Raw genomic sequence first — 71,863 nt, 5'->3', positions numbered from 1 at the left:
TGATAATTAATGGAGAAGTTGAAGAGTCATCTTAATGAAGCTCATAAATGAAGAATTTATGGAGACTATAACTCTTCATCTTCTTAATTAATGAAGATCATAAATGATGAATTTATTAAGAACTTAACTCTTCATATTCCTTAGAGACTATAAGTAGTCATCCTCGGAAAGATTCAAGAGTATATTTTGTTCTCTCCATTTCTCCCTCGTTAACTTTTTCTTCGTTCAGAAGAGATCGTAGTGCTTCTAAGACTTTGTCGATCCAAGAGGCTAGCATCTAACGGATCGTGTCAACTTCATGATCTTGTGCACGTGAATACCGTTAGAGAAGTCACACGTGAGGCTCTTATCTGTCGAGTGATATCATTCAAGCCTTTCAAGGACTTGAGGTATGTTTTTATATTACTTTTGTGTAATACTATATGTACCACAAAAAGATCTATGATTCATTATATGTCTTCCGCTGCACTTCGATCCCAACAGTCCAAGTGCCCCTAAGCACAATCTAGTGGTAAAAGGTATGACGATTAACCCATGCAATGAGGGTTCAAACTTGCATGTTGTTTGATCCTATCTAAAATCGGAAAAGATGACGCGCAGGGCAGGTGACGATATTATTGACCAGAAGAAGACTTTGAACGGGAGGAAAAGGTGCTGAGCTGGACCAGGAAAAGAGCTCCGAGTGTCTTTCTCCTCTCTGTGCACACTCAAACGAGCCAACAAACGTTAGGACGAAAATCAGGGAAGGAGTCTCTGACATAAGTCCTCCAACTGATGCTCAAGTCTGTAGATGATTGGGCGAAAAGTAGAGAAGGACTACGATAAAATTGAGTGAGCATAATAAAGAGAAAGTTTATGCTCTCATAAGTAAAGCGTGCAAACAATTACCTCCAGCGAAGAGAACCCCCTTTTATATCACCTCTAATAACCTTGGCAATAATGAGGCGATAAGAAATATTTAGTATTAAAAAATATCAGATAATGGAAGATGTACGGTCTGATATTTGTATAGTTATCCTCTGAAGAATCTTTTATTATATGTATATGAACTGTCTCGTGTAAACTCTGCAATGATGATAGAAGTTGTATAGTCACCTTCATAATAAGGTTTTATTGAATGCATATGTTGTAACCGAAGAATAATCTCTAACGGATAGCTATTATTCTAACAATATGTTAGGATTCGTTGATAATATTGTCTCCTGTAATATAACCTGGATGGATACTTGGACGAACGGGGTATCCTGAATGTCTTTATGTCTGACCAACTTTGTAATGAGAATAACCTTATGTAATTTACCCTTTGAAGAGAGAGTTGAATCTCATAGGTATGACTGGTCATAAGTCCAATGGTAATATGCTCGTAGGCTCATGCTAAAGATCTGCTAAGTAATAAGGAGTCAAGTCTCGTAGGTTCAGTTAGCTCTAGGACTAACCGATCGTATGATGGGAGACTGACTGTTGGATAACACGACGCTCAGACTCGTAGGTCCGACCAGCCTTATGATAATCTTATTTATATTGAAGGTTGTATTGCACTGTAAGACGGTATCGGTAAGCTAAAAGTAATAGTGAAAATGTGGAGAACTAATCCTCATATGCTCAATCGACTTCAAGGCTATTCAGATTTAGTCTATATGTTTTGGCGTTGAATACAGAGACATGTCTATTGAGCCCGCCCAAATATGGAGACATTTGGCCATATATTGAGAGCGAATACTATGCTTAAATACGCTCGACTAACTTTTGGGTCAACTGTGTACATAATAGAATTATGCGGTGTGGGTCATGATTTCGACCAGCCTTTATATCGATCAATTGTTCACAAATGGAACACTAGATCCTTCAAGTACGATCAATCTTTAAGTCAATCGTCTTTATATTGAAAGCCTTAGCGTTGAGTAAGGGGCTAAACTCTAATAAGGATAACACTTTAACTGTCACCTCACCTTAACTTTAACCACCCTTCATCTTGACTTTTACTTTCCCATTATTTATGGGTCTGCTCTGTATCACTGCTCAAACTAATGGTGATAATGAGCTGTCATGTAAGTACTCACTGGCACTTCCGAAATTAGTTGATGAACGAATTAGAATCGTCCACTTCTAAAATTAATCAAACTGAAGGTCTGGATACCTCCATTTACAAGAGAGACCTGTCCACGTCTAAGTGAACCCAACAACCACACTCATAGTCAAGTAAATGAGTGCATAGGTAACATGGATTGAATTCCCAAGACACAACACATTCATACAATTGATCTTCTCAAAGCAATCACATGCCTAAACCAATCGGTCATGAAGCACTAGTGACCCCTTTATTAGCAAGGGATGGTGCAAAATAACGAGATCAGAACTCCAATAAAGTGATCCCAGGTAAAAAAACAAAATAGAACGAGCTAAGATTCAAATTTTTTTATAGATAATTGTCCGTTAAAATCTATCTCCATTGTGAATTTATCTTGATAATGATAAAAAAATTTCTGAGACAAATGAATCATTTTTAAAATTAATTAGTTTAAAAAAGTTAAATACCTGAATTTTAATATATATATATATATATATTAAAACTGGAGTATTTCTTAAATAAAAAAAGGAATATTTGAAGTATTTTGAAAAAAAAAAATCCCTATCTAAAAGATTAAGTGATGCAGATATCAAATTGGTGAATGATTGACATGGCAACCTCAATCAACTCATATGGATAGATTCGACAGGCCCTTGACATACGTAGTTGCATCAAAAATAACACGGGTCCACTCACAAGGCAGCTGATATAAAGCGAAATTATAACACAGTTCTGAAATCTCTTTTTTCTTCCTTTTTAAATATGAACAGTAAATCATATTGTGATGTAGGGCCAGAGTGTGATTTGACATGTTTCTAAAAGTGATTTGAATAGGAGAGGCAACGTGGAAGAAGCAACAAGGCAGAAAATGAGATCGGTGTTGAGGGTCGCACTGACTTTATGTTTTATGTTATAAAATTTTCATTCAGCTTGTGAAAGATAAATAAGGAGACAGTGTGCAAGGTAAAATGAAAATAAAATATAGTATCTAATTTTATAATGCGACGGCAGTTTTTTGACAGATTGATTTCACTGAAAAGAAATTTAAAACTGGGGACACCTATATGCTTTTCTTGTCCCATTGGGACAAAATTTCAAAGACTATTTGTCTTCATCTAATCAAAATAGCAAAAGCAAATCACTTCGAACAGGAATCACTTTTCTTTTTGTTGTTGTTTCAACGAAAGTCATGAAACCTCCATTGAAGATCATATCATGAAGGGAATCTAACTCTTAAGGCTGCAAACATCATATGTTTTGCATGTTAAGTAGGCCACAGCTTCTTATGCTCACCTCATCTTTGCCCTTGGAATTGCATGCCATGCAGATGCCCAACTGTGGCAGGCATCTGTGCATGCTTGGAGACCCATTTGCTTGGCCTGACAAGCCTTGCAGGAAAGTTTGGTGGGGTTTCTTGTCTACATAGGGTTTTGTTGGCTTTTGGCTTTGAGTATTTAAACGCATTTGGTTAATTTGAAAAATGCATTGAGTCTGCATTTTGCCCTTTGAAGGATGATGATGGCTTTAACTGTTCCTCTTGGGAAGATTCCCATTGGTAGAGAGAGACACTCGGTTCAACCTAGTCTGAATCTTTGGTGGCACCGAGCACAACCCTAATGTCCTGTTTATTTGGAAGAACGGACTCAAAAAACTATAGAAAATTTTCCGTGTAAAGAAGGTTGAATTACTTATCCTTTCCACTGTTAATGGGCGGTTGGATTTAAGAATTCATCAGCAGATCACTTTTTGGAGTTTATTTTATCTGTCCAAATTGGATGGAAAGTTTTTCCTGTCGCATCTACATGCACGAACCACAAGTAGCTCATGATTAGCGACTTTGCACGACGAGCCCGACACGAACTCCTCGCGCAGGGCAGAACCATGCAGTCTCGTAAGGCGGTCGTGCCCATCGCGGAGCAACATCACGCGACTACGTGAGTCTATTGCTCCTCGCACGGGAGCAGACCGTGCGACCACCTCACGCAGCTGTACCTCGTGCGAAGCGACAACCCTCACAACAAGGGTAGCACCGCGCAACCGCCCTCATGCGGGATAGCACCGCAAGGTGGCCACCCCTACAAGGGGGTAACATTGCATGACCGCATAAGGCAGTGGCGCCTTGGACGGGGACAACACAACTCGGCCGCACGAGACATCACCGCATGGTAGCACGACAACGCGGGGACAACATAACATGGTGGCACGGGGATAACATCGCACAACCGTGCGAGGCGGTTGAATCCTCGCGCAAGAAAAAATCACGACCACCCTCGCACGCCACACCTCGTGCAAGGTGGCAGCATGGCCGCCTTGCGTAGCCCCATGAGGGCAGCCTTGCTCAGGCGAGTGACTTCGTCATTTTTATTTATTTCCTTCTTCGTTTCCGCAAGTCTTCCTTGGATTCCTTCACGTCTTCTTCTTTCTCTTTCTTTTCTCTTCCTTCCCGGGAAGGGTGTTTTTTTCCATAGTGATTCCTTTTCCTCCTCCATTTGCACTTTGAAGGTAACAGAGCCTAAAGGATAGCTTGGTTCACGAAGCTTCTGTCAATATGAGTCTCAAGGAAAAATTATACTACATGAATCTATTGTATATAATTTTATCCTACACTATAAGAGAATCTTTTCACAACTCAAACCTATAACCTCCAAGTCCCACAATAACAACATTACCAAAGCATAACTCTCCAAACAATTATTGGATGATGTTATGATTCTTAACTACAGATTCAGCCAATTGCTCATCAACCGACAAATTGCACTAGATCAAATCGGAATAACTGCTACAGTCATAAACCTTTGATGGATCCATCTAGCAGCCTATTCATTTGGACCCGTCTAGGGCATACTCCATCAAAGGAACATCTCAATCAATATCCTAAAGAATAAAGGAAGTCAATAGCTTTGAGGCTCTCTTCATACATGGATGCAACCCACAAAACTCTCACAAGAAGGCAGTGATTATTTCCCAATCAAAGAATATCAAGACTCAAATGCAATAGATTATCCCAAGGATAAGCTAGGTTGTAAGTGTTTGGGTTTCTCTTCGACAAATCTATCAAATATCTCATCAAAGATATTCACCAAGAAATTCTACCCCAAGTATCATTCTTATTACAAGAGATAACAACAATTGAAAAGACTAACCTAGCAGTTATAAATCTCTGGAGAAAATGATCCATCAACCTGATAACTTCAATGATTGGCAAATCATTATTGTGTATATCCAATATGTTTCTACTCTATTAATTATCTTCATTCCCCCACAACCAACTTCTGCCATTTAAGGCAGCCAACAACTCCATGCAAAACTGTAATTTGTATCATATCTTGATCTAAGAAGAATCTTAAAGCAATGTTACCTCAAGGGCAAGCCCAATTTTAAATACTAAAATTCTTCATCTTCATCAAACTAAATACTACTAAATACTGAATACTTCGCAACTAAAATCTTGGCTTTGAGCATCAAGTGATACCCAAGAGTCCTAGCTTTGAGTCATTTTTTTTCTTCTTTGGGTTCGTAACAACTAAGAATGACAGTAATCTTCTGAGAGGTAGTCATTCATTCTCTGGAGAGAATCTGACACCATCATTAGCTTCATTTCTATCAAACAGACTTAATCAGCAACCTCATCGTTCTCAAATGCAATCAACTTTTAGGGAAAAGTAAAAAAACAATAAAGGCAGTACAATCTTCTTTATCAAACAGTACTGGAGTTGTTTGGCATCCCCCCAAGCTTGCTGCTGAACTACTACTGGCATGTTCAGAGCTCCAAATGCCACAAAATCTAACAAAAAGGTAGTACAGTACTTGTTCTATGTAATCTGTGCCCTACCTAAGTTGCTTCCTTCTAAGAAGGAAGAAGAAAGAGAGCAATGGAAGATGCACACTTGGAGCACCCAAAATCCGTCAGTAAGACTCAATTATTACAAACACTAGACTGGAAGCGGAGAAACAAAGACAAGGTAGGGCACACTGAGCTGGCTAGCTAGCTAATCATATGTACTCTCGTCCATTATCTTGTAATGAGACTTTTTTTTTTTTTTTTAATAGACTCCATATATTCAGCTTTTATGTTGATTAATCTTGGGTGATCAATCCCATATAAGTTTCCTATTATCCATTAGGATAAATCAAGAAGCGCTTACAACAGACGGCTTATTAGTCCAGCATTCTTAGATCCGTCCATTAAGAAAAATTTATCTGTTAATTCGTCGAAACTGGGAATCGATCCTTATACTTGAGAAACAAAGAAGGCGCCTAATGCTGCATGATTACTTGGGACAAAATAATAATAATAATAATAAATAAATAAATAAATAAGAGGAGATTGTCCCTCCCATTTGTTTCTTATTAGTAATTAGTGTTTGCAAGACAATTGCATTGCACCGACTGAATTAATAAAATTGAACTATTTATTTTACTTTTGCCTCGTGAAAAAAAATTTTTCTTAATTTACGAAATGACTATTTAACACACAAAAATAGTTGTTTTGGGAATTGATAAAGGTGTAGCTAGGAAGCATTGAAGAAATAAGTGTTAGAAAGAATTCAGTTTTAGCTTTTAGTGTTTGATACTAGATTGCAATGGACCACCTACTCTTATTTAATTATAATAATAGAATGTTACACCTAGTAGCTTGATTCATTTTATATTTCACTGGCTTAGTTCATTTAATTTACCTAGTATATTCAACTCATTTAATTTCCTGATCTATCTAAGATACTCAGTTTAGTATTTAGTTTATTCGATCCATTTGACCTGACTGGGTTTGCACAATCCCTTAGACCTGATTCGTTTGCTCGTTTTATTCAGTCCAATTATCAATAAGTCAATTTCTTGAAATGACTTGTTTCACTCATTGTCCTTCCAAATATTGAAAGAAATTATAAAAAAATGGACCATTGTCATCCATTTCACTCCACACTATCATACTCATATTGTAACGCCCCAGCTCGGGCGGGCCCCACCCGAACCGAACCGGGAATGCTATCTGAATTGCCCATCGGATTGACGACTAGCTCCACAGACCACCAGAGGTCCTTTCAGCGTGCTTTGTCCTCACTCGCACGCACCCTGGAAAACTTCCCAGGAGGTCACCCATCCTCAGATTTCTCCAAGACAAGCACGCTTAACTTTGGAGTTCTTTGAGTTTGGGCTTCCGAAAAGGAAGGTGCACCTTGGTGATATGGATAGTATCATCTAACCTTTTAAGCCATACTTAACTAGAATCTCATAACCGGAGTATTACAATCACCCCCACTTAAAGACACAACGTCCTCGTTGTGTAACCACGAATCACACCACAAACAAATCCCAGAATCTCCCTCGCTAGGTGGTGCCCTGGGTGCTTCTGCCACAGGCGCACTCACGGTCGCAAAGTCGCTCTGATACCATCTTAACGCCCCAGCTCGGGCGGGCCCCACTCGGACCGAATCGTACTCTGGAAAACTTCCCAGGAGGTCACCCATCCTCAGATTTCTCCAAGACAAGCACGCTTAACTTTGGAGTTCTTTGAGTTTGGACTTCCGAAAAGGAAGGTGCACCTTGGTGATATGGATAGTATCATCTAACCTTTTAAGCCATACTTAACTAGAATCTCATAATCGGAGTATTACACATATTGTAACCAAATAGAAAGATATATATGGAAGTCTTTGAGTCTCCATTAATACCTACCTCAACAAAATGAACAAATGTGCTATTTAAAAGTAAATAGCATGATTAGATCGAACCAAGAACCAGCAAAGTCATCAAAAATTGGATGGAATTGATTTTCTTTTTAGCTTAATAGTTAAGAATCTGATTCGTTGAACTAGTTATTATATATAACACTTCCAAATTTTTAAGACTATAGACAGCAGTGAGTCACATGGAGGTCGACCGATGGCAGAAGCAAATCCTGCACCTGTACACCTTTTTATTCGATCTGATGGCTGGGCCGGTGGTTGACGTGCAGCGGCAGCCGACAGGGTAAGAGTGGTGGTGGACCGACGGATAACTACGAGGCGACAGCCTCCGGGATCCGCTGCCGTCCTGTTGCTGTCACACCACGGTGGCGGTCGAGAGCGTCGTACGACGCTCCCCATCGCCAACCAACGCTCGCATTCATTTCCGCACCATTAAATTCCAAACCGGACTCGCCTCTGTCACTCCTTTCACACTCATATGCATGCATTGCATTGCATTGCATGCCTCCTCCCCCATTTCTTTATTGCTCTTTGTTTGTTGTGGCCAAGGAGCAGCGGTCGAGGTACCGACTGGTAGGGGAACCACCGTCGCATCTGCTCGACCAGGACACATTTATTGCGGGGCCCATATCACATTGATTGATGTGGAAAACGACCCGGATAGCGCAGTGTGATGTGCTCAAGGTGAGGAGGCATACACGCATCACTCTAAGCATGCTAACTAATTAGTAGGAGACTGAACATGTAGGATGTGATATATGATGACTTGGTCTGGGATCAACAGATATATTGATGGATTTAATTAGCAGAGACCAAGCCATAAGAATAATGTGAGTTTCGGTTGTTTCGGGTCCATTTTAGCTTGCTAATCTTCCAACTGCATTATTATATTGAAAGAAATACACCTGCTTCCTAGTTTGCATCAGTGTTTGAACATAGAATCATGCATATATAATGAAGAATGTATAATACTGTTAGTGGTGCTTAGTCTAATCTGATTATTTTTTTCATTAAAATGTCTTCATATGATAATATTATTTAAAGATTTTAATTTTATTATTTCCACTCCACATAAAAAATAATTTCACACCTAATGTGTTACAAAAATTCCTCATAGGCGCAAGACTAAAAAGGTTTATAACAATATTAATTAATATATACTCTCTTATTCCATAAAGTGTGCCTATGGATAATGCTTGGACAGAACTTTAAAAATCTAACTTACAGCTGGACCACTATGTTTAGCCAGCACAGCTATAAACTAGATACGAATTTATTAAACCTATGTAAAAGATTTTACTCAACATAGATTTGTTATATATTTATTACTTCCCCTACCAATAAATATTTAATATAAAACTAAAACAAATAAGAGAAATCCAAAGATTAAAAATAAAATAAAATTTATTTCAATATAAATTATGATATTGTAGAAACTTATTTTTAATGGTGTCAAAATATATAAATAGTCTACTCTATTTATTAGGATAAACTTAGTTGTTATAAGAATTTGCTATATTTTTTTTAAAAAAAAATTATGACTTTTTTTATTAAAAGTTTAAATTATTTAATATTTATAAGGATGATTAATGAACAAATATATTAAAAATTCATGTTGGGCCTGACAAGCATGCATGCCCAGCCCAACCCATTAGTCAAGTATGGAATAAGGGTCAGGCTGCTTGCACATTTGGGCAGCCCTTTTGTAGCCCCCACAGTATAGCCAAGTTCAAACTCAGATGACAAAATTGTTTCACTGGTGAGAGTCAATTCTTGCTGATTCATTTCCCGAAGGATCTCATTGTGAGGCCGGTAATGAAGAGCGCTGGGGGCGAAGAAAATCAGCTTTTGCTTCACTGCGAGCCCTCTCGTGACAAACAGTTCAGGATTGGCCTATGCCAAACACAATCCACAGTATGACTGGCTGAGCTAGACCATGAGTGGCCATCATAATCTACATCGTACGACCCAATTGAGACCTCTAATTCTAGAGATTGCAGGATTTGGTGAGGTCATGGGTTTTTCTTAGAAAGCGGCCCAATGCAATATGAGATTACCAACCCATAGTAGAGATAAGATACCCCAGATCATGAGACCCACGTTATACACAAGCTATCAATCAAACAATACTACAAAATGAACAGTGCATAAGATAAAGGAATCAAGAAACCTAATTACACGTAGTAAATGGAATATTTGAGACTTGGAAGCAAAATTCCACTTACATAGTCATTAATCAAGTGTTGGTTGATTGTTTCGCTCCTCTTTTCTCATGCATGTGTATGGAGCTTCTGCATTCGTTCATATATCAATGATCAATCAAACATGTCAACGCCACTACAGGAACTAAAAGGATATGAAAATTAAATTACCATCAAAGGCTTGTACAATCTTCTTTGCAATGTTCCTGCAAATCAAAGGCTGCACTAAAAAGTTTTAAAGACGGACACAAGTCGGCTACGGCTGTTGTGGAGGGGATTAAAGTGAGGCCCCTCAATGCTATATGGTATTGATCTATGACAGATACCTAAGAAACAAAAACCTCTGCCAAACAAGACCAGTTTTTTTCCAGACAGTTCCATGGCAGTTCAAATAGATACAGAAGTTCCACACAAGAGGTAACAGGGACACTGACAAAATTATAGAGGTAAAAAAGCCAATCATACGCCATTATGATGCCAAATTTCAATGTGTCAGGCAGGTTTATCTAGTGTGCTTCAACCAATATGCGTGACAAGTGACAAATAAGTTGCATCTTTACAAATTGAGTCAACTGGCAGCCCAAACTAAGACATGAATTATTCATTGAAAGGCAGAACCAGAGAGGGAAGCCAGTTGAGAGAATTGAAATGTCACGCTTCCATGCAAGCTTCTCCCTTGGACCCATAGAAGCCTTCTAAAATAGTTTGAAACAACCATACGCCATTATGATGCCTAATTCCAATGCGCCAGGTGGCAATTTTTAAGGTCGTGCAACTGCAATCTCACGGTCAACATGCGAGATAGGCAACCGATAGAGCAATATATAAATGTTTCTGAAGCATCCAACCCTTTCGCAAACAGTCTCTTTGTTGTTCTTATATTTTCTCAAGCATTTTACAGGCACTTGAAATCATTAATTGAGTGTTAGAATATATGGGGAGGTTTAAGAAATCATTAATGTGTTAATATGCACAGTGATTGAAAATGGTCCAACTATAATTCTTCTCAAACCTAGGACAGAAAAAAAAAAAGTGATCTGCCGGCCGGTTGCTGAAATATAGCATCCTACTCAATTACATAAGTATGTGGAATTGAGAGGATTTATCAACATAGTTTGCAGAGGCCTCAGTTTACCTCTCTACTAAGATTATATATCTAGCATCAAAATGAAGAACAAATCTGTTCAACGCAAAAAGGTCCATAACCAGATTGTCTAATCGTGGAACAGTCAATATTGTGTTCACCGGGCTCCTACAAACACATGATGTAGTGCTCTAAAGATGTTTCTTTAACAGATAAGATCCACTTAAAAGATGAATGCTACATTATAAATGGCAAATAATGTAAGCTTGAAACACCGGTCTAGTTTACTAAAACAAAAGTTTCAAAACTGCCCCTCTAAGAGCAATCTCCCAACAACTGCATCTCTTCTAGATGCAATAATACCTAGACTATGTTGAGCGAAGCAATGCAACAACATCTGCAACAATTATTTGCAAAAATTGAGATACAAGACACAAAACAAGCATATACAGTAGTTAATAGTTGATGCTATTATACTAATGTGGGTGGTAAAAGACATCTTACGCTGTATTGTTGACTTGATCCTGATGTGTGAAATTGACAGGTGAGTCACCATGCCGCTGAGAAGCTTCCTCTCACCAAATATATGAAAGCACGTTACCATGACCATCATAGTGTGAGAGCAACTCAATAGGCACAAAGGTAACACGATATCTGCATTGTGCGAAATCGAGTAGTTAATTACAGAGGCTATACCTCTTATGAATGTCTTCGCGTCCGTTACTCTCATGAGGGACCTCACTCAAAATCCCTCGACGGAGCCCTCTGTTGTCAGATTTCTTTCTGATCTCAGATCAGGTGGGCTATCGGATAGCGAAGCACGATGCCAAACGAAGTATATATACAAAAAAACATGACGGGAACCCTAACAACGAATTAGGGTTTAATATGAACATCAAAATACGGGTCCATATTGAAAACGGAAGTGGAGTTTATGTTGGTGATGAAATCAAAGATTCTTCGCGAGCGTGTAGATCGAGAAACAGACGGATAGATACGAGATTGGATATGGCTGGGTCGGGAGCAGTGAGGGCCTTCAGGAAACAGAGAACGGCGACTTGGATCCGTACTCGCACCAGCCAATGATTGCAAGGAAAACCTAGATCATCGATCGTCCGATAAACGTGTGAAGAAGAAGAATGCTTGAATAAAAAGCAAAACAATGCAGAAGAAGAAGACGAGGGAGGCGTTCGATCTAGAAACCTGGGATGGATCGAGGAGTTCCTCGGAGCAAAGGCGTTTATCGGCGAAGAAGAGCGACGATTTGATGAGATCATTCTCCTTTTCCTTTGGAACTCTAGCGGAAGTGGTAGTCAGCCAGGGATACGAGCTATCCACGGAAGCTCCTTTCGAATTTATAGCGGCAGGAAACGCAAGAACAGAGAACGAGTTCCATGGAAGTCGTGTGGGGCCCAGAAACCCGTCACAGCCTTGGCCCAGTTTTGGCTCCATGGCCCACCAAATTTTCAAAAAAGAAAAATAAAATAGAGAGTAACAATCAAAAGAGTGTATTCATTAAAAATAATATTTTTTTAAAAATAATAAATAAATAAAGCCTCGGTATATATCTCACCTTGTTCAATGTCACACCTCGTTTGTTCATCTAATTCAATCAACTATTTATAAATTTTTTATTTTGGATAAGTTTTAGTATTTTTATCAAGTTAATAAAGATTATTTTAATTTATAATGGTATATTTGTTCAATACACATAATCAATTAAATAAATAAATTTTAATAAATAAATTTTTTTCAAAATTAATAACAAATTTTTAAATAATCAAACAAGTTTAATTAAGAATTTGATAATATCTAAACGAACTAAATTAAAATCAAGCCTAAGCAGATAAAAAAAACCAAATCAACCTTGAATAACTATTTTAACAGTCTAATTTATTTTAAATTCAATTAACAAGGGTGAAACGAAAGGGATTACTCCAGGAGGTAAAATGTATTTTTCAAATTGTGATGGACAAAAGTGAAAAATTAAATAAATTTTCTATTGGTATGTTAGAATTTTTCCCGTCATTAAAATTTCGGTCCGTACGGAACGAACCCTCGTACGAGGCGGGTCCTAGTGGAGCCCATGCGGCAGGCCGATCCGTCTTCATCAATCTCATCACGCCACGCGTCGTGCATCCATTGCTCACATATCTCTCTCTCCGACTTTGATTGGACTCCTTTCTCAGATTCCTGAACTGGAAGGAAACGATGCCGGTCCGTCACAAACACCGTTCAGGAAATCCATCCACTTAACGCGAGTGTTAAGCAGGAACCACAAAAATTATACGAATTCAGTGGTCGAAGACATGTAGTACGGCGGGTCTTCAACAGCGATGGCATGGAGTATGGTCAACCCTCCTCCTTCCTTTCCCTTCACCGCTATTTTTTTTTTTTGCCATTTGCGGGAAACGAGAGGAGGCGACAATTATGGTAACAATACGCCTCCTCCTCTTATATATAAAAAGATTTGTTTGGTTCTCAACCTCTTCTTCGTGGCTGCCTTTCTTTTTAGGTAGGTTGATCTCCACCTGCGCCTAGATGGATCGAGAGCCTCCTCCTCCTCCTAAATCTTGTTTTGTCGCGTAGGGTTTCTTTGGATAGATCGGGAGGCGCAGACGGAGAGGAAGATCGATGGTGAGGGGGAAGACCCAGATGCGGCGTATAGAGAACGCGGCCAGCCGGCAGGTAACCTTTTCGAAGCGGCGAAATGGCCTCCTCAAGAAGGCGTACGAGCTCTCCGTCCTCTGCGACGCCGAGGTCGCGCTCATCGTCTTCTCCGCTCGGGGGAAGCTCTACGAGTTCGCCAGTTCCAGGTGATCGCATCCTCCCCCTCCCTCCCTCTCTCTCTTTCTCTTCAGCTTTTTTTCCCCTCTTGCAGTCTTGCTGTGGTGCTCTTTAGCTGTTGCAGTTTTTTTTTTTTTTTTTACTTCGGTGCTTGTCTTTGGGGTCCTTGTGCTTAGGGTTTGGTGAAAAAAAAAAGGCATTCTTACGTGCCCCGTACAAAACCACGGATGCATCTTTCCTATTCTGTGCGAAGTCATCTCAGCTATGGTACGGTGCTTCAATTGGCAATGGTTTGTTTTTCGATACTTCTATCAGTTTAGGAGCAATAACTTTCGCTATTAATGTATACTGCCTTTACCCAACTCGGTTTAGTTCGACTCCACTAGTTGCAGAAATTTCTCACCAATGTTTCCCTATTTAGGTATATTCATCTCTTGTTCCAAGTTGAGTCTGAGGGGGTCAAGAAATACATAGATATCTTTGCTCTCTTAGTTTTAAATTAATGTTTCAACTGACCAAATTTTTTTTGTCGATATTGCATGTTCATTATTTAGATACAGCTAGAGACAAATTTCTTTTCTGTTCTAGTATCCCTTGTAGGGCCTTCATACAACGAAAGCATATAGTAACTTGTAGAGTTGTTTCCTAATCAAGTACTATAGTTTGTACGAATCCACTCGTCTAAGGTGAAAACTTTTTTCTGTATCCATGATTAAATTCTTTGTAATATCATAAGTACAATATTAAAATAGCACTACCTGTTGGTTTTCAATGTCAACATCATTTGTATTAATTTTCTGCTTAATTATGTAACCTACCCATTCCCATCGTTATGATCAATAGTTTTCGTATCTGTGTAAAGTTGCCCTCTTTTCTTTCTGGATATGATCTTATTTAGTCTTTTTGTGATGTATAGTGATAATAGCTTTAACTTAATTATTGCTTGTTACGTCATTGCCATATCAATCTGCTCGTGCTTTAAATCTTACTTATTGCTTCTTAATATATTTTGCCTCTATTATCTTGTTTATACTTAATTATTTTACAATTTCTTTACTTTCTGATTCTTAAATTATTTATTTAAACTAATATAAAGGAGCCCATCACTAAATATCTTTATGTGCTACTTCTTCATATTTTGCTCCAAGGCTCTTGAGTTTTGCTTAGATCGATACATAAAATATTGTTTAAGAAATTATATATTGCATAAGGTGATTAATTTGATTTTTACCCTTTTTATTGGTTGATTAATGTGATATATAGATATAAATTCATGTTTCTAACACATGATGTTGTACATTATTATGATGATGATGATTTTTGTTAAAAAAAAAAAAGAGGAACGCATATACAATTATACACTTGCTTACCAAATATACATTACACAATGACAAGACATCATATTGTATGCCTTTGGTTTCTTTTAATCTTGAATTTTTACATTAATTACTATTATATGAGTTTATTATTCAAAATTATATTACAAATAATGTTGTGCTAAATAAGAGTGTGCATAGCAGATTATATATGGAGAGAAACTTTTACACTAAAATATTTAAGTACAACTAAAATTATATATATCTAAATGGCGAGATATTCATTTGCATGGTTGTGAATTTGTATGAGAGCTTTAGATAGTTCTATTTATTGATTATTCAGCAATTGATCAAATTGGTTAAATCAAACTGAAAGAAATTTTTTTAATCTTGGTGAGTGTTGTATGTCCATTAGGCTATTTTATTTAATTAGACCATGGAACAATCATCATACTCCATGTATCAAAATTTTGGTCGATAATAAAAAAATAACATTTACCATGTTAGAGATGGAAATATTATAGTGAATGCGAGAGATTTCCAAAAAAAGACGAGATAAAAGTTGTAGTTATGATGCAACAACTATATAAGAGATTTTATTTTTTAGACGTTTTAAAGTTTTTTTATCAAGTAAAATCATATTATTGTGTTTTTTCTACTTATAGAAAACTTGGGAAATTTAAACTTTGTTTGGAATGGGCCTATTGTAGAGCTTATAAAAACTATAATGTCTTATTTCTTTAGTTTGTCTGAGTTGTTAGTAATTTTATTGTTAGTGTTTCCTCTCTGGTGTGGCATTAAATGGTGTGAGAGCTAAACTTTGATATGCTATTTTGCACATTTCATCAACACTTGCTCTTTTTGTGACTAAACCAATAGCTACTCTTGTTGCATCCCACCACTCATGAATTCAATGAACAAACCAATGACACCATTGTTTCTTCCCCATTGTTCAACAACCTTTGCTTCTTCTGCCTTGCCCAATGTGCTCTTCCCTCCAATCCCAAACTTCGCCACTCCCACAACTCACCTTCCAAAGCTTCCACTCTCCTACTTCCCTCACAACTATCTCAACATGCCTGTTGCTAGAGCTCACAAATTTCTTCCCCACACTCCTCTTCACTTCCTCCACTTCCCCCTGTCTTAAGCCCTCCACCTATCTTCTCAAATACTGAAATGACACAACAGGCATGTTGTGTCATTTCATTATTGTTAGTAATGATTTCCAAGAAAGATGAGATAAAAGTTGTAGTTATGATGCAACAACCATATAAGGGATTTTATTTTATAGAAGTTTTAAAGTTTTTTTATCAAGTAAAATCATATTATTGTGTTTTTTCTACTTATAGAAAACATGGAAAATTTAAACTTTGTTTAGAATGGGCTTATTGTAGAGCTTATAAAAACTATAATGTCTTATTTCTTTAGTTTGTCTGAGTTGTTAGTAATTTTATTGTTACTGTTTTCTCTCCAGTATGGCATTAAATGGTGCGAGAGCTAAACTTTGATATGCTATTTTGCACATTTCATCAACACTTGCTCTTTTTGTAACTAAACCAATGCTACTCTTGTTGCATCCCACCACTCATGAATTCAATGAACAAACCAAGGACACCATTGTTTCTTCCCCATTGTCTAACAACCTTTGCTTCTTCTGCCTTGCCCAATGTGCTCTTCCCTCCAATCCCAGACTTCACCACTCCCACAACTCACCATCTGAAGCTTCCACTCCCCTACTTCCCTCACAACTTTCTCAACATGCCTGTTGCTAGAGCTCACAAATTTCTTCCCTGCACTCCTCTTCACTTCCTCCACTTCCCCTTGCTTTAAGTCCTCCACCTATCTTCTCAAATAATGAAATGACACAACATCATGTCAGTCCACCCTTTTGAGTTAATGCTAAGACCTACTCCAAGTGTATGCATGAGCCCTTCCCTAGCTTGCTATTTTGTGCCCTTGCATGTTAATTATCCTTTGTCAAGACTGAAGAACATTGACTAACATCTCTTTACTAATCGCTAATGCTTTTGCTTAATTTGTTGGTTTAATCAATTAGATATTCAATTTATTTTTCTCACTAAATCTTAAGTTCTTATATAGTTTTTAAAAAATATTACATTAACCTCTACTTATCCTACATTATTATGCCAATTATTGTATAATTTTTATTAATTATCAACTTTCATATCAGTGATAAAATAGCATTACCACCACTATACAAGATGTATATATTTTGTGTGATAGGTGTGATGATCTTGAGACTACATGTAACAAAATGAAGGATGTGCTTGAGGGCAATATGGCTAATGTTCAAAAAATGTAACATCCATGGATCTATAGATTTTTCTTATAATTGGATAATGACATTTGTACCCTTTTTTATGAGAAGAATATCCTAATAAGATACACTTGATAGCTTGATCTTTATCCATGGATCTATAGAATTCTTCCTCGATCTTTATCAAGGCTTCTATTGAGCTTGAATAGAAATTTATACACTTTTTTCTTTTCAACAATTTATAAATACCCGACTCTTCCATGAATGTTCTTTGCACATATCAACTGGCTGTCAATTGCGTGTGAGAGTAGTAAAATATTGGATTACCATTAAATCTCCTTCTTCAAATTACATAGAATACTTTCTACTTCAAATAACTTTGAGGTATTCTTTTTATTTGAATAAGTTTCCTTCATTGCTTCCGAGATTTCTCTCGATGTCCCATGTAGGACAAAATTTTCTCTATCTCATTGATCATAGAATTAATTAACCATGATGTAACCACACTGTTTTCGAAAGCTTCTAAATCTTGGGTCGTCTACCTTCGAGGTGTTGCTCCTCTACATAAATAATCATCCTTTCCTTTGCCATATATGAATATCATCACTTGGATTTGGGCTATAGAAGATAATTGTTCTCATTGAGTTTTGGTCTTGGAATGAAGGTTTGACTGTCGTCCAATATTCCACTAGGGTAGGAGACAATGAAATTTTGGAATGAGTTGATGTTAGATGTTGCGGTTGAGGAATTGAGTCTTTCTGTTGTCATTCTTAATTTCACTTTGTATGGTACGTTATGGATTGTACAAATGATCATTGCAGACGACGATTGGAGACACTGTACAAACTTGTACGCAGCATAGTTGATGTCATTCAATGCCTGCAACAGGAGAGACAATTAGAGTTTGGAGTAACTACTAGGATTGAGAGAGACAACTATGGTTGAATCTGATGCCATATTGGAAGAATGAATATCCTATAAGCATGAATATTTTTGATGAAAATGTATGTAAGAAAGCATGAATATCCTATAATATTCTACACTAAGAATTAATTTCGATGCTAGATGAGGTAGAAAAGTTGTCATCCCCGTATAACACTCTTCATGTGGATTATATTTGTTTGATCTTGTCATGTATCTCATTACATTATATAAGGTGAGACACGTTGATGTGACTTTTGACTTCTGATTAGTGCAAATCAATTGTCATCTCGAGAAGAAGATGCATAAACAATAATTCCCACTTTGCAGTCTTATCTCAATCCAAGAAATGGACTATTGCTCCCCACTGAAAAGGAGGCAACAACACCTCTATTGTTGCTCATGACAGAACCGACAGTGTACTTTTATGGCTGGAATAAAAAAAATGGAGAAAGGAAGCTGTTTGTTAAAGGGATTGTCGGCTCAAATTCAAGGAGATTATCATTAAGAAGACTTCTCCAATTCCAAAGACTCATGAGAAAAGAGGGAGAGATCAAGAGACATATTGGGTGAACCTCTAGAAAGAAGAAAGAAATCATGAGAGGAATAATAGGGAGGAATGGCTTGGGAGACTAAATTGGAGTAATGCTTAAATTTATCCACTGAACCAACCTTCATTCTCTAAACAGGACTAAATTAACCTAGTCCAATTTTGGTTTAACCAAAACTTTGAGTAATATTAACTGGACTAAATTCGATTTACCTAAATTGATTTCTTCTATATTGCCTCATTTGTAGACCAAAATACTCGCTAAGAGAGCCAATTAGAAACCAAAGATCTTTCAATTGATAAAACACCAATTAACCCCAATTTAAAATGTAACGAGATAAAATACATATATTAACATCTACAGAACAATCAGATAGTTTTTTTGCTGGAATATTTAATGGCAGAAAATAAAAAAAGTAGTCTTAATTACCTATATCATCAAAAGGTACCTCTTTTTAAAAATTATCAAATCCACATCTCATCCATAATTTTCTTTCTCAATATGCATCACCAAGTAGCTTTGACTAAAGCTCTGTTGGAAAAATTGAATGAAAACGCGACGTGTGGGTTGTAGTCCCACAACGATTGAAAGCAAGGCTTTCCGGCTGATTCGGAACAAAGGGAGTGAAACTCCAGGGCCCAGAGGATATTAACCCATTGCTCAATCAGGACACGTTGCACGCCACATGACAGGCCAAGTGGTAGCTAACCACTGGGCAAGCATGCAAGCCACAACGTGGCTTGCTTGCAGCTAACAGCAAGCCATGTTGTGGCTTGCTGGCAAACATGCAAGCCAAGCGTGGCTTGCTGGCAAGGTGCAGCCAACAGCAAGCCACAATGTGGCTTGTTGTGCTTGCAAGCCAAGGCAAGCACAAGTCTATATAAAGACCCGGAGAGGAATGAAGAGAGCAGAGCAAAATTCAAGAGAGAATTTGTATGAGAAACGTTCAAGTGAGCTTTGTGTGCTCTTTCCTTCCTCTTTGAATCCCCATATTTCCTTCCTTTTTGTTGGGTCTTTCTTTTGCTCAACAGAAATCGTGATAGTTTTCAGATCTAGTTCAGATCGTCACGACAACCAGTGCTCGGTTGTGTTCGTGATCCTGCCGTTTTATCCTGGGAGACAGACGTCCACCTAATCCTCTGAGCACCGTGGAGGGGCCGAATCTGTTTTAAGGAGACAGCGCTCTGCTGGACTCGGCATCCACTTTGAGTTCGTGTTGCAGCTCCTGACATCCTGTCAACAACTCTCGGTAGCAACTTGGCGCTGCTCGACAACTCACGGTGTCCGCAACTTACCTACTCGGCGCTTGGATCGACTCACTAGAGTCGACAGTTTGAGATTATCTGCTCAAACCTTCTTGCTTGTAAGTACTTGTGCATTTGGTATGGACTCAGAAGCGTGAAACAGAGCTTCTGAAACGATCACACAAAGATTGTAACGGGTTTATTCCCAACAAGCTCCTCCTCCACTTTGGAGTTGTTTTGACAAAGTTGCTCCACCTTGGAGTTGCTTTGACCAAAGTTGTCAAAAGGTGGTTAGCTTGACAGCTCATATTTTTAGGGGAGAACAAAGAAGTATTTTGGGAAGACAATAATATATGGGGGAGTTGTTTTGATAATTTTTGAAAGAGAGACACCCTTTTGGCAATATAGATTATTAGGGGATCTCTTTTGCTTTTCTACTATACTTAATTAAAGATGATTAGGTTTAACATGTCACATAATACTCGGAAGGAGCTCATGACTTGAGCAGAGGCACAGAATGGTGAAAGATGCTCGTGATTCAGGTGGATTTGATGGCCCTCTCAAAAGGCTCTCGGGCTAGCAAAAGATGATTGTGATAAAGGCAAAAATGGGGAAGCACTCACTGACTCATGTATAAGGTATCAAAGCTTCTTTGTGCAAGTCGATGAGTGAAACAATTTTCCTTTTCCTATGACCACAGATGCAGCTCGAGATTCAAAACCATCATGTACCAAATTATAACGAGTCACAAGGGAGAATGCCTTAGAATAGCCTAACACTATAATGGATAAGATGGCAAATGTGAAATAGCGGATGGAGGAATAAATTCTCATATTTCTTGTGATAGAAGAGTATACATATCATGCATAGTTTGTCTGATGATGTGGCAGGTATTGGTTTCTGGCCAAAACATCTATGATGGAGATTGTCCAACTAAGATTGGGTTGGGGAGACATGAAGGTTATGTTGAGTCACTATTGCTTCGGGTTGTCGATAGTCGAGATCGGAGGATATGAAGGTTGTGTTGAGCCGGTATTGCTTCGGGATATGAGCTTCATGTTGCCACTTGAAAATTTCATAGATGATAAGAGAATGAGTCATACCATAAAATTTTGGAAACAGTAATAGAAAAAAAACTAAGGAGACCAAGTAACCGAAAATCAATTTGGATTTATACCTAAAAGGTCAACAATAGAAGTTATACATCTTCTCAAGCAACTAATTAAAAAGTATCGGGAATAGAAGCAAGACTTACATATGGTATTCATTGATCTAAAAAAAACTTACGATATTTTTAAAAAAATTATATGAAAAATTCTATAAAAGAAAGGTGTTAGCGTAGTATATATTGAACTAATTAAGGATATGTACTAGGATATAATGACAAGAGTGAAGACTTCAAGTGGATTAATCGAAGCGTTTCCTATAAAATTAGAGTTATATTAAGGATCAACTCTAAGTCCCTATCTTTTTATACTAATCATGGACGAACTCACTGGACACATCCAAGATACGGTATCGCGGTGCATGTTGTTTGTAGATAATATTATTTTGGTAGATGAGACACATGAAAGAGTAAATGCTAAACCCGAATTTTGGTGGGAAATGCTAGAAGTGAAAGATTTTATGCTTAGTAGAGTAAAGACAGAATATATGGAATTTAAGTTTAGTAATGTTAGTCATAATAAAACAATTGTTAAGATAGGAGATGACGAGTTGCCTATAACTAAGAGTTTTAAGTATTTAGTATTATTTTTTCAAAAGGATGGGGAAATTGAGAGATGTCTTATGTAAAATATAAGCAGAATGGTTGAAATGGGAAAAAAACATTAGGTGTTCTTTGTGATTGTAAAATACCTCTAAGATTTAAAGGAAAGTTTTACAAAACGGCGATTAGACTTGCACTATATTATATCGAATTGAATGTTGGGTTATGATTCAAGCACACGAGTAAAAGATGAAAGTTGTAAAGATGAGCATGTTAAGGTGGATGTGTGGATGTATAAGGATGGACAAGATAAGAAATGAAAATATTATAGCCGAAGTTGGGGTTGCATCTATTGAGGGAAAACTACTGGAAACATGTTTAAGATGGTACGAACATATTCTTAGATGACCAATTAGGCAATGGGAAACTATGCATATTAAACGAGGAAGAGGAAGATCAAAACATACTTGGTTAGCAATAATAAAATAAAATAAAATTTATTTAAATATAAATGATGATATAGTAGGTGATAGAGTTCAATGGCATAGAAGAATCCATATAGGCGACTCTACTAATGGGATAAGGCTTGTTCTTGTTGTACAAGAGAATGACAATCTCATTAAAGATGAGCTCAAACTTTTGAAGAAAATAAAATTAGCAATTTAATTTATAATGGAGGTACGCTAACTTTTTTTTTTTTTTTTTTTTTGAGAGAGAGAGCAGTAGGTAAATCAATATTCAATAGCAATGGATCTAATGAAATCTACAAGTGAGATGGTTAGAGGTTATGAATCTAATAAAAATATTTCTTAAAGTTGATAAGACAGCTCTTACCCAATGGTAAAGAAATGTAAGATAAAATATTGAAAAAGGTACTTTTACCGTTAAGTACAGAAAAAGACACATAAGTAATGAGACATCGTGAGGTGATAACTATATCTCCCAAAAAGAGGTTAAGAAAGAACCTGAAGTGATTTCTCTGTCCTAAAGGCAAGACTTGACCACAAATTGATCTAGATCTCTACCGTATCTTATAGTTGCAATCTACAACATTTTAGTGACTTCATTAGAAACGTCTAAGATTAAGGCCGATTGATTCAACTGGTCATTGTGATTTTAGTGCATGAACTACACAATTGGAATTTTTACATATCATCTAAGGATAACCATACATTTCAAAAGAATTATACCAATCAGAGTCATATAGTAACCCTCTCTTTATTTCTCTTAATTTTCAGTGTACAGAATACAATTGACAGGTATATGGCGAAAGTGAAAGAAGTTGAGATCAATAGCAGTGAAACAGAAAGGAGCATGGAGGTAGGTATTACAAGACTATTTTTTCCCATCAGTTAAAACTGGATGTTTAATTGAGCTACTTCTCATAGTTTAGATGGCTAATCCAAGACTGAAAGGATTCAAAGTTGAGTAGCTTAATTCCAATAGTGGTTAAGAATTACAAAAGAGGAAACAATTCTAGTTATATGTATACAATATTAGGATCCACTTACAACCATTTTGTCAACAAAAAAGATTCATCTACATCCCAAACAAATAAATGAATGAAGTGGTAAAAGGAAGTATTTGTGCGCCATAAGTACATTTTTATATTACTTTGTTAATTGCTTCAATAGTCTCAAATCATGTTACCAATTTTGCAAGCAGCAATGGAAGTGTGAAGCCACAAACATGTCAAAGAAGATAGAACACCTTGAAGCGCAAAAAAGGTGATAAATGTTGGCTTTTTCCTCTTTCTATAAAACTCTTGTGATTGATGCAAAACTCAATTGTCCTAAACAAGCATTTGCTGCAGGAAGCTCCTGGGTGAAAATTTGGGATCATGTTCAATCGACGAGTTGAATGAACTAGAGGCTCAATTAGAGAAAAGCTTAAGTAGAGTAAAGGGAAAAAAAGTAATTCACGACTGTCACTTGTTCAACTTTCAATATAATCAACACATCTAAAAAACTATATGTCATCTTTTTACAGAGAACAATGTTGGAGGAGCAAATTGTGCAACTAAAGGAGAATGTAAGTTACAATCAAATCGTGCTGCCTAGACATATTTATGTCTGACATATTATTATCAAAATAACATTTGGTTTCACCACTCAACTCCAGGAGAAAACTCTTCTGAATGAGAATGCATCATTACGTGAACAGGTATCATAATAAAAAGCAAATTCTCTTGCATTGCATTTCACTGTTCCACTCGTTTAACCACTACAAGTTCCTCTAACAATACAAGACTGACAGTTTGAATTACCGATAATATTTTTCCTCGACAAGAAACTTAAATCTAATGATTCATACATGTGAAGTGCAAGTCAGAACCTCTGTTGAAGCGAGCTCCTGCCCAAGAAAATGGTGCATATTGTCACACTCGAGAAGAGCATTCAGAAGACGTAGAAACCATGCTGATGATAGGATGGCCAAGCAGTAGATAGGCCAAGTGATCATCATTTTACAAGAGAGTATTTGTAGGTATGTTCATGGTCGTACAGAATCTGTTTTAACTTGGGTGTCATAAGTTTATGCAAGAGCTGTATTATTCATCATTTGGTAGAAAATTCAGATCAATTCACTCATTGTGAAAAATGGTTGCAGTTGATCTTTTTTTTGTGTGTGTATGATAAATCTAACACATATTCCTAATTAGCCAAAGCATCTCCTTATAGCAAATATGTTGTTTTGCTTTTGTCAAAATCTTGTTTTGTAAAATCTAAGTACGAACTGACACTTAGCCTGCTAATATTATTCCAGAATGATCATTGCGTACCACTCATTGACTTGTTTAGAAAATCTGTGATAATTCTGTTTATTATTGATGGAATCTAAGGAAGTTCTTCTGTTTATTTGCTGTCTGTAAAATGGATACACATGCAATATTTTACCTCTCTCTTGTCCATTGGTGTTTCCCTGAATAATATTTGAATGATATTTGGCAGAAGTCTGGATGCAGCTTAACAATTGAATTTCCCCAGGTACTGTAACATAGTGGTGTGTTAGGTTCATGGAATGAAGGAGAATAGGAATATAACAGATGAGAACAATTTATAGGAATGTTATAGATAAATAGACAAGGGAAAACTAAAATCGGCCTGCTTAGTTCATCTAGCCGGATTCCACTAGTTTGCCCAACCCATGTCTTTGTTCAATAGTTTGCTCTGCTTGATCTATTCGGTCCACCATCTCAGCTTGCCGAGCCCAACTTGGGTTGGTAACTATTGGAGTGAATATTTCAAATTTACTAATTCATAAAAAATAGAATAATTACATTGAATGGATTGAATTGGTGCCTTAACAATATATTACTTGTTAGAATAGTCTATAAATCTGATGTTGTTTATTGACCATAGTTATTTACCACATCCAAATATCCATAAACATATCAAGTAGTGCAGTTCAAAAACCCAGTGGAGAAGGCAGCAGACCTAGAGGAGGGCCTTGACACTTTCCTTTTCCTTCCTGAATTGAGAAAAAGAAGACTATTTCTGAAGCTTCACATGAGTCACCATCTTCTTCATCACATGTGAAGCGAGGAGTTGAATTAGTAAGGCCTTCTCTTTCTCTTGATGTGCTCTCTGTGCTTGTAATGTTGTCGTTGACATTGATGGATATAAATGTTAACTTACCATCAAATGGTGAAGACTATTAAAGAGCATGACCAACGCCGTGGAGAAGATAAATGGAAGTGGTTGGGGATGTTGTGGCATTGCCCTTGTGGGGGGACGATGCGGCCTCCTCGTGAAAGCAAGCAATAATGATTATTCTGGGGATTGTCACGTAAACAATTCATAATTCAGTTTAGTTTAGGACATCTTCAATAGTTAAACCTCTTCATAATTTTTTTTTTTTTTTTTTAATTTTCAATATACCACATCAAAAATAAAAAAATCTACTATTCTCTCCACAATCAAAAAATCTCCATACAATTTTTTTTTGTAGGTCCTACATTATAAATCACATATCTTTATTTATTATTTTTTCATTTAATTTCTCTATATAATTTTTATTTAATATTTAAATTATTTCTCATCTTTAATTTAATTTATTTTAATTTTTAATTAATAAATTTATGAACTTATGATTGTTAATTTAATTTAATTTATAATTTTTATTTAATATTTAATTAACTTATGAATTTTAATTTAATTATAATCATTTGTATTTTTTTAATTTATCAAATATATTTATTTTTAAAAGAAAAATGAATAATTTAACTATTATATAAAATATTTAATGGTTTTAAAAAGTCAAACATGTAATATTATTTTTTCAATGATTAATAGCTTCATCTTTAAGAGAAAAAAGTAGGTTTGAAAAATCAAACCTACTCTTGAACTAAAAATCTCAAAGTTTATCTTCATATTCGAGCTTTTTTGTTGAGCTTTTTTAACTTTACAAACTTTTTAAAAAACTTGCATTGGAGATGCTTTTAGTCTCATAGCAAAGTGCAATTAGGCCATGCAACGGATAATCAAAGATTAAAACTTTGAATTTCAGCTACGGTAAATGCTAGCAATTTTTCTTACAATGAGAAATAGATAGTAGAAGCGAAAGTGGTGCTACTGATGAGGCGTATACCTCGGTCCGTAGGGAGTAGAGACCTAGGTTAGATCCTGCAGTTGAATCTTGGAGTAAGTGAGAATGCCGCTTTCGAGCGCGAACGCGCCTCCGATCCGTTTCCTATTTTGGTCCACTTGCATAGTTGTGAATTTAAACAAGACATTAATATTTTGTGTCATTATATTTATATATTAATTAATTAAACATATTAATATTATTGAATTGATTTAATTTTTTACCTCTAAACCTAAACTTCTTGGTCATCTCCTTCCTTCTCGGTACCAGAAATTCTATTCAAAGATAATCCTAAACTTGTTTTCTGTTTAACAAAAAAGTTTCAAGGCAATGACGTAGTTGCTATCGTTGCCTAGCGTGGCAGTGACATGGTAGCCTCCCGAGCAGCCGCTACCCTACTAAGCAGTGATACAGACACTACCTTATCAGGCAAGGACGCGATTGCTCATGAATCAATCGCTTCTCCATCGACTGTGATTGTGACTATAGAGAGAGTTTTACTACTTTGATAATTATGAACAATAAATTGTAAAATCGAATAAATGAGGATTGAATAAATGATAATTTTATTGCCTAGAATGTTATTGTCGAAAGAGAGGATGATATATTTTTCACAGTTGATAATGAAACTATTATACATAAGTTTTAAATATGAGGTTTGAATAGTATCATCATAAAATAATTATTTTATGATACTTTATAATTATTAGATTTTTTATTTTCTATTTTATTAATTATATTATATGGTAGAAGGGGAGCATTGACACATTGTTAGCATTGACATATTGTTAAAATTATTATTGTATGAGCTAGAGATCATAAATTTGAATCTCAAAAATAGTTTTTTGTAAAATTTTATAATTCATATTGTACTTATTAATTATATTATATTGCCGACTATATTAAATCAATATATAATTCCACCCCCGGGGTCAATGACATAATGAATCGTGAATCACACCTCATGCGACTATATTTGACCTAATACTAATAAGAGTATAAACGAGTTGAATTGAGTCTCAATCTAAAAAACTTATCGAGTTTAAGTTGAGATTGTGTTTTTTTATCGTGCTTAATTAATGATATTGTTGTTCTAATTTAAATGTTTATTTATACAATTTATATATTTTTTATTTTAACTAAATTATAAATATTTTAGAATTATAAATATTCATAAAATTGATGTATTTAATAAAAAATAGATTTATAATTAATTTATTAACCTCGTTCATAAATATTAATGAAATAAATTCATTAATGTTCAAGTTTATTTATTTTATGAATATCTCAAAAGTCAACTTCAGTATATTTAAATTATGTTTCAGATGAACCGTAAATCTTAAATCTTAAAATTATCAAAAAAATAAAAAAAATATTTTTATTTAAGTTGACTAGGCCGAAAGCGCATAAAGCCCAAACAAATCCAGTCGATGGGCCTTCCTGGGCCGCGTTTCGTATTACTTCCCTCGGAGCGATGGCCATTTCGCCGGAACAACCAGCCTTAAATTCCTACTGAATTAGGGCTTCCAGTGGATCGCCTTCCCGTTCGTCCCCCGAACCCCTGAAGGACAGCTGTGATCCCAATCCCAGATCACGTACGCCGAGAACATACTCCAGGTACCTGGAATCAATCTACCGGCGTTTGTTTTTTTTTTCCGATCCGTGCCAGAAGAAGTTTTCTCGAATAGGTTTTTGTGGAGCAGTTGGAATCTGCTCCGATTTCACTTTGTTGAATGAGTAGCGCTTTGAATCTGCCTGCTGATCCTTAGGTTATGGAGAACAAATGGGATAAAATTCACACAATGTGGTTGAGTTTCTGATGAAATCCTTGTAATCTCAATCAAGCCCATCTTTGTCTTTAAGATCTTTATAAATTCCTTGCAAGCTTCTTGTTTAATCCATGAGCAGTTGCCCATTGGATTATAGCAGAAATCTGTTATCAGCTTGAGTTCACTTTGTTGTGAGAGTGGTCTTTTCCAATCTTCTTCATGCAGATCCATAGGTTTATGGAGAACAAATGGAATAAAATATACACAATGTTTCCAAGATGATGATGCAATGCAGTCCTTACAACCTTCATGTTTAATCTTGTAAACTCATCAAATTCAATCTTTGGCTTAAGATGTGTATAAATTCCTTGAAAATTTACTTTTAATCCATGCCTTAAGAAGTTTTCTTGATTAGGCTTTTGTAGAATAGTTGCCTGTTTGATTATAACAGAAATCTATTATCACTTTGTCGAATGAGATCCTTAGGTTTATGGGAACAAATGGAGTAAAATCCACTCAAAAAAAAAATCCATTCTTTGGCTTTAAGATGTGTCTATAATTTCCAAGGGAGCATTCTAAGAATAAGGCAAGAAATCATGATTTTCTTGCCAATGAGTAGAATTTGAATTCTTACCTACTGATTCAGGATTGAAGTTGTATGGTGTGTTAAGAGATCATAATGAATACCCAAAGGTGAGTTGTATCAGCATGAATGCAAAGTCATGCCGAGAATAAGCTCAGTAGCTGCAATGTCATGTCAGTTGTTTGGGTGCAATGCTTTCTAGTCTAAAATTGTGTTGTCTAAGCAAATCCTTGGACTTTCATGATGCACACAACACTTGCAATGCATTGTTTTGTATTTCCATTCGTATTTCATTGTGGAACGCACACTGTTTGTTTCATCATGAATATATGGTCCGAAGACATTTGAGCCATAGGTCATTCCTTCTAGTATTTGGTCTTGACCTACTGTGGCACTACCCTTATCTTATTTGTGATTGCCAAGCTGTAGCTGCCACTAGTGGTTTATCCATTGGTACCTAACTTTAAGCGCACAGTGATCACAACTTTGTTCAGGCAGCGTTATGTTTACCTCGTCGGAAATCTATTCAGCAAGATAATTCTTTCTATGTTGCAGGTGTTGCAGGTGTTGAGCATTTAATTTCAATTAATTTAAAGAATATTATGTACTTAATGATAGAGAGGCTTACAAAATCTAGTGTTTTTTTTGTAGATTTAATAGTTTATTTATTCTAATGAAGATGTGAATCTATTAGCAAAATCAATGTTCGTTTAAAAATTTGAAGCTACTGGAATCAGTGATTCTTTAAGTAGTTATTAATATATGAAATCAGATTAAATAGGAATAGAAGTTCTGTAGGTAAAAAATATGAGCCTTTGTCTTAGTACACAAGTATTTTCAATAGATTTATTTTAGTCCCACAAAATACTAAATTAATATAAATTACATGTAAGAACTATTGCATTGATGCTTATCAAAATTCATAGGCATATGATGAATCAAACCACAAGAAATGCATTGCTGTTTTTCCTTATACTGTGTTTCTACGTTCAAGCTTCCTCTGGTAGGCATATCCTCTTGTTACCAGTTTCCTCTCTGGTTGTTTTGTTCTCCTTGGCTTCCACTGAGCACCTCTTGTATGGTTTAAATACTGATTGGCTCGCCTTAAAGTTCCCGTGTTTGAAATTATTCGAAGAACTTGTGTCTGGATTGTTGTCGTTCACTTTAGTTGGTACCCCTCCCTTCGCAAAGCATTGCAGACAGCAGAGATCAGTTTGCAGTCAAAACTAACACAAAGGGAACTTTCACTTGAAGTCGTGTGAAGATAAAATGAACAATCTTCGCACAGATTTCGCGTGGAGGTTTCCCTTAGTTTGTAGGTGTAAACGATCAACTGGAAGTGTAGTTTCCTTATCTTGCTCACCTTTGTTTGTGCAACTCCAGTATGCAATGCAGAGTCATATGGTCGTCTTTCAAGGGACGCTCCAAATGTAGTATGATTCTGACAAAAAAATAGGCATGTCGATTAGAGCAAAGTACATGCTCATATGTGACTACTAGTTACAAAAACAGAAGAAACGCATGAGAACCTGTTCAGAGATTGGCATCCAAGACTGGCCCATCACTCCATTGCTTCTGTCTCTAGCTTCGCCAATGAAACGTTTGGTTTTGTTATCTTCATCTGTCTCAAGCTCGTCTGGTATAGTGTTTTCACTAGCTACTATGCACTGCAGTCTGTTAGCTTTGGCTTGGTTCAACTCAGAGAATTCAGAGTTTTCACCCTTTGCACTTGCATCATTAGGAGATGATGATACTGGCTTAGGAGAGGATTGTGGTGGTTTTAGAATCTCAGATTGATGTGCTACTGGAACTTGCATCATCTCCACAGCCAACGGTGGAAGGACTTGCATTGTCTCTGCAGTTGGAGGGACTTCAGTTGCAGGAGGTGATGGAAAGACATGCGAAAGGTGGGGGGTACACCATGGCATGATCCCCTGTGCTGCCCACCAGGCAGCTGCAGCTGCAATGGTGGCAGTGACTAAAGATGGTGTGCTTGGAGACGGCTTCATGCCCCTCGCTGAAGGTTCTCCACCTTGTATTTCTGGATTCAAATAAAGGTGGCCGTCCACCTCAACAGATGGACAGTACGATGCTGCCAGACTTGCTGCAGCATGCACTGATGGAATTTGTTGCAATGTAGAAATGATAAGATTTGAAAATGCTGATGACATGTTCAGAAAAGCATCACAAGATTCACGTTGGTTGTTGTATTGGACGACTGGTGAGAACTGATGCTGTAAGCCTAAGGCCAGATTGTGCTGGAGTTGCAGCAGAGGAGAATGTTTAAGGCCCATTGATGGACTAACAGCTGCTGCAGGTCCTGGCTGATCACTGCTTGTGAGGGTTTGCTCATTCTTCTCTTTACTTCTGTTAATGCCGACAGAGTGTGCCTGTTTGATCGATGAAACATGATAATTTGATATGCTACCTTCAACGTCTACAATGTTGTTATTTGAACTCATGCAACTTCCTTGGATGAGTACATTCCCCTGATACACCAAAGTTGCCTCGTTGAATGTATTGATAGGCAATACGGGGTTATCAACTGCAACATTCTCTTTCAAACTTCTAACTGTAGGCAAAAATTCCATTAAGACGGGACTAGTTGAACCCTTGTTTGATATAGATGCAGACAACCCATGCTGAGCAATGTTAAGGACTACTGAGGAGTTACCGCTTTCAGTATTCTCTTTAACTTTAAGTTTCTGCAGGAAAAGGAAGCCCCACTGTAAAACTCAATGGTGAAATTGAGAGATGAAGTGTGTTTATTGACACGGCGGATATTAAGTACCTCTTTGTTTGCATCATTTTTCAAGCAAATAGGGTTTGGTGGTTTGCTGCCTGCTGCTGCTTCTTCCCCAGAGGGTGAAAGGGAGCCTGTGGTTGTCTTTCTTGGATATGGATAGTTTGGCTTCCTTTTAGGACGTGGAGGGGGTATGTCTATGTCATGGACATGGCCTGGGGAAGCACCTTTTGAAAGAGCTTCTTTTTCCAGCTGCAAATCGACTTGTGTCAGTCACAGAAGAAAAGAAGGAAACCAATCAAAACAAAAAAGCAAACCAAAAACACAGTTCAACATGATCATAACTACCAATCTAGCAATTAAAACTAGGAAAATCATTACATGAATCATTCAAATATATATATATATATATATATATATATATATATATCATTGCCAAAATTTATCATTCGCAAAACAGAAGCAATCAGGATTGAGTAGTGTAACTGCTAAGTTGGATATCAGCCTCAGCCCTCCGGCAAGGCCAAACTGCTGATAAGATGTGTCATGAACTAGATGTCAAGTGGATGTCCTAAACAATGTCAAGATACGAGACTAGAACACTTAAAGAGATGAGATGGAAGAGGAGGTCAATGGCAAGGAGTTAAACAATTACATGGGCTGCTTTAATTATTAGTTAATGTAGGATGGAGCTGATGATCGAATAGAGTTCAATGGACACTGTGCAGACAACCATAATCTTAGATTGGGACATGAAATAACTGCTAGATTTATAAATATACTTATTTGTGTAATGCCTAAAAGCTTTTGTATTGCACAAACATGTCCCATCAAGGAGATGATGTGGGGTTTATTCAAGAGAATCACACGTAAAACAGGATCTTCTCAAAGATGAAAAAAAAAAGTTGGAGAGAGAACAGCAAACGGTTGTGAGGATTCATCCTAAAGAGTTTCTAATCATCGACATCAACAAGGATCATACTTTGAGGTGTTGTGATTACGTGGGTTGAAACCATGTGCATGGCTAGCCTGCCTTTTCTTCTCTAAGCAGGTGGAGAAGATTTGTTAGAGTATTCCAGTTTGAGTCCTAGGTAGTTCACACGACCTAGGTTCTACGATTCACGACTCTCGCGTTGACCTAGTTGCAATTGCATACAAACCATGGAATACCCTTTTTCACAAATAGCACTCTAGGATAGAATCAGTCAATGACACTGAACCCGTTACAACTTGCAGTATTTCCATGACAAATCACTCTGAACTCTACTCTAAAATATGTTGGAAAGTGATTTCGTAAGAGCATTTACCTTGGTGAAGAATTTCTGCGCATGACTTCTAATCTGTACTGCAGTCTTTGTACCAATGTGATCTGTAACAGGAATCAGGAATTGAACCATAAAATTTGACAAACAAATCGGGCTTGAGCAAACTACAAATGTACTAACTAGACTTCAATAAAATAGTCAAATCCTGGAAATAGACTGCTTATATGTATATTAAACTTCACTAAAAATACCCAACCTTTACAATTATTCTCCATCTTGCAATGTTAACAAATATGTTACAACCTATTTAATTTTATTTTAGCAATTATACCCTACCATAAATATGATAATTTGATTTACTTGGAAATAATTGTCATGTCATATGCAACCAAAAATGATCGATTGTCTAAGCCATTCATGAGTAAACTTAAGTTCAGCTCTATAAGAGCTCATTTATATTTATTCATTAGCATATAACATATGAAAAATGAAACAAACTATATTAGTGAGCTTGACTTGTTACTATTAATGAATAATTTATCAATAAACTTATTTTTTTAACTTGTATAACTATATTTTTATTTATTTATATGTTATTCAAATACATAAAAGCAATATATTACTTTGTTATTTTTTATAAATTTAAATAACTTATAATATGTAAAAAAAAACTTTAAGAAATTAATATGTTTCTGATTTATTAAATTAATATTATAATTGAATTGGAAGATAAAATATCTCTACTTGAGCTCAAAGAGATTGAACTTCGACACAGCCAAGCACGGCTCTGACTTGGCTCCATTACACCTGAGGAAGTCAGTAATTTGACCACACCAAAGGCACTAAAGCCATCACCTAAAAATTAGTGTCAACTATAATGGTGGAACAAAGTTGTTAATAATTCAAATAGTTTAGGAACAGATTTGTTAAAATTAGAATATGGGAATGAATTTGTTGAAAGTGATAGTTTTTTTTTAATATAATTTACTATTAAACCTTAACTAATTGCACAGAGTTCAAGTCATGGTAATTATATAAATGCCTTGTCTACTTGGATGACCAATATGAGGGAAGAAGAAAGGAGGAGTTGAAGGGGAAAAAAGAAACAAGAAAAGTGCACCGAAAAGATGCTGATTTCTACCAGTAATACAATAAATAAAGGAAAAAACAAATCAAATTATTAATTAATTGTTTGCGAGGAGATTAGTTAGATGAGATGTTACCCATAGTTAAGATCTCATCTTCTTCCATGAAGTAAGCTAAATCTTCACTTAGATATATAGAAACCATGTAAGACATGTCTTTTAGATTTTGTATAATTCAGGTCTCTGGGTTTTGCCCAACTAATTCTAGAGATCATCCTCTAGAATATTTATGGCTACTTGTGCTTTGAAGCTGATGACACCATACCTTTTAGGAAGGCCATATCAGACAAAAAGGCGTTCCCCAAGCATATTGTGTGACAAACATAACCCAAACATGAACAAAAAAATTATAGTATTGAACTGATATTAATTAATCCACTAAATAACAGAGAATTCTAACTTCTGTCAATTAGCAACAACACAAACCTTCTATTCGTTGCCATGCCCTCCCATACAGCTTCAGAGCTTCAAGGAAGCTGTTGTGTTCCTCCTCCGTCCACTTCTCCCTCTGCTTCGTAATAGTATACGGCTTCCTCACCTGCAACCCAACCACAACAAGTCAGACAAAGAACGAAGAACATCTAAGAACAATCCACAAAAACGGAACCGATCCATAAGCAGCACCACCTTTACGACCAACTCTTCTCTGGGAGATTGTTGTTCCTCCATTTTTAGAACCTAAATCTTCCAGAGGAATTGAATCACCAAATCGACCATAAAATCCTCCATCCTCCCCAAAATACCTCATGCATCAACAAATCTACATCACTGAACGAGGGGGGAAAAACCCGAAATATCTCAGATTCGATTATTGAAAACTGAATCCAATCGCCTGCGTCTCACCTCAGGAAGCCACCGCGCCGGGCGAAGAACGCCAACGAATCGTCCCCAAATCCGGCTATGCTTCACACGAACTGCTCGAAGCTGGAATTCCTCGGCGAGAGCCAGATGCGGAACTCGTCTTCCGCCGACAATGGCGATCGCAGAGGCTCCGATCGAGGAGATTGGCGGAGGAGGAAGAGGGCGAAGCCCAGTTCGGTTTCACTCGCTCACGGAGGAATCACAGCCACTACCATTTCTTGTGGGCTTCTTTGAATTAATTTTATTTATTTCCAAAAATTAAAAAAAATGTATAAAATATAAAGGAGGGAAGAACTCGATAGTTCTACACGAAATAAGAACACGCTACGCGTACTTAGCTGTACCGTACTCCATTCTGACTCCTGCTTGAGCGTTGGTGGGCTCGACATGGATTCACCAATTACGATTTGGATACATGTAGGGTAATCTTTTAGAAGGTAAGTTTATATGGGGACGAAAAAGGAAGGTCGGCGTGACACGTGGTATAAAGGCAGTGGAGGAGATCGCTTTTGGGACTGTGGAGTTGGCTCAAATCTGGCCACATGAACACGAGCTACCGCGCCGGTCGAGGCGTCTCCCTGCGGGGGCGACGCGTATTTGTTGACGTGCGGGGACGGATCCTCCGTTCGGTTCGGGAATCAAGGTCGTCGATGATGGAAGCGAACGGCAGAGATTCGAGGAGGAGGCAGGGAGCACGCTGGCGCGAGGTCGTCCATCTGTGAGAACGTCCGCATAGCGAAGGTAGGCCGAAGCGGGCCGCGGTTCGTGGTGAGGAGTGCGAGACCGGCGCGGAAAAGTGCAACACCTCCTTATCCGCCTCCGGGCCCACGCGCGGCTCACGTGGCATTGGGTGTTCCGGTCGCAGCACTTATCGTCCGTCCTTATTTATTTATTTTTTTATTATTATATAATAAAAAAATTCATCTTTTATGTTTGCCTTGGTCCATAAATCTTCAGGAATTTTGTGCATCACAAATTATTAAAAGAAAATGAATTGAAAATCAGTATTTATTTATTTAAAGGATGAAAATATTTATAAATAACCAAAATTAAAAAACACGATTTGCACTTTTTTCTAATGATTTTAAAAAATCTTTGAAATAATTTTTATGAACTTATAGATAATGAAAACTATAAATTTAGATCACCGTCTAAATTATTTTTTCTTAATTAAATCATAATTAATATCGTCTCTTTCTATTTATAAACATATTAAAAAGTTCTCTAGATCTGAAATCCCAGGACGGATTTTGAGTATGAAAGAGTAAACTAAATAAAAAAAATTATAAAAAATCAATGTGTAATAAATCTAATAGCGAAGACTTTTTGAAAGAGGTTATTTGAATGTTATTGGAAGTTTTGAAAGCCTAACAAAATGTGGACCAATTCGGTTTGGTTCGGTAGTAATTTCAATTCAAGGATTTAATTAAAATCGAAGGGCTTCAGCTTGCATGACAGATGATTTCTACATTTCATCATACTCTTCTTCGAATATTTCTTTCTTCTTTATCGTTAAATCAAAAGTATTTGCTCTTTTATTGTTGTAATAAAATTGATTACGCTCACTCTAAATAACCCTCACAGTCTATTCCTAAGTTATGTTAAGACAGGTAAATCAACATGTCAACTTATAGTCAACTGTCAAATTAGTTAGAGTTGGGAGAAATTTTTTTCCTTAAGAACATGCGCATGTCGGGAATTGATCTCTTATCCTATTGTAATAAGTCTGTTATCCTCTAACGAACTCGACATCCCGTGAAAATAAGTAATTACTTTTTCATAAATTTATGCAAGTAGTCATCTTTTTGAAAGCCTATTTTTGTGTCTCTTCCAATAAGTCATCACAAATAATGTTAAATTAGTCCTTTTTTATCTAAATCTTATGTTCGTATGCAATTGTGGAAATGTGTGTTAACTAATATCTTCTATGTTGATAAATCATCTGATCGTGGGATTATTTTTTGAATTATCCCTGAAAATTAATTAAAGAACTATTAGATCGATCTATCATGACGCATAAATTATTCAAATTGATTGACACAGTAAACAGATCTGGTTGGTAATTTCTAATGAAAATTAAATAATTTTCTGAGACTTTATGGTCAACTTGAAATTTGACATAAATACAGATAATCACATGCTCAGACTCTTTCATCAACTCAAATCGTCCCGAGTAAAGTGTCATGATTAGATTCTCCAGTAATAAATCAAGGATTTAAAGTTCGAGACTTAACTGTGACATATTAATAAGAATTTTTCTTTTTAATGGATAGCGGACTTAAGAATGTTAGCGGATTGATTTACCCTCACAGTCACTGTCAAAAGAAAATTTCTGTAAAATTAAATTGGTCACCTTAGATTAAATGTTATCTGATCTAATTATTCTTGTTTTTTTATCAACTCGGATCCTTTTAAGAAATTTTAGTCTTTGAAATTAAATAATTTATTTAATTGGTTGAAAAAAAGAGAAAAATAGGGAGAGAAAGCTCTCTTTCTTCTTTCTTTTACTCTTCCCATCCTCTCCCGTATGTCTCACTTTTCTCTTGAAAAATTTCAGTTTTGGAGATTAAAAATTTTATTTAATCAATTAAAAAACAAAGGAAACAAAGAGAGAGGTCTCTTTCTTCTCCCTGTACGCTCTTTTCTTTCTCTCTACCTGTTGTCTCTGTCTCTTCTCTCCAGTTCTTTTCTCATATTCTCACCGTCGAAGACCCTACATTAGGGCTCTATTTTGAGCGGGTATCTTCCTTCGATCCAAGAGTTTACGTTCTTTTTTTTGCTTAAACGATGTTCTTCAAATTAAACTAGCTAAACGGATAGGATTGTAAATGAGTCAAATTAAATTAAACTTTGTATTGTTTAAGATTTTTTTTTTTTTATATAAAGTAACAAAGTCGAGTTAAGTTTGTAAGAATTTAAATCATACTTTGTACTAAATAAACATAATAACTAAATGTTTATTAAATGCGGAAAAAGAATTGATTGTTACCTTTAGCCATTAATATTTTGAAGAACACCTTAAACTTCACTTGTGTTATTATTCTTAAAAGGCTGCATTTATAGAAATTCGTTATCATTATTGAATAAATCCTTAAGATTGTGATAAGTCATGATGAGATAATCATACAATATTAAAAGATATGATATGCATATTAAGATAAGATTTTGATTAATTATTCACATTTAAATCTTACACTTAATTAAGACAAAAGATTATGTATAAATAAAATCTTATGTCACTTAATAAGGTAAGATTTGTAATCAAAATAAAATCTTTTCAATATTCTCCCACTTACATGAATATATCTCATCATTCACTAAATGAGTGGACAAGATATACGAATCATGATGATAGGTTCTTTAAACATGAGTATTGTCTTTCATGTATCACAATGCATCATGCTTCTCAACCGATGTATCTCAATAAATAAACCTTATGTTTAATGAAGGCCCAACTTTAATGGTATTTCTCAAATTAGTGTATGTATACATAAATAAATATGAGAAAATATCATAAGTATGTTTCATTGATAACCAAATTACTTTACCAACAAAAATTACATAAGAACCAAGTCTCATTCTTTTTGCATGAGCCCTAAATTTCAACGATAGTATGCCTTTAGTCAAAGGATCAACAATTATCAATTCAGTGCTAATGTATTCATTAACCACTATCTTATCTCAAACACGTTCTTTTATGGCTAGATACTTAATTTAAATATGCTTAGTTTGACTTCCACTTTTATTGTTCTTAGTCATAAAGACAACAGTCGAATTGTCATAATATACCCTCAATGACCTATAAATAGAATCCACAATTCTAAGCCCGAAATGGATTATGGAGATAGGTTTACTCTGATATTTGTCCAACATACCAATAGTAAATGTAATTTCAGATCTAGTGCAGACCTGAGTATACATCAAGCTTTTGACAACAGAAGCATAAGAAATGTTTTTCATTTATTTCCTTTCAGGGTCATTTTTTAGATATTGATCCATATTGAATTTGTCATCCTTCACAATAGGAGCTATACTTGGTGAAGAATTTTTCATCTGAAATCTTTCTAAAACTTTGTTGATATAGGTTTCTTTAGACAGACAAAAGATTCCTTGAAATCTATCTCTATGTATTTTAATGTCAATGGCAAAAGATGCACCACTCATATATTTCATATCAAAGTTTTTAAAGGAGAATTGTTTTACTACATATAGTAAACCTTTATAATTGGTTGCAAGTAAAATATTATCCACATAGAGAATAAAGAAATAAATCTTGCTCCCACTGACCTTCTGGTATATACATTGATCCCATGACATTCTCTAATAAACCAAATGAAGAGATCCATATATAGATTTCTTAAGCTTGCATACTAAGTGCTCACCATTACTATAGGAAAATCTTTTTGGTTACTTTGTATAAACCTCTTCCTCTAGATCTCCATTAAGAAACGATGTTTTCACATTTATTTGTTGCAACCTTAAGTTAAAATGTGTAACCAATGTCATAATAATGTGAAAAGAATCCTTCTTAGAGACTGGAGAAAACATCTCTTTGTAGTTGATTCCTACTCTGAATCCTTTAGCCATGAATCTTGCTTTATATCTCTCAATGTTGCCTAATAAGTCCTTTGTTTTGAAGATTCATTTACATCCTATGATTTTTACACCATCAGGCAACTCAACAAGATTCTATACTCCATTTGATGTCATACAATTTAATTCTTCTTTCCTAGCATTATACCAAAATTTTGATTCACTACAACTCATAGGCCATGACTTGTGAAAATGTTTCAAGATCATTTTTGACTTCAACATTAATTAAAATTTAATTCTTGCAGATATACAACATAGTCACTAGGTATTATTGATTTTCTTATTCCAATAAATCTTCTTAAGTTATATTCTTGTGGAACTTATTGTTTAATCGGTTCAACAATTTCTTGTTATTCCTCATTATCAATTTTATCGACTAGATTTCCATCTATATTTTATAGAATCTCCTCTATTGGTTATTTAACACCTGTTTATGCTTGAAAGGAATGAATGACAATCCATCCATAACTTAAACAAAGTGGCCGATCATTAATGTGATCCTTCTTAGAAGTTATGTCTCAACCATGATCACTATCACTAGTCAAGTCATTCTCAACAAATTTTGTATTTCTTAATTCGACAATTCTAGTGTTGAGATTGAGAGTAAAATATATATCATTTTGACTTTTTGGCATATCTAATGAAATATCGACTTATAGTCTTTAGTTTCTTTTTTTTGTGTGGGTTATAAAGTCTTACTTCAGACAATGATTACAAAATGTGTATATATTGCAAACTCGGTTTCTAACCTTTCCACTGGGGATGATAATTTTTTTAATCTATATATATATATATATATATATATATATATATATATATATATATATATATATAGTTTTTGTTGAATGATGATAATTGGATGGAAAGAATAAAAATTATAAGTATAGAAAATATCCAATTTTTTAATGGGTATGGAGATGAATACTCGATATTGATGGATATAGGGACAGAGGATATGAAATTCAATCCGAACCTGACCTATTGTCATCCTACTTTCCACAAGTCAATTGACTTCTTTGAAACAACCTTAGTTGGAATTCGATTTATTATATACACATGGTCGTTTTAAAAACTTCAGTCCACAAGGATTTATGAAGTTAAGAGTTGTTGCGCATACTCCTAATCATGTCAATTAAAGTTTGATTTCTTTTCTCAGCCACGCGATTCTGGTCTAGTGAACCAGGCAAGGTGTATTTGGCAACAATGCTATTTTCTTGAAGAAACTTTGCAAGTGGACCAAGTGTTTCTCCACTCTTCGTGTATCTACCATAGTATTCTCCACCTCTATTCATTCTCACGATTTAATTTGTTTTTTACACTATTTTTTCTATCTCAACCTTAAATATTTTAAATGCACTTAATGCTTAAAAGAGATAAAGTATTTCGAATCATGCAAATTCATGTCTAAATAACACATATCTGAATGTATGATCTCTAATATTTTAATACTCCTTAGCACTCCTTTTTAATTTGTTGGTATGCTTTTCCTTTATGTAGTTTACACAAGTCTCAAAATTAACAAATTCTAAAGTACCAAGTATTGCATCATTTACTAATCTTTTTATCTTCTCTATGGAAATATGTCCATGTAGGATCGTTGCGCCAGAGGGGAGTGAATAACGCTCGTGGCTTTTGTTAGACCTCTTAGCGGCCAACAAAAGGGGGTTAATTGTCTGCACAATAACAACAAACAAATATTTCTCAATCTTTTGAAATACTAGGATACTTGTATAAAAAAGAATTGATAAATGCAAAAAGAAAAAGGCTATCGATTTTTTACTTGGTTACAACTGGGAAAGTTGTTAATCCAAGACTTTGAAGCACTACTCAAATTCTCCTTTCGTCATAGGGGAAGAAGCTTCTTACAAGCGTTGGAAGTACATAAAGTCGTAGAACACTAAAGAAGCTCGTATACAAGTTGTTATTTGGCTTTTAGGACTAGAGCTGTATTTATAGCCCTAGTCGGGGCGTTTGGAAGGGTTTAGGCGCCTAGAGGGGGATAAAATTTTATCCATGTAAATTAGATTGCGTTTGACGTGATCCAGATAAAAATCCTAGTCCGGGCGAGTCCAGGCGCCCGGACCAAGAAAATCAGCATCCTGTTGACTTTCGGTCCCGGTCTTCTGCTCGGGTTCCGCTCGCCTTGGTTTGGGTCTTCCTTTTCGGCTCCGATCGCTTGGGTGATCTCGGTCATCCGGAATAGGGCTCACCTGAACCCAACTTCTGGCCTTCGAGTAATCTTCCGCTCCAACTTCTCGTCCCTCGGAAACGTCGTGCGCCTTCTTCTCGTCCGCCCGCGTACTCTTCCGCGACACCTCGTCCCTCAGATGCATCGAGCCTGTCAGCTCTCTTCCGTATCGTCCTTTTTGCTAGCTGCGTCTTTTACTCGACTTCCTATGTTCCTAAGTTCTTGCACACTTAGACACAGGAGTTAAATATCAACAGGACCTAACCTGATTTGGTTGATCACATCAAAACTACCTTAGGGTACTAACAACTTTCATGTTTTTCTCAAAACACAAAATGCACAGCGGAAATAAAGAAACATAATCGCAAACACAAGTAATTTTACTTAGATCGGAGCCTATAATGACTCCTATTTCAAAGCTCATAAGTGAAAATGCTTTCGTTGGGTAATCACTATAGTTTCGGATTTTTTTTTTTAAAATACAGTACAATAATGACAAGTATAAGTATTACAATAATACAAAGTTTACCGACGACTTGGAAAGTTGGATCTTTTGTGTAGTCGTAGTCAGAGTAGTGTTACGACGTTGTAGAATCGTCTTTTAAGTAACGCGCACGAGAGAAGATCGTTCTAATTCATTCTGAATCACTGTTCTGAAGTGTTGGTCAAGGCCTTCTTTTATAGCCGAGTTGAGCTTGATCCGATCCACTAATCTCGGGATCAAGTTTCGCAACTTGACTTTTATCAGTCAACCAATCTACCCTGATCAGTCGACTGATCCTTCTATATCGGCCCGACTTTCTGTCCAAATCCTGCCACTTCAGATGAGACCTTCATTCAATTGACTGATCTCGCCGTTTGATCGACTGATCCCACTATCCTCGCTGGCTTATCTGGTCCAATCAACTCGCTAATTATCCACCGTTCAGTCGACCGAACCTTCATGTTCGATCGACCGATCCCTCGATCAAAACCTCATTGCGAGCTGAAATCTGATCTCTTTGCTTGGGGGTTCGATCGACTGATCCAGATGTTCGATCAATCGATCTAGGCAAAATCTCTAGGTTCGATCGACTGATCCCGACGTTCGATCGACCGAACAAGGTAAAATCCTAACATGCAAAATGTTAATCTTCCTACAAAACAAAGTTAGAATAATAGGCAATCAGTATATAAAAAGTAACTTTGACAGCCTCCGGACTGTCCAGTCCTGACTTTGAGTTTCACTGAAACTCTAGGTCGGACCGACGTCTACTATTCCCTCTTTGGGGAATGCGTCCTCACCTACTCCTCTCAGGAAGATTACCTTTTGTCAGACCGGTCCTCCAGATCATCTGAACTTTTGCTCAATGTCTGAGTCATCAGGACTTCATGCTGAACATATGATCCCCAACTCGTCTAGTCTTCCACCTGGTGTCTACAACCCTTAAGATTTTCACCTAGTGTCCTTAACTCTAAGATTTTGCCCAACGTCCTCGACTTGCCAAGACTTTGCTTAGCTCCCTGAATAAGGACTATGTTGTCTAATCACAGCTAGAGCTTTCTACTTGCCTAGTCTCAACTAGGACTTTCCTTTGCCTAAATCACTTTGGACTTTCCTGCACACTCAATTCAACTTGTTAGAATGACAATAGCACTTAACTTAGAACCATTTGTCATTATCAAAACTCAGGTTCGATTGTCTGGTGCTCCCTGTACTAACAATCCCAATCTCTAGTGCTATAAAGTAGATGAATCCTTATTTATAACACATCTTTTAATACCAACTCAAACATAGTAGTTTTGCTATTATTTTGTAAAGATATAGAATAAAGGTCATTAATCATGAGCACAGATCTCCTTGACCACTTTTTTGTGATCCAGGGGATGTGCCACTCGTATTTGCGACAGGATTGTAGCTGCGATGCGGCTGTAAATTATTGCGATCTCTTCCTGGGTTCACCGCCCCCACCAGGTTATAATTTTTGTTCGGAGCGGGCGGCCGGAGGCTGTCCGGAGGCCTCCGGTGGTAGATAAGTGTCCAGGTTACTGGGCGCCGAGCGAGGGTGTCCTCCGGGCGACCTCCGGCCGCCCGCTCCGAACAAAAACTATAACCTGTTGGGGACGGTGAACCCAGGAAGGGATCCCAACCATTTACGACCGGATCGCGCCCACGATCCGGCCGCAAATACAAGTGGCACATCTCCTGGACCACAAAAAGTGGTCCTGCCTCATTAATCATTGTATCATTTCTAATTAGATTAATTTATAAAATAAATACATAGAATTACCTAAAATTCAAATGAGTATTCAAATGGTACCAGCCTTGAAATAATAAATAATTTTTTTACAAAATTAGGAACATAAAATGTTCTTTCCAAATTCAAAACAAGGTCACTATCTAAAATTAAAATACATGTTTCAATTGTTTCCACTTGTGAGGACATCATATTTCTAGAATAGATGCTTTGCTCATTTCCTAGTAGCTTCCTTAGGCTTTACATACCTTGCAAGGTATTCGTGACATGGATTATAGATCCAGAAGCAATCCATCAAATGTTATAAATCATGCTAAGCATATTAGATTCATAACGGATAAATGAGATAAGAATACTTTTCTTCTCAAACCAATCCTTAAATTTGCTACAATCCTTCTTTATGGGCCACTTCTTTTTACAGAAGAAATACTTGGATTTCTTCTTGATGTTAGGTTGGGACAGAATCTTCTCTTTCCCTTTTCCCTTAATTGTGGTCTGTGGATTATTTTTGTGGCTTTCCTTGTGCAGTCGTAAGAACATTATCACTCATTTCCACTAATAACCTTCCTTCCACTTATACACACATGGTCATTAACTCATTGATTCACCATTTATCCTAATGTGTATTGTAGGAAATTTTGAAAGGACCATATTTATGAGGAAGTGAGTATAAGATGTAGTGCACAAGTAAAGTTTTAGATATTTTCACCTTGAATGTCTTCAATCGAGCTATTATATCCATGATCTTCATGATGTGCTCTCGCATACCGTTCATGCTGGTGAGCCTTAATGATGAGAATTCTATTATTAGGGTGCTAGCAAGGGTCTTGTCTGAAGTTGTAAATTGTTTATCAATTGCCTTAAGTAGTCCTTGACATTTTCATGCTCCACAATCAAACCATGAATACCAATAGAAATTTTGGTCTTTTTATGAACAGTGTGCAGAGATGATGAGATCGCTCCCATTTTTCATAAAGGTCAATCTCATCAAGAATGTTATTTCATTAATAGCAGGTGGTTCATCTTTCCTTATAATATAATCAATGCCTAACCACCCTAAATGAAAGAGAATTATTTCCTTCCAAACTTTATAGTTTTCACCCTTGAGTTCAGGGATATCACAATGCATATAAGAGAAATTTGAATATTATACTACATAAATTAAATACATGCTTAAAAATTTGAGGGGAAATGTTATGTTTTACCAATGTAAATCATGTTCATAGAAAAAATTTAGTGACGTAAAATTTACTTATGGACTAAAGTTTTAATTCAATTAGATTTTATTATAACTTTATAATAAAACTATCAATTATATATATTTTTAATTCTTGTGGGTAAATTAAGAAAATATAATTTGATATTTTATTCTAAATAATCATATAAATATAACAAAAATCCCTAGGGGTAAAATTTGTTATGTTTATATTAATTTTAATTTATGTCCATTAAATGATCTTAATTCACTTAATGTATAATTTTGCATAATTAAGGGTGTTATGGCTATACCTCAATTATTTAAAATTATATAGTTTATAGGATATGTTTTTTTTTTTTCCATTTCTTAATTTTTATATAATAATTATTTAGTAACATAATCAACACTTTCTATGAATGCTTCCAAGAAAGATTGATAGGGATAAGGTCTCTTTAAAACCAACCCAACATGATCATATAATTAAGACAAAAAATTGTGCATAAATAAAATAACAAATATGTGTCACTAAATCATTGAAATGGTTATTCAAGTTTAGTTTGATTGTTTAGATGCTATCTAGCTATCAATTCAAATTTATTTGATTATTTAGTTTTTTTATATTTTTAAATTTATTTAGTTAATTAATGAGTTTGATATTATAAACTGGTTTGTTTATTATATAAGCTTCATTATTTTATTTATCAATTACTTTATTAATAAACATAATTTACCAACTTTATTCATAAATATTGTTGACCAATAATTCATGATCTCTGTTGATAAATATCAAGGAGTTGAATACATATAACCGAAGTTTATTCATTTAATTTAATAATATATTTAAATTTATTATTTATTTAATTTATATATTAAATAAATATAAATAAATTCTTAATAAGTCCAACATCAATTTTTTTTTTTAGAACTTGATTTCATAATATAATATGAAGAATTATATATAAAGGGATTTATCCAGCAACGTTAAGGCATGCTCTGTTTTTTTTTACTTTGAGTAGAAGCAAACGGTTGGTTCATTACTCTGCTTCGACTCCATGGAAGCGGGCGCCAATCGAGTGGTGATAGCGAGCGCGACGACGCACAGCCGCCACAGCCCTAAATCCTGCTCCGCCAGCGGCGACGCCACGCCTTCCTCCTCGAAGGCGTCGTCGCAGTCGCCGGGCGCGTCCACTGCTGCGGCGGCGTAGGCGTCAGCGTCGTCGAGCCGCCCCGCCTTCACGGCCCGGGCGGCGGCTTTGAGCCCGCTGGCGGCGTCCCCGAGCACCTCGACGCAGACCTCGCCCGCCGCCGCGATTGCCGGCGACCGCCGCCCCGACCCGGCCTTCTTGTTCTCCCGCAGCAGCGCCTTGGCAGCCGCCCGCGCGTGGGTCGCGTTGGCGCGCGCCAGCCGGAGCGCCACGCGCGCCAGGGCGCCGAGGTCGCGCGCGCGGCCGCTCGCCGGATTAGAGCGCAGCGCCGCGACGCAGAAGCCGTAGTCGATGTTGGGGTCGGCGGCAGCGCTCTCCGAACACGCGTCGTCGACAATGTCAGAGATCGCCGGCACGAGGAGGAGGAGGAGGGAGAGAGGAAGGAGAGTGAAAGAGAAAGTAGCCATGTTGTATCGAAGAGACGAGTGCTAGCTTTTACATATAAGACGACATGAACACTTTGAGTAAATTTTAAACAAAAAATAATAATTTTACCTCATAATTTATATACTTTTTCATTTTATCTCTTAATTTAAAATATTAAGAATATAAATAATTTATATACTTTTCCAAACGTCAATAAAGTTTATTTTAATTCGAGATCATTTGATTTGATGAGAGATGATCACGGAAATATTTTTTTTTTAAAATAATAAAGGAGGTTGGTTTAATTCTTTAAGACATAATAAACAACTCGAAAAATAGATATAAAATAAAATTATAATTTTAAGCTTTTGACCCGTGAATAATTGTTCTGATATTAATATGGTAAAAAATAATTCGTTCGTTCTTAGTGTTTTATCAATTCGTCTCTAGATTAATATAGAGAAGTTAAATTATGGATGACTACTAGTCATTAGTACAGTGATCAATACATGGAGGAAGGTATGTTATAATTGTGTAGTAGTTACTACAACGTGTAACAATTATTGTGTAGCTATTACAATATGTAGCAGTTAGTATATTGTTATAGTAACCACTATATCATTATAACAGTTATTTCACAATTATAACAGCTACTGTATAATTGTAGCAATTACTGTACAATCATAATAGCTACTATATTATTATAATAGCTACTGTATATTTGTCACAACTATTATATAATCACTATTACAACGTTGTAATATCAGTACCACAATAATTATTACATATAATAATATAATATGAGAGAGAAGATATAACTTTATTTTAATTTAAAAGAAAAAAAAGGAAAAAAGTTATTACATGTAAATGAGAAAATTTTATTCACGTGCTCATGACGACACAATCATCCTTAATCAATTAGACATTTCATGAGGAATATTTTAAGTCCAAATAATTAATTAGACATTTTGATCCTGTCCGAACCAGGAGTCAACGGACACTGGGCACGTGGCACTCCCTGTTGGATCCTCGAGTGCTCCGGCGAACCTGCAGCAAAACCGAGCCGGGAGGGGTGTCCCGGCGACGGCCCTCCGACGCTCAAGTCAGGCGAGGAATGACAAAAAAGTGGCCTCAGGATGAAGACTCGCATACCTCCGGTGAAGAAATGGAGACCTTATATAGACCTCTCGAAGGAGCCTGGGCGCGCCAATCAAAGCAATCACCTGCTTTCGACCATGCCCAGGTATGGGTCTGTCAGAAGGACCATGCCCAGGTATGGGTCTGTCAGAAAGACGTCCATAAGGCCATACCGCTACTATATCAACCTCTCCATGATGTGACGGCGAGATCCTCCATCGTGCACTCTTGTGTACGGCGTAATCATCAGACATGCCTTTGCTGACATCCCATCCCATATCCTGAGCCGAACGAATAGGCCGCTCGGCTAACCTTCGTACCCTCGCCCTTATCCTGGATGAACGGACCACCTGCTCGGACCTTCGGTCCCAGCCGGGCAGACGCCCCGCTCGGCCATTCGGTTCTTCCGCCTTGGCATCGGAAACCCCAGCCCATGACTGGGTTATCTTTGGTTCCGCTAGGACCTACTCAGCTGCTCGGCGCGGCCATTAACCGCTTAGTCAGCCCTCCATCTGTCCTCAAGCTGAGACCCTTCAGGAAGTGGATCCCCCATTCTTACCGCCGGATCACTTGCCTTCCCTTCAAGTCTAGTCGAAGGAGGCAGTGAGTCCGACTGACTGGACTATGTGTCCGAGCGGGCGGTCGCCGCCTTACCATCGCTTATAATATCCCTTGAGCCGTTCGGTCCTTATGCCAAATTTAGCCGCTCGGCTCTTCGTTTTGGTTGTCTTGTCGCTCAACGTGGATGTTTGCTTGTCTAAATCTTCTCGAAAATCACGCAAATCCTCTTTATTAAGCCGAAGCATGCGCGGTATGGGCGCCTTAATTGCGCCTGGTGACAGAGCGCCACGTGGCTCTTCTTGCGTGGCGGTGATGATCCGTACGATGGGACGCCGATTACTTTGAAATGGACGGTTAGATGATGACCTCGTCTCTCGTGACCTGCATCCGACGGCGGAGGCCGACCGGCCTCAGCCGTATAAAGCCTCCGTCTCCTTTCTTCGCCGCATGTTTGCTTGCGCGTTGTCCTTCTGCCTCTTCTTCTGCTGTGACCTCCGACGATCCAGTTCCTGTTTTTCGGCGGCTACCATCCCACCGGTGATCTTTTCCGTCCGTTTCCTTCTCAGTTAGTCTTCTCCCTTCGTTTACAAGGTCTTCCCAACTCGTTTTGCCTCTTTTGTTCCCATTCCTTCGGTTTCTTGCTATCTTTTTGCTTCTCCGAGATGGCAAGCTCCTCCGAACCCGCTGTTGGTGTTCATGGCCCTTGGTATCTGACCATGGAGAGTCGATTTGATGAAGAGGGCGCTCGGCGCCTTGTTCGGACGTACGGGATTCCTGATGACCATGAAATAGTTATAGCCGACCCGACCGACCGGCCCCATGACCCTCCGATCGGCACCGTTTGTTTTTTTCTAGACCAATTCCAGGGCGGCCTTAGATTTCCTACCCATCCCTTTATTTTAGAGGTTTGTAATTATTTCCGCATCCCGCTCGGCCAACTTGTGCCGAATTCCTTTAGGCTGCTGAGCGGGGTGGTCGTCCTCTTTAAGCTGCACAGTATCCCACTCGACCCCAAGATATTCCACTATTTCTTCTACCCCAAACAATCCGAGTTGGGCACTTTTATTTTCCAAAGTAGAATAGGCTTCAAATTTTTTGATAATATGTCAACCTCCAACAAGCACTGGAAGGAGTTCTTCTTCTATATACGACTTCCCGAGCGGCCAGCCTTTAGAACCAAATGGCAGACCGCTGTGCCGACCCAGCCAGAGCTCGGCAAATTCAGAAGCAGTCCAACCTACCTTCATGCGGCGAACTGGTTGTCTGGTCAACGGTACAAAATCGACCAGTTGCTTCTCAAGGGGGTGTTGTACATTTTTGGATTATCTCCCGTTCGGGCCAACCTCCCCTACCGCATGGGTAAGGACTCTTTACTTCTCTCACCTTTTTTGTCTAACTGATTTTAATTTCTTCTGCTACAGCTGAAGTCATGTGGCGCTCCAAGGCTACTGACCATCTGAAATTGAAGGCCGTGGAGATTGAGGCGGCCACCAAAAAAGAGCTCGCCGAGCGGGGTGTCATCCCCAGCCGCCCGGCAGATGCAGGAGAGGGGGGGCGCAGTCTGCCCCTGAAACAGAAGTTGCCCAAGCCGCTTCAACGGAGGTCGAGGCAGATCCTGTTTCTTCTGCTCCAGCCGAGCTGGGAATCCCTCAGACCGAGGATTTACCACCGGGAGTTCGGCGGAAACGTCGAAGAGACTCCAGCCTTCCGCCGACCAAAGAGGGCGAACCACGGGCGCCGATCGAGATTGCCTCGCCCGATCGCACGGAGTCGCAGATCGGGACCCCCGTGGCCTCGCCCATCGCACAGCACTCTGGCTCTCCTCCGCAGACTCATCGTCGCTTACGACGGTTGGGCGAGACTTCAACCATAGGGGAGTCCTCGGGCCAGGCGACTGTGGCCGAGACAGGGCCGGCTGACCACCCGACCATCAAGACGACCCTCCGATTTCCTTCGGAGGAATATTTATTATCTGCCGATCGGCCATCGAGCCCCGTTCACGAAATAACCCTGACGGGTCCGCTTGCCAAGCTCTTCGAGGACGCCCAGATTCAGGTGGCCCTCATGACGCCCAAGCAGCTCGGCGATAACAACATGCAGCAGGCCACTCAGGTACGTTCATTTTTCTTCCTGTGTCATGCTACCGTTTAGCTCTTGATTTTATTATTTCCCTTATAGTGTTGGGCTGAGCAAATCGCCACTAGCCATCGGCTAGCCGAGCTGGAGGATCTCTTGGAAAAACTCCAAGTGTCAGGAGGTCCATCGGCCGAGCGGGAGAAACAAGCCCTCGAGGCCGAACAGAAGAAGGTCGTCGACCTGACTACAGAGGTGGCTCGACTCGAAGACTTGGTGAAAAAACGCGACGGGGACGTGAAGCGTGCCAGTGGCCGGAAGAGGCGGGCGATTGCTGATCTGGATAAGATGAAAGTTGAAGTCCGAGCCCTAGATCAGCAATCTAAAAAGCTGGAGGCCCAACTGGCTGCCGAACGGGATGGGCGCTCTGCTGAACGCACCAAAGCGGAGGTGGACCAGAAAGTTCTTCAAGATTCACTGATTGCCTCCCGGGCGGCGCTCAGACAATATAAGGAGGGAGAGTCGAGTCGCCTAGCAGCAGCGCGCCAAGAATACCTCCGCTCAGAACGGTTCGGCGTAAAATTCGGCGGCAACGTTTCCTCAACTTTCGCCGAGGCGGTCAAGGTCACCATGGCGTACTTGAAGAAGGGTGGCCACCTTCCCGCGGGAATGCACATTCCCGCCTCCGACCTGGCGGCCATGATAGATGATATCCCGGACGCCTTTTTTAATTTTGAGGACCCGGAGTGAGGCGAGCTCTTCCAAGTACTTTCTGTAGTTCATTCGCTTTGCGAATGTAAAACTTTTGTACGTGCCGTTCGGCATAATTGTGTTCCTTTACTTGTATTTTTGTTTGCCCTTCATTGCCCCTTTCTGTTTGATGCTCATTCGTAGAATCAATTAGGCTCCACGTGTTTCTCACTAGACGACCGATCAGGTTAATCGATTGGCTCGTTTTCCTCAAAATCGTTTAGCGCTTGGATATACTGTTTGCGTTCAACGAATGTGAAGTATTGACAAACTGACGGCCGATCGGCCTTAATCAATTTGGTACTTGCGAACGCTCGTTATTTGGCGTCCTTAGTTCCGTCCAAGTTCACAGTCGCGGGTTCGGCACTCGATCTTTAACGACGGAGCTCGTCGGCGCGGATATTTATAGCCGGTCGGCGCGGCTCTCGATCTTTAACGACGGGGCTCGTCGACCTTCCGCTCGGACGTTTATAGACGCCGGCTCGTCTCTCGATCTTTAACGTCGGAGCTCGACGGCGCGGATATTTATAGCCGGTCGGCGCGGCTCTCGATCTTTAACGACGGGGCTCGTCGACCTTCCGCTCGGACGTTTATAGACGCCGGCTCGTCTCTCGATCTTTAACGTCGGAGCTCGACGGCGCGGATATTTATAGCCGATCGGCGCGGCTCTCGATCTTTAACGACGGGGCTCGTCGACCTTCCGCTCGGACGTTTATAGACGCCGGCTCGTCTCTCGATCTTTAACGTCGGAGCTCGTTGGGCTTCTGCTCGGGGATTTATAGACGCCGGCTCGTCTCCCGGTTTCCCGGCCGGAGGATTTATAGACGCCGGACCGTCTCTCGATATTTAACGTCGGAGCTCGACGGCGCGGATATTTATAGCCGGTCGGCGCGGCTCTCGATCTTTAACGACGGGGCTCGTCGACCTTCCGCTCGGACGTTTATAGACGCCGGCTCGTCTCTCGATCTTTAACGTCGGAGCTCGACGGCGCGGATATTTATAGCCGATCGGCGCGGCTCTCGATCTTTAACGACGGGGCTCGTCGACCTTCCGCTCGGACATTTATAGACGCCGGCTCGTCTCTCGATCTTTAACGTCGGAGCTCGACGGCGCGGATATTTATAGCCGGTCGGCGCGGCTCTCGATCTTTAACGACGGGGCTCGTCGACCTTCCGCTCGGACATTTATAGACGCCGGCTCGTCTCTGGATCTTTAACGTCGGAGCTCGACGGCGCGGATATTTATAGCCGGTCGGCGCGGCTCTCGATCTTTAACGACGGGGCTGGTCGACCTTCCGCACGAACATTTAAAGGCGCCTCAGACGTTTGCGATCCTTATCGACGGAGCTCGACGGCGCGGATATTTATAGCCGGTCGGCGGCTCTCGATCTTTAACGACGGGCTCGTCGACCTTCCGCCGGACGTTTATAGACGCCGGCTCTCTCGATCTTTAACGCCGGAGCTCGACGCGCGGATATTTATAGTCGGTCGGCGCGCTCTCGATCTTTAACGACGGGCTCGTCGACCTTCCGCCCGGACGTTTATACGCCGGCTCGTCTCGATCTTTAACGTCGGAGCTCGACAGCGCGGATATTTATAGCCGGTCGGCGGCTCTCGATCTTTAACGACGGGCTCGTCGACCTTCCGCTCGGACGTTTATAGACGCCGGCTCGCGTCTCGGTCTCTAGCGGCGGAGCACGGCGGCTCGGGGAGTTATAGCCGGCCGGCGCGACTCTCGATCTTTAACGACGGGGCTCGTCGACCTTCCGCCCGGACGTTTATAGACCGGCCCGCCTCTCGATCTTTAACGCCGGAGCTCGGCGGCGCGGATATTTATAGCCGGTCGGCGCGGCTCTCGATCTTTAACGACGGGGCTCGTCGACTTTCCGCTCGGACGTTTATAGACGCCGGCTCGTCTCTCGATCTTTAACATCGGAGCTCAATGGCGCGGATATTTATATTCGGCCGGCGCGGCTCTCGATCTTTAACGACGGGGCTCGTCGACCTTCCGCTCGGACGTTTATAGACGCCGGCTCGTCTCTCGATCTTTAACGTCGGAGCTCGACGGCGCGGATATTTATAGCCGGTCGGCGCGGCTCTCGATCTTTAACGACGGGGCTCGTCGACCTTCCGCTCGGACGTTTATAGACGCCGGCTCGTCTCTCGATCTTTAACGCCGGAGCTCGACGGCGCGGATATTTATAGCCGGTCGGCGCGGCTCTCGATCTTTAACGACGGGGCTCGTCGACCTTCCGCTCGGACGTTTATAGACGCCGGCTCGTCTCTCGATCTTTAACGTCGGAGCTCGACGGCGCGGATATTTATAGGCGGTCGGCGCGGCTCTACGGTTTAACGTCTGGGATAGACGGCCTTCAAGGCTAACTCCTTACCAGGTCAAGCGACCTTGGCCTTCATACCTTATCCCGTGCTTGAACAGTTTTTATGCCCATCCGAACGACACGGGTCATTTGCTTACGAATCTAAATGCATACTCCTCCTGGCCGATCGGCTCGAGGGCCTTCGCTATTCGAGCGCTTGGCTCGAATAATCCATATGCCCCTGCCGAACGTTACGCCGTTCAGCGGAGAATGCTCAAGGTGTTTTCATCTTTTTGCTCCCTGCATCACAAGTATATAGGCGACCAAAAAAGGTATATAAATTTATATTTAGCGCACCTTTCACCTAGCTTGGAGAACGTACTCCTGGCTGAACGGCTCAGGGTCTGCTTCGTCGAGCATTTTGGCTCGGATAATTTACTTCCGTCCGAATGGTACGGGGCCTTCAATTCTTGTTGATGATGCCTTATATTTGTTCTATTGATTCTTCATTTCCGCATTTCGAGTATTCAGTCGAAAAAAAGTACACAGGATGATTTACAGTGATACACCTTTCACCCCGCCCGGTAAGGCTGGAGGTGGTTCGCGCTCCACGGTCTATCTAATCGCCGACCGTCCTCATCCTCCAAATAATACGCGCCCGAGCGGAGCTTTTCGATGATTTTGAAGGGACCTGCCCACGGAGCTTCAAGCTTGCCGACGTCGCCGACCGGCTTGACTTTCTTCCAGACCAGGTCGCCGACCTGGAATGATCTGGGAATGACGCGCCGGTTGTAGTTTTGCTTCATCCGTTGACGGTATGCCATCAGCCGAACGGATGCCTTGGCTCGCTCCTCGTCAACCAAATCCAGTTCCATGTTTCTTCGCTCGGCCACCTGACGCAGATGTTGCTTGTTGCTCCGGCCGCTCGGCTGCTACTTTCTGTTTTTGCTCCACAAGTTTGGCGGCCCTCATCTCGACCAGAGCGTCGAGTTCTTCTGTTGAAAGCGCCACCGTGTGTTGTCGTCCAGCCTCGTCCATCGTTTCCGTTCGGATGCAGGTGCGTTCCCACAGACGGCGCCAAATTGATCCTGTCCGAACCAGGAGTCAACGGACACTGGGCACGTGGCGCTCCCTGCTGGATCCTCGAGTGCTCCGGCGAACCTGCAGCAAAACCGAGCCGGGAGGGGTGTCCCGGCGACGGCCATCCGACGCTCAAGTCAGGCGAGGAATGACAAAAAGGTGGCCTCAGGATGAAGACTCGCATACCTCCGGTGAAGAAATGGAGACCTTATATAGACCTCTCGAAGGAGCCTGGGCGCGCCAATCAAAGCAATCACCTGCTTTCGACCATGCCCAGGTATGGGTCTGTCAGAAGGACCATGCACAGGTATGGGTCTGTCAGAAAGACGTCCATAAGGTCATACCGCTACTATATCAACCTCTCCATGATGTGACGGCGAGATCCTCCATCGTGCACTCTTGTGTACGGCGTAATCATCAGACATGCCTTTGCTGACATCCCATCCCATATCCTGAGCCGAACGAATAGGCCGCTCGGCTAACCTTCGTACCCTCGCCCTTATCCTGGATGAACGGACCACCTGCTCGGACCTTCGGTCCCAGCCGGGCAGACGCCCCGCTCGGCCATTCGGTTCTTCCGCCTTGGCGTCGGAAACCCCAGCTCATGACTGGGTTATCTTTGATTTCGCTCGGACCTACTCAGCTGCTCGGCGCGGCCATTAACCGCTTAGTCAGCCCTCCATCTGTCCTCAAGCTGAGACCCTTCAGAAAATAAATCCCCCATTCTTACCGCCGGATCACATTTAAAATTCAAATTCCAACTACAACCCACTGTAAGTATTTTCCCCCGTGAAACGATAAATCTACAAACTGTGAAGTTATTTTCCGCCAATAAAATAATAAATCTAATCCAACTGTGACGTTATTTACTGTCAATAAAATAATAAATCTAAGAACAGTATGCTCAAATAAAACTCTACGAATATTTTTAATTTACTTTGATCATAGATAAAAGACTTATATTAAATCGAATCCGTGACGAGTGTATATTGAATGATTTTCATTAATTTTTTTTAATAATAGAGTTTTATAGATATATTTTTATTAAATCTTATATAATTGTGAAAAGAATTTTATAAAGTTTGACTTTTTTTAAAGATTTTTACGGATATTAATAAATTTCATGAAAATTTATAAATTTACGGTAAAGAAAAATTTAATTTACTATTGTATCTTTCTATACATTAATATTTATTTATTGTTATTATTGAGTGTCAAATAATTGATCAAATAATTAACACCATAAACTTCTTCCGAGAAGGATGGTGAAGCTTCAAATAACTATCTTTTAAGTAGCAGATCTCTTCCTTCACCTTTTATCCTCCATCTTCTACCAGCAATATAAGATCTCTACATCCCTGACTCTCCTTCTTCTCCAAGCCACACGACCAACAACCTTCACTACCCTCTTCCAGCACCCCATCTCATTCTTCTTCTTGCTAACAGCAACCATAGCAGCAACTTTCCTTTCACAAAGTGCTGCCCTTTTCCAGTAATTACCAGCAGTTTGTCCTCAATTTCAGCTCTTCTCCTTCTCAGCCTCTGCCCTCTTCCAGCCTCTCTTTTTCCTATTTTTCCAGGAACCAGCAACCTCTTCTTCTTCCAACCAAGAGTAGTTGCTCTTCTTCTTCAGCGCCCCTTAGGCATCATTCATCTCCCTCCAAATCAATTAAATTTGCTCCTTCATCAACAGAAAACATGCTTCAATCCCTCCTCTTTATTCTTCTCGTCGGAGCAGCAATTCTTCTTTTGCTAACTATCAAAAGCAGCGTATTTGCTGCTCACATCTTCTACAAGGTTTCTCCTGAACGCACTTTCCTTCTCTTTAATTTCAAGGACAATAAGCTTCCTTTGCTCTTGCAGCGGCAACAACAAATTAGTTGTTGTCCTCTTTGAGAAATAACAAGTCCAGCATCAATCCCCATCAGGTCTCCTCGCAATTTTTTTCATCTCTCCTCTATTTCTTCTCCAAACCCACTTAAATAAATAAATAAATAAATCTCTTCTCTTCCCTCTTCACTAGTTTCGGTGCCCTTTTCCAGCAGTAGGAGCCTCTCCTCGTAATAGATTAACACAAACAGTAAAATTCAAGTGATATAATCAGAAAAATAAGAGAAACTCAAAATAAAATACCTGAGCTTATGGGTTTTCGGATGGAGAAGAAAAAGAGCTTATTCATTAAAAAAAATTAAATTAAATTAATTTAAATTTTATAAAATTATAGAAGGTGAGGAGAAGATTTTTTATTTTATTTTTAAAATTAAATCAAATATTTTTTAAAAAAATTATTGGTTAAAATTTATATTAAGAAATTTTAAAAGAATCTATGAAAATCTATTGAAATTTTGAATATCAATATATTTTTATAGAATTTTAAAAAATCAAATTTAAATATCATATTACTTTTTAAAATTCTATAAAAATCTAATTCAGATATAATTATATTTCTATTAAAATTCATCAAAATCATTTAAAATAATTAAAAATCTAATACAAAATTCAAACAATTGGATACCTACGTTGTCAAAAACACAGGTTGACCCTGTCCAAGCAACTTGCCGTCCAGACCACCAGATGTGGCCACGTCGTCCATTAATTTTTTTTTATATTTTTATTCTCTTAACAAAAAAAGCTATTTTAAAAAAGAAATACACATTTTGATAAATATATAAAAAACATAGGATTACGTTCTTTGAAAAAATCACCACTTTTTAGAAAATGCCGAATAAAATAGATAAACTATATTTTCTTTTAAGAATATCCTTAAAATTTAATAATTTTGCAAAATACTCTCTAATACTTGATGTGGATCATTAAAGCACTTGATAAAATTCTTCATTTCAGAAGACTAACGTGGCGTAGAAAGAAAGGGATGCATGCTTAAGATTAAGCTTGCAGTTGAGGGTAAACAATAAAATGGTGTACAAGCCAAGCTTGTGCCCCCATCACATGGATTGTGACAAAAAAAAAAATTTTAAAGTAATTTATAAGTTACTTTAAATTTAATTCAAATATATTTTTAACCCCCTTAAAAATATATATTATTTTTAAATAAAATATTTATAACGTTATGCAATTTTTTAAAAAACAGAGTTCAAGTGTGTGTTAAGCTCGGCAATTAGGTGAAATGAGATGAGCGGAGAAGATTTGACTCGAGTGAAGTCGGAGAGATTGATTGGGTCGGTCGAACAAAGTAAGTTTAGTGAGTTGAATGGGATATGCAAGTTTAGTTGAGTTAATGAATTAGGCCTAGTCAATAAAACGATTGGCCTAGATGGCTTATGGGGCAAAGTGAACGAACTAGTTAACTAGTCAAGTTGGTTTAACTACATAAACTAGACCAACTTGGTAAGACCGAATGAGCGTTCAAACCAGTCGAGCATGTATAGTTGCCGAACTAGTGAACCCATCAGATGAAACACACTTGTCGGACCAAACGACTAGACCAATTGTTGGATCATTTGATTGGAGAATAACTTGAACTTAATTCGAGAAAGAAAAAAAACGACTGAAATTTTCTATAGGATGTAAAACATCTGTGATAATGCATGGTGAAAGCAAAACATCAATCAACATTAAAAAAAATATGGTATTTGACAAAATGAAGGTAATGTAGAAGATACCTAAGCCGATAACGATTGCTATCGAGAGTGCAATGACCTGAACTTCTCCATCTTTTTCAAATTTACATGGATTCAGCCACGTACACTGACGACGAGTCGATGCTAAACTGGAACTCGTTTGCCTCTATAGCGATCGAAGAACTGAAGAGGAAAGAGGTTGGTATACAGTAAATAAGTGAATTAAGAGTTCGTAAGCGATCGAGGTTTGGATAGATGCTCACTGATCTGACGAAGGGCTGTTGGAATATCCATCCGAGAACAGGAATCCGTTGCAGGAAAATTGAGAGGGTTGGCCAAAAGCCGCTGCAAAAAAATCAGGCCAGGATTGAAGAGTTTCAGCAAACCGTTCGATGCCAACTAAGAAAAAGTTGCTTGGATGAAGAATTAAACCTGAAGAGAACGAAGAATCCATACAACTCGAGAATCATGCCGACAACAGGCCATCCAATCAATACCATAAAGAAGCCAACTCCGAATGAGATTGTTCCCTTTGGAATCGGCAGAGGAACCGATCAGTCAAATGTAAATGCTTTGATTTTGGATCGACAAATAGTGTGGGCAAACCTTGTAGTTCTTAGGTTTGGCAAAGAATTGCATGGTCGATTTTAGTCCGATGGTCAACATCAGACCGGAAAGGAAGAGAATCTGAGAGTCCACAGAAAAAGAGCAATGAGGCATTAGTATTCAAGAAACAAGAAACTTATTATACAGCCTTAGGGCCCCAATTGGACCCAAAAAAACAATAAAGACTTACATTACCCATTGCCAAAAGGCCCTTGTCGAAGAAAAATATTATTCCAAGGATCGAGAAGAAAACACCAAACCCTGTAAGCCCCAGCCCAATCTCTGTTGCCGTGTATAAGAACAAAGTATGGGATATATACAGAGATTAGTAAATAACTGAATCCACATAACTATGGAATTCACAAAAAAAAAAAAAAAAAATTCAAAAAGACAAATAGATACCAGCTAAAAGTTCTGTTATAACGGTATCGTACAGCAATCTTGTAATGACTTAGATTTGATCCTGGATTAATGTGTCTATGGTAAAGTCTTTTAACTACTTCGAACAAGGAGAAAACATTGCTGGCTTAAAAGGTAAAATCATATCATATTAACAACTAATATGCTTTGACAAAAAAGACAGAAGCAATCACAAAATCAATTGATAACCTAGGAATAATTTCATTAGATGGTTGCTCGACAATGGGTTTTATTGGTTCTCTTATGTTATAAGAGCATCCACATTAATTTCCCTATCACTATATCTAAAATTTAGGATAAATAACTTACTTTATTAAATTTAGATAATCACTTTTAACTTCACACTACATCAACTACTCTAAAATTTCCATTATCTTTAATTTTTTATTATTTTTTCTCTTTCTTTTATTTTTTTATTATTATATTTATGGAATGAGTGGAAGGAGAGAGATTGAAAAAAATAAGTGGAAGGAGAGTGATTGAAAAAAATATTATTTTACTTTTTAGGGTAGAGGTTTCATTTCCTAAATTTAGAGAATCACTATTCATCAAATCTAAATTTAGGGAATAGATAGGGTAGCTGATGCAAAGGCTTTTTAGCTACTCTATCCAAAATTTAGGATAAAATCTTTGGATAAGGTAGCTGATGTGGATGCTCTAACATCGGTGAACTTGTTTCAGAACTTGGTTTAGATAAGGAATGATAGCGACTACTATGATATCAAATCCTCAACATAGAAATGGATATCATATGATGATGAAATGTTGGTAAAAATTATTTGGTTTAAAATAAGACCAGTAGAACCTGTGATAGCAATAATTTGTACTAGGTCTTTTACCGAATTTAAAAATATTTGACTAGATATTATGTAAATAAAACAATGTGCGACAAAAGAACAATCAGGTGCTTAGAAAAGGACAGGACTTTACTTTTTTGATCATTCATCTCAAATGAAACCATCTTGGCAAGCTAGGCGATTAAAAATAACCTGCAAAGAACAACTGGTTTAGAATAACTACAAGTTGAAACTGTGCGGTTCACATAAAGAATAAATTTCCGTGGCCAAGTGACTATATCTTTATAAAGTAATTGCACAAATGAATATTTCAACTTGGGTAGGGCTCATTAAATTAGAAAAGACAATTCCTACAATAGCTTCACAATAACCGAGACAACAAGCAGGGAATCCTAACTATTTGGAGTCTATTAAACAGATATTTTATTGCTAAAGAGCTCTAGGTAAAAAATTTAAAGCTCGAAGCATTTAGACTTTGGATTATGCTAAAGATAAATTAATCGACTTTGAATTCGCCTACATAGAAAAAAAGAGGAACTAGTACACTCAAAATGCAAACCACAAGTTAATAACTTCACTCTAAAAGATAGTGGCTTGCAATACCAATGTTAAAAGGAAAAAAAAACTTCAATCATAGATAACTACTAAGATTTTACATAATCCAAGGATCAGGAGAAAAAAATAGCATCCAAAATCTGGTAATAATGTTATATAGAGGTCTTACTAGTCTTTCTTTACCATTTTTACACCTTCACCTATAACTAATTCAACTTATTTAACCATGCAATTTATTATTTATCATTGAATATGCTCATGCCATGTTAATTTTAATCTAGTTTCTCTCGGTTTACTATCTATAGGAGTACATCCAAAAATAGTAATATTTTTTACCTTATCTCTCCATATCCATTCCAACATTCTCATAAAGACTAAATTAGCTTTCTGTATGCTTTATTTTTTGCTACCTAATACTCTCGCCTATAAAGCACATATACCATATCATATGAATTTTTTTTAGCCAAAGTCAAAAATGACGCTCTCACAATTTTGCTCAAAGATAACAATGAAAAGGTAATAATTTATGTTCATTTTACCTGTTTCAGAATATAGCACAATCTTCACTTTTTTTAAATAGGTTTAGCCCATATCTTCTATGATCTACAGACTAGTGATTACATTGTCTTCCCAATTAATAATTACTTTAGCTACATAATAGAGTTAAGCATGTGTACATCTAAGATTCCAGTGAGATGCGGTAACAAACATTTGCTTCCAACTTTTTTAGATACATAATTTCAAACATGTAGCATCTAACCTGCAACCGGTAGCTATTTCAGTGTTGACCAATTAAAGAGCATATTAACTAAATATGGAAGCTAGCAATAAACTGTTCTCTCAAGATCTTTGCGAAGTTGAAAAAAGATAGCATGTGAGATTCTTACGACACCATGAAATCTAGACGCACATAAGGGTCAAAAATCAAGTGAAGAAATAAAAAAACATAAATTACCAGGACAACACAAAATCAATCTGATTTTGAAATCTCAATCCTTTATTATTTAGATGCAGAAGAGAAAATCGAGAAATTATATGGGCAATAGAATTAGTGTCAAGTGTCAAAATAGGATTTTAAAGGGTTCATTTCCAAAACGCAAGAACTCCTCTAGATCTGCGACAGCTTGACCTAGCAAGTAACCTTCTTCGCACAAATTAAGATATACAGGGATTCAAAGTAGCAAACTACTCACCGAATCCTCGCGATCGATAGGCGAGGAGAACACGAACTTGACCGCTGATGCTGAGGGCAGAGACCGCTCTGTGCCCTCCTACGGTTTCACAGATCTCGCCCCGAGCGACAAAATGGCCAACCAGGAAACTCGAAAGCTTGACTGCCCTTTTATAGGAAGCTTGTGGCCCTTCCGCTGCAAGGAAGCCTTTATTTGGGCTTCCCGCTCCAAGGCCCGATCCATGTAGACCTCTCGCGGAAATTACGTGACCACGTGGAGGAATAAATTATTCCAGAAAATATTAAATATTTCTATCAAAAGAGACATAATTATTTTAAAAAAATATACTTTTATTATTTACTAATTATATCTTTTGAAAGAGACATAAGGCTTATTCTCCCTTCTTTTTCTTCTCAAAACACTCGAGCGATTAGCATATGAGATAATATCATCCTAAGATCTGAAAATTAAATTTTAATATAATCGAAATAAATATTTTCCTCATATGTTAATTATTATTCTAAAGATTAATAATGGATTGACGAGAACGCGGAGGTCCAACATAATTACCTTACCATTTTTTTCTTTTTTTTTAATATTTGAAAAAATATATACTTTGCTCAATGTTAAAAGGGTTTAGCATATATGTCAATCCTTCTTTTTATAATTATTTCAAATTGTCAACCCACTATTTTCTATTTTTATTTTTCAAAATTAACATAATAATTTCTTTGTCCTTGAAAAAGGTCAACACCATTTTATGTAATATATATAGATAAAATAAAGATAAAAGCTTTTCACAAACCAAACAAAATGACTAATAACACCCTTCTTTAGTAGGTGCAAACGAATCGAGTGGAATTAAAACGTGTTCGATATTTTTTTTTCAAATTAAATTTAAATCTATAATATTTTATTCAATTATTCATATATGAACGAAACTCAAATTGATCTCTATTTATTTTTATATAATTTAAAGTTAAATATGCTTAAATTAATATTCAAATAACTGAAACCAAACTCTACATTTAAATCATTCGAGCCATCATTTGTAAAGCTCAAATTTCATTTCCAACTAAGCTCGAGCCATCATTTATATTTTCAACTTCAAATCGAATTTGAGTCTTCAATCCAAGATATTCAGATGAAAGTCCACATGAAAGGCACAAATCTAGGGAAGTCCTAGAGTGCCACATATTGCAGCATAGTTCCTTATTCATCTTTCATTCATTCAGTATGAGTTTTATTCAGCATGTAACACAAGCACAACATGCCATAGCAAAGCCAAATGGCCAAGGTCTCTATATGTATAAGGCATTGTTGTTGATCACTAGCACCAGCATTGTATCTACGAGCTGGCGCCGAACACCCGTATCCTCTCCTCGATTCTGATATTGCAACAAGGGCAACAAGTTTTTGCTGCCTTCTCATGGTTCTCATTGCAACTCGCACAAAGAACCTGATGCGAACAGGGCAAGAAGACGACAGAGACCTCTTCTTTTGCACAAACGACGCACGCCCTGTTGCGATGCATTGTTTTAGGAGAGTTGCAAGTGAGTGGCTTGGCATTGGCCTCTTTAACAGGATTGGCTTCTGAATCAATTGACAGAGACGTCATTGTATTTGGAACTGCATATGCTTTGAGACGAGCAAATTCTTCCTCAAGCCTCTGAATATCGTCCTTGTGACGCTGAAAGTCTAACTCGATCTTTCGGCGCAGCAATTCTTGTCTTCGGCTGGCATTCACCTTAGCTGCTTCTTTGGCTCTACGTTCTTCCTCAGCTAATTTGACAGCTTCTTCGTTAGCCTTATTCTCTTGTTTCCACTTCACCTGCGTGTTAAAACTTGAACATCAAAAGTGTACCAGCTACCAAATCAAACAACTACTAAACATGGAGAAATAACAAAACCGGTCTGGCCTAGGTGAAATTAGAAGGGGGCATAAATGCAGCTTCGATTAAATTTGGACTAAATCAAATTGACCAAATCGTAAGCTCTCCCGCTTAATAACTTAGAGCTTGATGATTTCATGACTTACAGCAAAGCAAGCCCAAGGTGTTGTGAAGGTGCTGCTAGTTCCTTGAAAACACCTCATGTAAGTGGGTTCTCCAAGACTGTGCTACATGCCGTAACATCGATTCATTTGATGGATACTTCATTGCTACCTCAAAAAACTTCGACATTAACCAGGCACTCTACTCTTCCACAAGGAATTATTTCATGTTCAAGCAAGTTTGAACAGACTCGGGCTGAGACATGACCACTATGGGAGGCAACAATAGGGAATTTTCCACAAAGAATGAAAGTTTGATTAGTCTTCATGGAGGAAGAAGGCCAACAAGTCGTGGACTAATTTTCTCCGAGAAGAAGCAATGACAGTACCTTAGGAATAAGCATCGGCTAACCCTGTGGCTGCAGCTGCAATGGATCTGATTAAGTGGTATTTAATCATATTCTGTTGGATCAATTATTTTAACTGATTTCTAGGTAAAAACTGGTCCAAACTGTAACTGCTTACACCTTTATCTAATTCATATTCTGTACTTAGAAAATTAGAAATATGATATAGGCAGTGATCCGGTGGTAAGGACGGGGGACCCTCATGGGCGGAGGGTCAAAGGCACGTGAAGTTCAACCCCAAGTTCGCGCCGAACAGAAGCATGCTGAGCCGAACGGAAGCATGCCGGGCCGGCTGAGCCGAACGGAAGCATGCTGAGCCGAACGGAAGCATGCTGAGCCGAACGGCCGAACGGAAGCATGCCGAGCCGAATGGAAGCATGCCGGGCCGAACAGAAGCATGCCGAGCCGAACGGAAGCATGCCGAGCCGAATGGAAGCATGCCGGGCCGAATGGAAGCATGCTGAGCCGAACGGCCGAACGGAAGCATGCTGAGCCGAATGGAAGCATGCCGGGCCGAACGGAAGCATGCCGAGCCGAACGGAAGCATGCAGGGCCGAATGGAAGCTTGTTGAGCCGAACGAAAGCATGCCGGGCCGAACGGAAGGATGCCGGGCCGAACGGAAGGATGCCGGGCCGAACGGAAGCATGCTGAGCCGAACGGCCGAACGGAAGCATGCTGAGCCGAATGGAAGCATGCCGGGCCGAACGGAAGCATGCCGAGCCGAACGGAAGCATGCCGAGCCGAACGGAAGCATGCCGGGCCGAATGGAAGCTTGCTGAGCCGAACGGAAGCATGCTGAGCCGAACGGAAGCATGCCGAGCCGGACGGAAGCATGCCGAGCCGAACGGAAGCATGCTGAGCAGTTTGCCCGCTCGGCCAGGATGTCAGGCTATGAGAGCCAAGCACGCGACGACCCTGAACCTTCCCGGATGGGCGAACACCTACGCCAGATGAAAGGCGAATGTTCTGGCTGAGCGGCTTGATGGTTGATCCGGGAAGAGGAAGTCAAAAGACATGGGACAGTAGGGACGTCATCTTAGTAACTCCTGTTGCTGACAATAGGCATGTTCGAGGACTAGGCCATACTCCGTATCGTACGACAAAGGATTCGGCTGTCCCATCAAAGAGACGCTCAGACTGTAACAGTATGGCGTTAGACATGCTCTTCTGAAAAGCCCATGCTGCGGTATGGTATAGGACACGTGTGCACCTCGGTTTGTATGCACCAAGCTCCCGTAGCCCTATATAAGGGTCCTCACACTTCGCCGGAGGTACGCCTTCTCTGATATTGGGAGCCACTTCTTTGCTGTCCGCTTGCCTGACTTGAGCGTCGGAGGGTCGCCGCGGGGAACCCCTTCCCGGCCCGACTTCTGTGCAGGTTCGTCGGAGCTTTGGAGGCCTACGCCATCGATTAGGAGAGCGACACGTTCCCAGCGTCCTTTGGTTCGGCGATTCGGACAGGATCAGGCAGAAAACAGGTAGTTCATGATTATTTCTTCGCCACTATGACAAGAATATAATCAACATGAAATTCACTTTCATCATTTATTAATTCTAAATCCTAATTATATTCTCGGACCCTTATCTGCTTTTCACATAACAGACAGATTCTACATTAAGGATCTGATTACTTGGATGAAATTAATCAGGGAAAAGAGATAAAGGTTGTACGTAAATGACAGAGTTGAGTTTCATCTGTAATTTTATGATCATTTCCCATATCTTCCATCTAAGTAATCAGACCGTTAGAATCAATTTACTAAAGGTAGGACCAGCTAAGGAAAAGGGCATGGAAATTCCTTGGGAGGAGAGCAGGATGAAAGAGAGTTGTCGCGCGGGTTGATGATTTTACCACATTTCAGATTACTGTTCTGGTGTTTTCACCAACTTTGTCCCAAGGAATCACAAACTAGAAGAATATTTTTCCATTCATTTCCCCAATTTCTTTTCCCTAGCTCATTCCTTTCCCTTCCCATCCCCATAGGAATCTAAGCCTTGATAGATCTCAGCTTCTTCATGTGTAAAGTCACCTTTATAAACAAGAAATTAATAAAGGACAATCCGGAATATGAAGCTCCTACCAATGTAGGGTCCGAGAAAGGATATATGTATGCAACCTTGCTCTACATTGCAAGAGGTTATTTCTAGAACTCGAATTCATGACCGGTCACACGGCAACAATTTCACCGTTGCACCAAGGCTCCCCTTCTCCTTTATAAACAAGTTAATAATTTCAGAAAATCTTCTAATGAGAAGGATGAAGTATATAATGGAACTTTTATGTCAAACAACTGTTAGAAGTTGGTAGATTCCTGAACGAAATCAAGATGGTGCGGTGCAACAAAATACCATGTTGTCCTTCAAAATAGTAGTTGCATTGATGTGTGTATGCATGCTAATTAATAATTTCAGAAAATCTTCTAATGAGAAGGATGAAGTATATAATGGAACTTTTATGTCAAACAACTGTTAGAAGTTGGTAGATTCCTGAACGAAATCAAGATGGTGCGGTGAGTCAAAATACCATGTTGGTCTTCAAAATAGTAGTTGCATTGATGCGCGTATGCATGCTAACGATAAAGCATCACAATACTAGAAAATTACTGAAGGAAATTGTCTTCCTCAAAATATGATAGAGAAAATTATGCGAAATAAAAATTTCAGTAGTTTGAATTACTGTTGAATCTTGAGTTAATCTACAAAGTCAAATGAATAAATAATAAAGTTAATTTACCTAGGAAGATCATATGAAGAAAAGACCATGTCAAGTTGAATCCGATATTATGAACACTGTGCAAATAGTAGTAACATATTCAACAATTAAAAAGTGATAGAGCAATCACCAATAATTTTGGTGCAAAGAGAAACCAAGAACATCTATCATGTTGGGTAGGTCGGTGCCATGTGAAGGAGACAAATAGTGACTCAAGCCTTTTGTTTTGGTGCAATAAACAATAAACAAAACAAAACAAACAGAATTGGAAGTTTGAAGCATCATAAGACCCTTGAAATCTAACCCCATTTTGAATGTGATAACTAAAATCTGAGTCTTCTAATCCTGTGTTTACTTAAATGGAAATTAGATAGAGAAGAAAAGAAAGGAAATGGAACAACATGATCAATTTCTCTTATTTACTTTGGAGAAAATAGAGAAGAGAATAATTTAGTTCCATCCATCTCTTGTAGTTTCAATCAGACAGAAAAGAATGGAAATGAAATTTATACATTTTGTAAGAACAAATAAATGAGAGTGTATCTCTTCCTTCAATTCTTCCCAACAAGATAGATGAAAAAAAAGTGAAAATAAGATAATTCAACTCATTTCTTTCTTTCCTCTTTCCTGTACTATTTCATTTCCCATCTACTTCTTCCCCTCCAAATAAACAAAGCATACAGTGAAAACTAATTCATGTAGCACAAAAAATTAACCCAAACTCACACAAATAATTGGGACGAAATTGACATGGCACAAGGCATAAGTGGAGTTTTTATTAAATTAAAATATGGCCATAAGATGAAGAATTGGACCTCTTTAGTCTTTACAAGCCTAACCTAAAAACAATCTAAAATATCCTAGCAAAACTATATGTACCAAAACTATTCAATGAGTTAAAAGCAAACAATTACCATCTTAAAACATTTTCTTAAAACCTTATTCTCCTAAAGAGGAACTCTTACCAAAATAAAATCATTAAAAATCTCAAACTTTTAAAAACCCATCCTCCTTGTTTATCACTACTTGGATAATTTTATATTCAATGATGAAATTAAATTTGTAATTTGTTATCTGCTCTTATTATCTGAGAGCTCAAATATTTAAAGAAGTTAATATAATCAATGAATGAACTATGATGATATTTAACTAAAAATATTCCAAAAAAGATTAGCATTTTATAACAAACAATAATTGAATTCGATTTAGGCCTACCTCATATTCCTTTGTTGCATCCCTGGCTTCATCAAATTTCTTTTGCATCTGCTTGATCTTCTTCTTCTCCTCTGCAATTTCTTTCTGCATTTTCTCCCTTTGCTTCTCCCAAGCCATCAGCTTTTTAAGATACTTCTTCTCCCTCCTAGACACTTCAGCACATGTCCTTACTGACTCTGATGCACTCAACTTGGAAGCTTCTATCTCAGCTCGCATCTCAGCATTCTCCGTCTCCAGCCGTCGTACAACAGCATTTGATCGGTCCACCTGCCCACTCACCTTCTTTAGTGCACCTTCCATCCCAGTAAGCCGCTTCATAGTGGCATCCTCTAATGTATGATTTCCCTTTTTTAACCGCAAGTTCTCCTCCCTTTCCATCCTCAGCAGCCTCAGCTCTGTGAGGTCATTGCTCAGCTTGCGAGCAGCCTGCAGTGCCTTCTGCTGAGCCCACTCCTTCCTCTCCTTTACCTGGGCCTCAAGATCCCGAATCTGGTTAATAACGTCCAAGATCACGTCTTTCTTGGGATCCCCTGAACCATTTTCTTCTAGATTCATGCCTTCCAAAGCCTTTAGTACAGAATCCACTGCGTTGAGATCCGAAGAGGAGTCATTCTCCCTTCTATCGGCAGCGGCGGCAGTGCCGCTATCTACCTTCGGCGGCAGCTGCTCTGACGGAAAATTAGAGATCTTTTGAGGCGTCGATAGCTTTAAAAATGGACGAAAACCAGAAGTCGGAGTAAACGACGTTGCATTCCGCCTCATGGCAGACTTCATAGAAGGATGAAGAGCATAGCGCCGAGGATCGGCAGCAATATCACCACCAAAAACAGCTGGGGCCACTGTAGCAGCTTCATCAGATTTGCAAAGACTAAAGGAGGGATTTCTCAACTCGTCATCTCGGGTGATGGATGCGGTCTCAGGAGAAGGAGGTGGGTCCAGGGTAGGAGATGGATGTGCAGTAGCCGACGGCGGCAGCGACAAGAACGGGATCTCAATAATGCTGGCGCGACCAACCTGCAGATCGCTCATCAAAAGGCACCACATGGCGTCGCCACGGGTAAGATTAGGGCGCATCTGCTGGAGAAGACAAACCAAGCCTGCGAGTGAGTGTTCCTGGAGATGGCGGAGGTCAGTGAATCCATTCGCTGCGGCAGGGACGACCGCGGAGGAATCCTTCCGAGGCAATGGCGTGCTGAGATAGGCGATGGCGTTCTGGAGGATATTGGAGAGCACGTCCATCGATCCGTAGCAATAGCCATTGCAGAGGACAGCGCGGAGCGCCGCGTCCTCGTCATAGCCCAGAGCCACCAGCCGCGAAATCGCCTCCCTGTAGACAAGGTCAAGGTTTCCAAGGAGGTGTTCTTCTAGCTGCTCCTCCGTGAAGTATCCCCACCCGGCGTCGTCGTAGGGACCGGGGGCGTAGGATGGGTTAGGGATGCCGAAGCCGGGGTCTGGATCCGGGTGACCCAAGGAGGAAGGGGCGGGATTGGGAGGCAAGGAGGAAGGGGCGTCGATGGCAGGATCGGAGGCCGTGGAGGCGGAGTCCGGCGGGTTCTTCAACGAGCGGCGGGGCTTCCGGAAGCCTCGGATCGGCTTGTTTCGTGCGTTGCTACCCATCAGATACGGCGGAGGCGATCGGAGACGAGAGATTGGAGGCGATCGGAGATCGATCGGAGGAAAGAGAGAGGTTTTGGATTCGGCGAGGATTGAGATCGGGAGGAGGTAGGAAATGTGGTCGTGGCTGACGAAGGGAGATCTAGAAGGCCCAAATCTGGCATTTAATATTTAATTGGAATAGGCAGTGGATTGGGATTGGGCCATTAATGACCCATTAAGGCTTGATCACCTTAATTCACTTTAATTGTCCACTTGATAGGGTAAAAGATGAATATATTCATTCATTCCTAACGTTTCTATCAATCTATCCTAATTAATACGGAGAAGGTAAATTATATATAATTATTAATCTTTGAAATATTGACTAGTATATAAAGGGGATATTTACCTCATTTTTATCGAGATTTGAATTCCAAATTTTATTATAGTAACACCTCATGCGTTAGCTACTAAATCGTCCCGAGAGGACTTAATTGTGTCCATTGAATACTCAGTTGGCTAGAGGATGTACAAGAGATAAATTTTTGACAAGAGCATATTTTTAAGAAAATAAACTCCTTTTACTCTTGGACAACTTTAATCCATGATTTACTTTTTTACATAACTTAGGGATAGACGGTAAGGAACAAGTAGAATCAGCGTAATAATCTTTTGTTATAACATGTTCGCCCCTAATTGTTTATATCCAAAGAGAATACTCATATCCATACAGAAAAATATATATATATATGGATAAAACAGTATTAGAATATATTATTTTAAAAAAATATATAAATGATATTAATCAATTTATAAATATTTAATTATTTATATCAATTTCAATCATATATAATTAACAAAATTACTATATATATATATATAATTTAAAATTTAATTAAAATAATAAAATAAAATAAAATTTATTTAAATATAAATAATAATATGATAGAGGATAAAGCTTAGATGAAAAAAATACATAATTATTATTCTTAGACAATTTAAAAACTTTAATAGAATATTATTTTTGACAATAAAATTTTAAATTTTTTAAAGTATTTCTTTTCTAGAAAGATGGATTAGAGTTTGGATAAAATTTTAGGTTTGGATTCTTATTTATTTATTTCATAGGAATATGTTCTTTGAAAAAAATTAAATTAAAATATTTAATATTTAAATTAATTTTTTAATTAATATATTTTATTTTTACGATACTAAAATTGTATTATTCCCGTCCCATAGTTTCTATATTTTAAATTCCAATTTTTAAGTGGGAAAAAGCCAAAAAAACTGTTGGTTGGAGCCAAACAAAAAAACATTTTAACAAATTAGAATGAGCCAAAGCATAGACAAGGATTCTGAGAACACCAAATGAAGGAGAGAATACATAAACCTTCTACATGAACCAAAACCATATAAATATGGATTCTCAGATCTTATTAAACATCAAATAAGATGAATATATAAGGTTTCCCACAATGAGAAAGGATTGCTAATAAGGGTAAAAAATAATTATTTATACACGGTAGGATCGATGATCCAGATAGACAGACTTAGAAGTTATGATCAACGATCCACCAACATTGAATGAGATTCTGGATATAGCAGCGCAAACTTAGCTATAAGGTAGTTCATAAATAGGCGACTAGTGACATGGCCAATGAGTAGATCAAAGATTAAAAATACTCTTATCACTTAGGGTATCTATATTGATAGATGTTATAATATCCATTATCTCATCAAAAAATATGGAATCCACATATCACATACATATTATATTAATACATTCATTCTCTCACATTCGTTTTAACATTAACCTTCATTATTTGTGGGGTCGTTATCTATTCATTTTTATTTTTATTACAATTTCAATTATATTTACATAATTTAAATGATTATTATTTAAAATAATTAATAACCTTTTTTTTTAAAGTTGAAAACACAATCTAACAACTCTGAATTTCAAATGCTAGATTAGAGCCATTAACCAAGCAGAAAGAGCTGGATGATACTTGAGCCTCACCTCGGTATGGAACATCTCCGAGCATAGTTAACACAGAAATTAAATGATCTAGATAAGAACAGTGTACCATACTTTAAAATACTTTAAGGCATTTATAAAATCACATTAGTTAATTAATTGATTAAAAAATTCCATCTATTTAAAGAAGAACTCACCAACTTGATTCTTTTGTAGATCGTCTATATATAAAGAAACTCTACAGGCAGGGGCGGATCTAGAATTTTAAATTTAGGGGGGCCGCATGCTAAGTGACAAAAATAATTATCGTCAAAAATTTGTACATCCTT

General features: G+C 38.3%; 5 protein-coding genes and 1 long non-coding RNA gene across 8 annotated transcripts; 2 read left to right on the top strand and 4 right to left on the bottom strand.

The window, feature by feature from the left end:
* Positions 1–13,418: 13,418 nt before the first annotated feature.
* LOC122047591 (MADS-box protein SOC1-like) lies at positions 13,419–24,443 on the top strand. Of its 3 annotated transcripts, none has more exons than XM_042608968.1 (8): positions 13,419–13,473; positions 13,630–13,856; positions 23,084–23,165; positions 23,511–23,572; positions 23,659–23,758; positions 23,835–23,876; positions 23,967–24,008; positions 24,167–24,443. In XM_042608968.1, the coding sequence occupies exons 2-8, from the start codon at positions 13,675–13,677 to the stop codon at positions 24,290–24,292; spliced, it is 636 nt and encodes a 211-aa protein (XP_042464902.1). In that variant the 5' UTR covers positions 13,419–13,473; positions 13,630–13,674; the 3' UTR covers positions 24,293–24,443. The 3 variants fall into 3 exon arrangements, with proteins under 3 accessions (XP_042464902.1, XP_042464901.1, XP_042464900.1); XM_042608967.1 differs by having other exon boundaries at positions 13,438–13,555; XM_042608966.1 differs by having other exon boundaries at positions 13,443–13,473; positions 13,556–13,856.
* Positions 24,444–27,909: 3,466 nt separating this feature from the next.
* LOC122047590 lies at positions 27,910–31,221 on the top strand. The gene is made up of 2 exons (XR_006130595.1): positions 27,910–28,046; positions 28,845–31,221. It is a non-coding gene; the product is annotated as an uncharacterized LOC122047590 (long non-coding RNA).
* Positions 29,654–35,030, bottom strand: LOC122047589 (protein LHY-like). The gene is made up of 8 exons (XM_042608965.1): positions 34,778–35,030; positions 34,562–34,702; positions 34,361–34,472; positions 32,832–32,893; positions 31,573–31,776; positions 30,311–31,486; positions 30,145–30,222; positions 29,654–29,962 (listed from the first exon to the last, which is right to left on the bottom strand). Exons 2-8 carry the CDS (start codon positions 34,601–34,603, stop codon positions 29,771–29,773), a joined length of 1,866 nt encoding a protein of 621 aa, XP_042464899.1. The 5' UTR covers positions 34,604–34,702; positions 34,778–35,030; the 3' UTR covers positions 29,654–29,770.
* Positions 35,031–45,982: 10,952 nt separating this feature from the next.
* On the bottom strand, positions 45,983–46,623 carry LOC122048810 (pectinesterase inhibitor 12-like). Its single transcript, XM_042610333.1, has one exon. The coding sequence runs from the start codon at positions 46,621–46,623 to the stop codon at positions 46,015–46,017; it is 609 nt and encodes a 202-aa protein (XP_042466267.1). The 3' UTR covers positions 45,983–46,014.
* Positions 46,624–57,997: 11,374 nt separating this feature from the next.
* LOC122047588 (vesicle transport protein GOT1-like) lies at positions 57,998–61,776 on the bottom strand. Its single transcript, XM_042608964.1, has 7 exons — positions 61,653–61,776; positions 60,038–60,096; positions 58,878–58,969; positions 58,688–58,768; positions 58,514–58,611; positions 58,345–58,426; positions 57,998–58,264 (listed from the first exon to the last, which is right to left on the bottom strand). Exons 2-7 carry the CDS (start codon positions 60,066–60,068, stop codon positions 58,226–58,228), a joined length of 423 nt encoding a protein of 140 aa, XP_042464898.1. The 5' UTR covers positions 60,069–60,096; positions 61,653–61,776; the 3' UTR covers positions 57,998–58,225.
* Positions 61,777–62,781: 1,005 nt separating this feature from the next.
* Positions 62,782–69,712, bottom strand: LOC122047587 (MND1-interacting protein 1-like). Its single transcript, XM_042608963.1, has 2 exons — positions 67,961–69,712; positions 62,782–63,462 (listed from the first exon to the last, which is right to left on the bottom strand). Exons 1-2 carry the CDS (start codon positions 69,575–69,577, stop codon positions 62,980–62,982), a joined length of 2,100 nt encoding a protein of 699 aa, XP_042464897.1. The 5' UTR covers positions 69,578–69,712; the 3' UTR covers positions 62,782–62,979.
* Positions 69,713–71,863: the final 2,151 nt, after the last annotated feature.

The sequence above is a fragment of the Zingiber officinale genome, chromosome 2B (genome assembly GCF_018446385.1).
Source record: "Zingiber officinale cultivar Zhangliang chromosome 2B, Zo_v1.1, whole genome shotgun sequence".
In the NCBI taxonomy this organism is placed as follows: Eukaryota; Viridiplantae; Streptophyta; class Magnoliopsida; order Zingiberales; family Zingiberaceae; genus Zingiber; species Zingiber officinale.
Note: the sequence above shows the minus strand (reverse complement) of the source record. Positions and strands in the feature narration are given on the sequence as shown.

Bases quoted from the DNA above. Each gene is read 5' to 3' on its own strand.
- LOC122047589 (XM_042608965.1), bottom strand. From the start codon at position 34,603: ATGGAGGAACAACAATCTCCCAGAGAAGAGTTGGTCGTAAAG. The intron at 30,223-30,310 runs GTTCTCATGCGT...TTTTTTTGTCAG, and splicing joins GGATGCCAATCTCTGAACAG to AATCATACTACATTTGGAGC. The intron at 29,963-30,144 runs GTGAGCAAGATA...TGCTTTGCGAAG, and splicing joins CTGGAGTTGCACAAACAAAG to GGAGGGGTACCAACTAAAGT.
- LOC122047588 (XM_042608964.1), bottom strand. From the start codon at position 60,068: ATGGTTTCATTTGAGATGAATGATCAAAAAA. The intron at 58,612-58,687 runs GTTTGCCCACAC...CCGATTCCAAAG, and splicing joins CCAAACCTAAGAACTACAAG to GGAACAATCTCATTCGGAGT. The intron at 58,427-58,513 runs GTTTAATTCTTC...ATTTTTTTGCAG, and splicing joins GGATTCTTCGTTCTCTTCAG to CGGCTTTTGGCCAACCCTCT.
- LOC122047587 (XM_042608963.1), bottom strand. From the start codon at position 69,577: ATGGGTAGCAACGCACGAAACAAGCCGATCCGAGGCTTCCGGAAGCCC. The intron at 63,463-67,960 runs GTAGGCCTAAAT...TTTAACACGCAG, and splicing joins ATGCAACAAAGGAATATGAG to GTGAAGTGGAAACAAGAGAA.
- LOC122048810 (XM_042610333.1), bottom strand. From the start codon at position 46,623: ATGGCTACTTTCTCTTTCACTCTCCTTCCTCTCTCCCTCCTCCTCCTC.
- LOC122047591 (XM_042608968.1), top strand. From the start codon at position 13,675: ATGGTGAGGGGGAAGACCCAGATGCGGCGTATAGAGAACGCGGCCAGC. The intron at 23,573-23,658 runs GTGATAAATGTT...CATTTGCTGCAG, and splicing joins CACCTTGAAGCGCAAAAAAG to GAAGCTCCTGGGTGAAAATT. The intron at 23,877-23,966 runs GTAAGTTACAAT...ACTCAACTCCAG, and splicing joins TTGTGCAACTAAAGGAGAAT to GAGAAAACTCTTCTGAATGA.